General features: G+C 42.8%; 4 protein-coding genes across 16 annotated transcripts in view; 1 reads left to right on the top strand and 3 right to left on the bottom strand.

The window, feature by feature from the left end:
* LOC139571098 (SMC5-SMC6 complex localization factor protein 2-like) overlaps positions 1-10,981 on the bottom strand; it is an 18,704-nt gene extending 7,723 nt beyond the window's left edge. Inside the window, exons 1-8 of one of the 9 annotated variants that reach the window (XM_071393638.1) lie at positions 10,682-10,981; positions 9,398-9,435; positions 6,778-7,079; positions 5,348-5,405; positions 4,679-4,838; positions 985-2,587; positions 525-604; positions 128-250 (exon numbers count right to left, since the gene is read on the bottom strand). In XM_071393638.1, coding sequence (XP_071249739.1) covers positions 128-250; positions 525-604; positions 985-2,587; positions 4,679-4,838; positions 5,348-5,405; positions 6,778-7,079; positions 9,398-9,435; positions 10,682-10,734 — 2,417 coding nt within the window. In that variant the 5' untranslated portion in view covers positions 10,735-10,981. Of the gene's footprint in view, positions 1-127; positions 251-524; positions 605-984; positions 2,588-4,678; positions 4,842-5,347; positions 5,406-6,777; positions 7,080-9,397; positions 9,436-9,822; positions 10,000-10,051; positions 10,215-10,681 lie in introns of those variants that run through there. The other 8 variants (XM_071393637.1, XM_071393645.1, XM_071393644.1 and 5 more) reach the window with 8 other exon arrangements.
* Positions 10,982-13,680: 2,699 nt separating this feature from the next.
* Positions 13,681-19,894, bottom strand: LOC139571096 (phosphoglycerate mutase 1). The gene is made up of 4 exons (XM_071393636.1): positions 19,625-19,894; positions 17,910-18,184; positions 15,637-15,817; positions 13,681-15,233 (listed from the first exon to the last, which is right to left on the bottom strand). Exons 1-4 carry the CDS (start codon positions 19,761-19,763, stop codon positions 15,064-15,066), a joined length of 765 nt encoding a protein of 254 aa, XP_071249737.1. The 5' UTR covers positions 19,764-19,894; the 3' UTR covers positions 13,681-15,063.
* Positions 19,895-29,332: 9,438 nt separating this feature from the next.
* On the top strand, positions 29,333-41,659 carry LOC139571095 (phosphatidylinositol 4-kinase type 2-alpha-like). Of its 2 annotated transcripts, none has more exons than XM_071393634.1 (9): positions 29,333-29,868; positions 37,236-37,436; positions 37,889-38,020; positions 38,528-38,681; positions 38,839-38,900; positions 39,030-39,129; positions 39,209-39,342; positions 39,546-39,605; positions 39,801-41,659. In XM_071393634.1, the coding sequence occupies exons 1-9, from the start codon at positions 29,545-29,547 to the stop codon at positions 39,960-39,962; spliced, it is 1,329 nt and encodes a 442-aa protein (XP_071249735.1). In that variant the 5' UTR covers positions 29,333-29,544; the 3' UTR covers positions 39,963-41,659. The 2 variants fall into 2 exon arrangements, with proteins under 2 accessions (XP_071249735.1, XP_071249736.1); XM_071393635.1 differs by having other exon boundaries at positions 29,404-29,868; positions 37,239-37,436; positions 39,801-40,066.
* Positions 41,660-48,847: 7,188 nt separating this feature from the next.
* On the bottom strand, positions 48,848-54,425 carry LOC139571094 (arginine vasopressin-induced protein 1-like). 4 transcript variants are annotated; one of them, XM_071393631.1, is made up of 5 exons: positions 54,234-54,420; positions 51,119-51,313; positions 50,851-51,022; positions 50,462-50,670; positions 48,848-50,078 (listed from the first exon to the last, which is right to left on the bottom strand). In XM_071393631.1, the coding sequence occupies exons 3-5, from the start codon at positions 50,965-50,967 to the stop codon at positions 49,817-49,819; spliced, it is 588 nt and encodes a 195-aa protein (XP_071249732.1). In that variant the 5' UTR covers positions 50,968-51,022; positions 51,119-51,313; positions 54,234-54,420; the 3' UTR covers positions 48,848-49,816. The 4 variants fall into 4 exon arrangements, with proteins under 4 accessions (XP_071249732.1, XP_071249733.1, XP_071249734.1 ...); XM_071393632.1 differs by having other exon boundaries at positions 51,119-51,316; positions 54,234-54,363; XM_071393633.1 differs by lacking the exon at positions 51,119-51,313 and having other exon boundaries at positions 54,347-54,425.
* Between the last annotated feature and the right edge of the window lie 16,723 nt (positions 54,426-71,148).

The raw sequence follows: 71,148 nt of genomic DNA, 5'->3' as shown, positions 1-71,148 counted from the left end.
CGAACTGTTGTTGTCGTGCCTCCTCTGTTGTTACTTTAGTTTGTGTGAGATGGCCTCTATGTTCTCGGTGCTTTCCTACTCTGCATTTAAGTGTGTGTGTGTGTGTGTTAAGCATTTGTGCTGTTACCTCTGCTGGTGGGAGATGGCCGCCTCCAAGTTCTCTGTGCTCTCATCCTCCTCCTCCTCCTCCGCCAGTCTCAGCAGGTTCTCCTCACAGGACATACGCAGCTTGGTCTCCATCTCCTTAGACCTTGGGGGAATAACCATGACATTGCACACATTGTTATGACATAGTACTCATACGATATGACATAGTACTCATACAATATGACATAGAAGTCTTGTTGAAGCAATGCAGAGACCTCTATATCTCCTTAAACAAGGGGGGGTGGAGACAACAAGGACAGAACAATGTCATGTCACAATGGCACGTTGTCATTTTAAAGCAATGCAGTGATTTTGCCATCACCTCAACCCACATAGAGACAATAGCACATATAATAGTCAGGTTGATAAAGCAATACCTTTGAATGCTCTCCTTTTCCTTCAGCATCTCGTCCAGGTTGTTCCTGTAACTTGTGGGTTTGGCTTTAGACATCACAGGCTGCCAGAGAGAACACACAAACGTCATCAACTCATTTAGACTGAGTTCATACTAGTGTAACACACTGTAGTATTGTTAGTGACGACTTGGGATTTGTAGTCCACTATTTTTCTGCACCTCAAATGAGTAATTTGAATTTTTCTAACCTTATACTGTAACGAAACACAACCAAGCGACATGCTAGAAAGTAGCTGTTACATTGTTGCTATACTGCACAGTTAAGCCTACTTCAAAACTGGAAAATTACAATGAGTAAAAACACATTTAAACAATAATCTTGAGTCCCAAATGGCACCCTATTCCCCACATAGAGCATTACTTTTGACCAGGGTCCATAGGGACACCATTTGGAACACAGCCCTAAGAAAGTAGCATTTTACCAGCTGGCTGTGGTGTCGGGGCCCAACAGGGGTGCTGGGTGCAGTGAAGGTTCCTTTCTCTGGGGTGTCTGGGGGCCGGGCGGTACGGTCCAGGATCTGCTGCAGGGATGGCAGCTCGTCCTCACTGCTGCTGCTGCTGCTGGCCTGAGATGGCTCCAACTCTAGCCCCAGGTCGAGGCCTAGGCCCAGCTCCACATCCAGAGGGTCCTCCTCCAGAAATATCAGACTTTTCTGAGGATTGTCTATCTTGCTTCTTTTTTCTCCTTCCTCAAGGAATGATAAACTCTTCTGGTCTCCTTCCTTCCTCTTTTCACTCTCCTTTCCTTTTCGGTCCAGTCGTGAGGTGGGAGAAGGGAGGAAGGGAGAGCTGGTGCTGGCTTTGAAGTCTGCAGTCCCCATGTTAAGCGACTCGTCCTTACACAAGGATGAGGACTTTGCAGAGGCTGAGAGGGGGATAGTTTTCAGGGCGGAAGAGTCATTCTTGAGGTTGGCATGCTCATCCATAGGTGACTCCAAGCCTGCTGAAGGAATACCAGGAGATCTGGGTCCTGCCTCTGTCTTAACAGACTCATCCGCAAACAGTCTCACAATGGGAAAAGTAGGACTCATTTTCAGTTTGGACGCGACATCCTCCATCGTAACAGACTCATCCTTAGGGGATGAGGGCTTCCCTGAGGAAGTGCAGGTGATGGTCCTGTACGAGGCGGTCTCTAATTTAGTCAAGTCAGTCCCACACGACTCCAGCCTTAAAAAAGAGGGAGAGTAGATGTTAGGGCCCAGGAGTAGTTTAGAGGGGTCCACTGCCGCTACCTTACAGGGAAAGATATTGGGGCCAGAGATTCGCTCCGAGGGGGAGATTTGTGGGATTTCCCTGGGGCTTGTTACAGAGGTGGGCCGCAGTCTTTTAGAAGCACCACAGACTGTAGCCGACACACCAGACACAAGAACCTTGTGCACAGAGGGCGACCCGTCTCCTCTCTGGGGACTGGGGGAAAAGGTCATCGCTGCTCTAGACAGGCTAGAGGTTATGGGGTCAGGAGTGAAAAGATCATTCAGGTCATCCGACAAGGCCGACATTCCCCGGGGGCGAGTGACGTTTCGGTTCTGTGCCAATCCGAGATGGCGCAGAGAACTAGAGCAGCTGGAGTATGAGCTGTGAGACCTTGAGACAGGTTTGGGGGTTCTTCTGTCGGTGCGACCTGTCGGTTCTCTTCCTCTACTCTCTGGCGCTCTTGCTCTGCCCTCTTTCCCTCTGCTGCATTCTCCTCTACTAGCACTTTTGACAGGCAAGTTCACTGGGTGACCGGATTGGAGATTACTACCACTATAAACAGATTGAGTGTTGCCAGATTGGTGATTCATCCCACTGTATCTACACTGAGGATTGCTATTCTCCCTCACACTGTTCCTGCATGGTGGTTGTCCTCGGTTGTTAAAGAGCTGCCTCGCAGGCTTGGGTGTGGGGAGTGGAGAAGTAGGGACAATCTCCATCCCTCTCGCCATCCCTCCCTCCGTCTTCTTAGGGGTGAGACGCTCCTTCAAACTCAGAATAGGACCTGAGTTCAGACTGTTTTTCATGAAGACTTTCTTCAGGTAGGATGGGCTGGGGGGGTGGTATTTACAACAGAGCATTTAGCCATCGCAAACCAGACTAAATAGACAAAATATCACAATCAGCAAGATTTACAGCTTTTCAATCGTTATTTCAATTGATGATATATTCATTGATTCTTGTAAAAAATTACTTAGAAATGCCTTATGAGCCTAGATAATTGTACTATCTAACTTATCATAACCCAAAATATAAGGTTGGCTTACTCCATTGTCTGTCTTTCTGTAGTAATTTTCACCAAGTACACTTCATGCAAAGTTAACCCTAATAGTAATTGCCCAAAAGTTTTATTTCACCTTTATTTAACCAGGTAGGCCAGTTGAGAACAAGTTCTCATTTACAACTGCGACCTGGCCAAGATAAAGCCAAGCAGTGCGACAAAAACAACAGAGTTACACAAACAAACGTAGTCAATAACACAAAAGAAAAGAAAAATCTATGTAGTGTGTGCAAATGTAGAAGAGTAGAGGGGTAAGGCAATAAATAGGCCATAGAGGTGAAAATAATTCCAATTTAGAATTAATACTGGAGTGATATATGTGCAGATGATGATGTGCAAGGAGAGATCCTGGGGTGCAAAAGGGGTAAGTAATAATATGGGGATGAGGTAGTCGGGTGTGCTATTTACAGATTGGCTGTGTACAGGTACGGTGATCGGTAAACTGCTCTGACAGCTGATGCTTGAAGTTAGTCAGGGATATATAAGACTCCAGCTTCAGAGATTTTTGCAATTCGTTCCAGTCATTGGCAGCAGAGAACTGGAAGGCGGCCAAAGGAAGTGTTGGCTTTGGGGATGACCAGTGAAATATACCTGCTAGAGCGCGTCCTACAGGTGGGTGTTGCTATGGTGACCAGTGAGCTGAGATAAGGCGGGGATTTACCTAGCAAAGACTTATAGATGACCTGGAGCCAGTGGGTTTGGCGACGGATATGTAGTGAGGGCCAGCCAATGAGAGCATACAGGTCGCAGTGGTGGGTAGTATATGGGGCTTTGGTGATAAAATGGATGGCACTGTGATAGCAAACTGGATGTAGTCTGAGTAGAGGCTATTTTGTAAATGACATCACCGAAGTCAAGGATAGGTAGGATAGTCAGTTTTACGAGGGTATGTAGGAAGCTGATTCTAGATTTAATTTTGGATTGAAGATGCTTAATGTGAGTCTGGAAGGAGAGTTTACAGTCTAACCAGACACCTAGGTATTTGCAGTTGTCCACATATTCTAAGTCAAAACCGTCCAGAGTAGTGATGCTAGTCGGGCGGGAGGGTGCGGGCAGCAAACGGTTGAAGAGCATGCACATAGTTTTACTAGCATTTAAAAGCAGTTGGAGGCCACGGAAGGAGTGTTGTATGGCGTTAAAGCTCATTTGGAGATTTGTTAGCACAGTGTCCAATGAAGGGCCAGATGTATACAGAATGGTGTCGTCTGCGTAGAGGTGGATCAGAGAATCACCAGCAGCAAGAGCGACATTATTGATATATACAGAGAAAAGGAGTCGGCCCGAGAATTGAACCATGTGGCACCCCCATAGAGACTGCCAGAGGTCCCGACAACAGGTCCTCCGATTTGACACACTGAATTCTATCTGAGAAGTAGTTGGTGAACCAGGCGAGGCAGTCATTTGAGAAGCCAAGGCTATTGAGTCTGCCGATAAGAATGCGGTGATTGACTAGAGTCGAAAGCCTTGGCCAGGTCGATGAAGACGGCTGCACAGTACTGTCTTTTATCGATGGCGTTTATGATATCGTTTAGTACCTTGAGCGCGGCTGAGGTTCACCCATGACCAGCTCGGAAACCAAATTGCACAGTGGAGAAGGTACGGTGGGATTCGAAATGGTCGGTGATCTGTTTATTAACTTGGCTTTCGAAGACTTTAGAAAGGCAGGGCAGGATGGATATAGGTCTATAACAGTTTGGGTCTAGAGTGTCTCCCCCTTTGAAGAGGGGGATGAGCGCGGCAGCTTTCCAATCTGTGGGGATCTCAGACGATATGAATAGGCTAGTAATGGGGGTTGCAACAATTTCAGCGGATCATTTTAGAAAGAGAGGGTCCACGTTGTGTTGAATGTCTACCCCTCTCACCTGGCTGTTCCATAGGGTGGGTGACTGGTACAGATAGGGCCTGGGCTTGAGTCTGGCCTATAGTCCTCCGGACGCAGTTTCTTATTGGCCATTTCCTCCCCTCTCGTTCTCTCCTCCAAGTCTGGGTTTCTACCTCTCTTCTGCGACAGGGATTTGGTGCCTTCTGGTGGGAGAAAGCAGCAGCATCATCATCAACAACAACTACATTCACAATGATTCGAATAGTTCAAAAAGTAAAATACTATAGAATGAGTGTAAGTGGGTTCAGCAAGGCCCTTCAATAGATGTGAAAACGTTAAAATTACAGTTTTCATAAAATGAGGGAAAAAAGTCCTTTAACACACATTACAATAAAACAGAGGCCCACTAGACTCTATTTTTCCATCAGCTAACTGCTGCACTTCATGCGAAGTTGGCCAGAATTTACATGGTTTACTACTCTCAACAAGTCATTAGTCAAATGACAGAGGGAGCATCAGAAACTACTATACTTGCCTGCATTAGCATTGTTACTGTATAAAAACAACATTGAAACATCATTTGGAGATGGTTACCCTATTGATTTGTTTATAGACTACATTTACACAGGTTCAGTAATCTATTCAGCAATCTAAACTAAGAGGTCTAGGATGTGCTCGTTATTTTACATAAATTAGGTATAATTTGTACCTGAAGTGAACAGTTTGCTAGTTTGAGTGGTTCCTCTGTAGTCCACGGAACCACCACTCTGCAGAAAAACAAACAGAACCAAACATATTAGTCAATTATATTATACAGAGCGACTTACAGGAAGGAGTGAGTGCATACATTTTTGTACTGGTCCCCTGTGGGTATCGAACCCACAACCCTGGCGTTGCAAGCACCATGCTCTACCAACTGAGACAATATCAACATCAGTAGCTGGGTTTCCATCCAAATGGTGACAGATTTCATGCAAATATTCTCAAATCTGCATTAAAAACAATATGCACATTTTTCCAACAGAGATGTTTCCATCCAATTGACTTGTTGCCGATAAAAAGGCTGTGCGTGATGACGTAGCGCACATAAAATAACTTTTGCAGTTAAATAAAATATATAAGTTAAATGGGTTTCCATCGCATTTGTCATAACAAATGTTGAGTTATATAGCAAAGGTGTCCACTCTGGTCTTGATAGGTGCTCTCTAGCCCAGTGGTTCCCAGACTGTGGGGCGGGGGCACAGTGTGTGTCATGAACAGTGCTTGTGCCCATAGAAATAGATGTGGGGTGCTGGATGTTCCCCAATGCTGGAAGGGGGACCTGGGTGAAACATTTTGGGAACCCCTAGCCAACAGCTTGCAGATACAGTGCGGGTAGGTTACCTACATGAGATTATTTTTATTTGTCAAACGCCAGCCAAGCATCAATCATGTCACCAGAATAAGACTTAATATTTATTGGCAAGGAGCATCAAGCTCATCACTGTGCACTTTCACCACCCTGTGAAGTTCATCATAACTTATTTGATCTATAACCTAATAAACTGCATGCTTTCCCAAGTCGTAGTGGGAGGACCAGACATGTCATTGCGCGACTCCAAGTTTACTTCGATATGATGGTTATTACATCAATATTAGTGCATAAAGGCGTTTCCACCTCCATTTCACAAAAAGATCCCACCTTGTATAGCGTATTTTGTTTTATCAACATTTGGAAAGTTTACCGACAATGTTTTTTTATTCCACATAAAAAAGGTTGGATGGAAACCTGATTATTGAATTGTAATTATTGAACTGTGTATAGTGAGAGTTTAGATTATAGTCTGTGTGTTTGTATCTGCGGCTGACACCAAGTTTCGGGATCAATACAGATCTTTATCCATCTACCTGCTGTGGATTGACAGGGCTAAACATGGTGTGTGACAGTGGACAACCATTCCTCATTGTGTCCTTCCTGTCATCACCTGCTGTGTACTGGGGGGTAGACTGGAGGGACAAGCCAGCAGTAAACAGAGCACTAGAGCTCCCAACATCACTGTTGCCTGTTCCCGTACCAACCCTAGGGTCAAAGGTCATACTCCTAGAGGGGTTAGGGGTCACAGGGCTGTGGGAGGGCTGGGGTCTGTGGGAAGGCTGTACCTTCCTGGTGAGGGGGTTTGTTAAGTTGGCCTTGCCATCCTTGGCTTCATCCCCACCTCCACCCCCGGAAGCTCGGTGGTGCACCCCTGGCGGTTGGGGAGGGTGAGGTCCAGGAGAGGACTTGGCCCTCACTGGGTTCAGTCCTGGGCTGGTCAAGGGTAGCACTCGTTTTGTCAGGGGGTGCGTGTTCGGGTTGGACAGGCATCCACGGGGCTGAGAGGGTTTCATGGGGTTCACCTGGAGGTAGGAGGTGACCTGGGAGGGTTTGGGACCAGGCAACCCCAGAGGGATGACGTCTTTGACTGCAAACACAGGAGGAAGAACGATACAGGTGTGAACAAATAAACCAGCAGAGATGTAACCCAGCACCATATGGATGAACCATCCCCTCGCATTGCACCACACTGTATTAATACAGGTTAACAGCCCGAAAGCATTTCTTGGCCCATCACTATACGAAGGGCAACAAGATACCATAAATTGGTTAATAATAACTCAAATCAAGTATTTTCAGAATACAGGGCAAGTGAGCAAGTAATAGTTTTGAGTTTAAGCCCAGAATAATCATGTAAGCTATATAGTTCGTTATGGTTATTGTGCCAAGGTGTCAAACAAAATCCACACAGCCAGAGAGACAAAGAAACAGACACACCACGCAGAAGCAGCCAGAGTTTTGACGCAGTTCAAGGGTTAGTGTAAGCATAACACCAACTGACAACAATGAAGCATTATGCTGTAGCCTGTTATTGCTCCAAGCCACAACCCAATAGAATCTCATAAATTCTGTTTCTCACCCGCATTGTTAAGTATTTCCTAAGGCTACTCATCACTCTATATACAGCTGAAGTCGGAGGTTTACATGCACCTTAGTCAAATACATTTAAACTCAATTTTTCACAATTCCTGACATTTAATCCTAGTAAAAATTCCCTGTCTTAGGTCAACTAGGATCCCCACTTTATTTTAAGAATGTGAAATGTCAGAATAATAGTAGAGAGAATGATTTATTTCAGCTTTTATTTCTTTCATCACATTCCCAGTGGGTCAGAAGTTTACGTACACTCAATTAATATTTGGTAGCATTGTCTTTAAATTGTTTAACTTGGGTCAAACATTTTTGGTAGCCTTCCACAAGCTTCCCACAATAAGTTGGGTGAATTTTGGCCCATTCCTCTTGACAAAGATGGTGTAACTGAGTCAGGTTTGTAGGCCTCCTTGCTCACACACACATTTTCCGTTCTGCCCACAAATGTATTATAGGATTGAGGTCAGGGCTTTGTGATGGCCACTCCAATACCTTGACTTTGTTGTTCTTAAGCCATTTTGCCACAACTTTGGAAGTATGCTTGGTGTCATTGTCCATTTGGAAGACCCATTTGCGACCAAGCTTTAACTTCCTGACTGATGTCTTGAGATGTTGCTTCAATATATCCACATAATTTTCCTGCCTCATGATGCCATCTATTTTGTGAAGTGCACCAGTCCCTCCTGCAGCAAAGCACTCCCACAACATGATGCTGCCACCCCCGTCCTTCACGGTTGGGATGGTGTTCTTCGGCTTGCAAGCATCCCCCTTTTTCCTCCAATCATAACGCTGGTCATTATGGCCAAACAATTCTATTTTTGTTTCATCAGGCCAGATGACATTTCTCCAAAAAGTACGATCTTTGTCCCCATTAGCGGTTGCAAACCGTAGTCTGGCTTTTTTAATGGTGGTTTTGGAGCAGTGGCTTCTTCATTGCTGAGCAGCCTTTCAGGTTATGTCGATATAGGATTAGTTTTACTGTGGATATAGATACTTTTGTACCCGTTTCCTCCAGCATCTTCACAAGATCCTTTGCTGTTGTTCTGGGATTGATTTGCACTTTTTGCACCAAAGTACGTTCATCTCTAGCAGACAGAACGCATCTCCTTCTTGAGTGGTATGACGGCTGCGAGGTCCCATGGTGTTTATACTTGCGTATTATTGTTTGTACAGATGAACGTGGCACCTTCAGGAGTTTGGAAATTGCTCCCAAGGATGAACCAGACTTGTGGAGGTCTTGGCTGATTTCTTTTGATTTTCCCATGATGTCAAGCGAAGAGGCACTGAATTTGAAGGTAGGCCTTGAAATACATCCACAGGTACATCTCCAATTGACTCAAATTATGTCAATTAGCCTATCAGAAGCTTCTAAAGCCATGACATCATTTTCTGGAATATTCCAAGCTGTTTAAAGGCACAGTCAACTTAGTGTATGTAAACTTCTGACCCACTGGAATTGTGATACAGTGAATTATAAGTGAAATAATCTGTCTGTAAACAATTGTTGGAAAAATTACTCGAGTCAAGCACAAAGTAGATGTCCTAACTGACTTGCCAAAACTATAGTTTGTTAACAAGACATTTTTGGAGTGGTTGAGAAACGAGTTTTAATGACTCCAACCTAAGTTTATGTAAACTTCCGACTGCAACTGTAAGTACAATCTCACTCCGTTACATTAGCCTGAGGCAGTCACACAAAGCAGCAGGCACCACACTTATCTGTGTGTAGTGAAATCATGTGTGTTTGTATATAGATAGGCTTCCTGAGTCATAAGTTCATTGTTGTTTCATCAGTTGTCAAGATCTGAAACTCACCAGTACTGCCTTTTGGAGACAAGTAGTCTGCAATTGATCTGTAACAACAGACAAAAGTCAGTCAAGAAGTTATTCCCCAAAAAGTCTGGTTCAACATTATGCTGTATTTTAGTCAATTAAACATTGAAAATGGCATACAAGTCATTCATACAATGGACAGAGCAACCTGACCGTGGCAAAGTATTTCATTTTTTATTTAACTAGGCAAGTCAGTTAACAAATTCTTATTTACAATAACGGCCTACACTGAAGTAGATGGGTTACACCTGTCAATCATATAGACTGGTTATGTGTAATCGAAACCAGTCAAACCTGTCTCACTCACATACTTGTGCATTAACTAGGACACTAATAGTAAGTTGGCTAGTTAGGCCTAATTGACAATAACACATTAAGTCTACAAAGCAATTTGTCTCACTCGTTACCTTAGTCTTAGCTTAGCATTTAAAAAAGAAATTGTCTACAACGCAACACATTTGAGTTTTTAGCTTGCTACTCTAGCAACCAAATATTCTGTTGACTTGTAATATAGAGCTAGCTAGCTAGCACTCCACTAGCTAGGTGACGTTAAATAGCTCCCAATGTTAATTAAACTTCCGCCAGGAACATCTAGCTAGCTAGGTTACACATCTGTATGTGATATGACTAACTTACATAGCTAGTAGTTACTAGTTACCACTAACAAGTCCAAAAGATTTGACAAGCTCACAATGGTTAGCTTGGTGGCTAGTTTGTTGCACAAAACCGTCAAAGATAGAACAATGAGCCAGATGTTTGACCGGATGTATAAATCTGAAGCATCCGGTTGACGATTCCACTGAGGAAGCCCAGTGGTGAAAGTGGGAGAAGTTTATTTTGGCCGTCCTACAAATTTTATCACCGATGAAACATTTGATCTCAATACAGTTTTTCTCTAGCCAAAACTACCTGTTACGAACACAATGGGCTAAGTTTAGTAGACTTTACCCTTTGCCAAATTCTATAAAAATTGCGTTGTTTAGGAGTGCAAGTTCCAATTGGGTTATTGCACACGCGCACATCAGAGTAGGCGTTCCCTAACGAAAATATGCATATGCCAGCTAGAACGCCCCAATAGGATCTCGCTAGCTCTTGCTTGGCTCTGCCCACCTCCTTGCTTGTTCTGCCCACTATCATTAATGTACTCCCATTGGAAAGGACAAGGTAGTGGTATATCTTTTGTTAGTTATAAACAATCTTAGGTATCGTTAGCTAGCATTATGTAGCTAGCTAGCTATATCTTCTGGAACGCAGTTAGTTTCTTACCTCCCATTTCCTTCAGATTGTATTTTTCTCATTATGACAGAACAAGTTAACATTTAAATTGACTTCGCTGTGTATTTGTTTCCGTATCAGACTATCAATAATGATATTTGCCTTGCTTTCACTCTCCCGCCTGCAGTAAAGTTATTATGATACCCGCCGTTTTTGTTAATTTACACAACGGGTGGGTCTAAACATGAATGCTGATTGGTTAAAACCGCATTTAAACCAGTGTCTATTCCACAAATTACCACCGGCTAAATCTATTACATTAAAATGCCTATTTACGCTGTTCCATCTGACTGCGAAATCCACTGTCTCATCATCCCATCCAGGCCATTTATAAACTTGATCTCAAATGTAAAAAGCATCTAGACATTCTCAAATTTCGTTTTCAACCGCAGAGATTTGTATAAAACTTGCTGTCTGTCTCTTGACATTTGCTACATTGTTTCGATATTCAAATTCGATCTCCAGCTGTTGCATAGTAATGCATGTGTCTGGCAGTCGAAATCATGAATCAGACACATTTTTATGGATATATACAATGAAATATCAATAGAAAACAAATCAAACGAAGTGCAGCTTGTTTGCAGTCTTTCCAGCTTCAGTTTGAAGTGATTGTGTTAGCTGTGTTGTTGGCCAGCTCCTCTAACCAACAGTGTCCTAATGAGAGAGCACATGTTATATGTCAGGTGAAATCGCGCATTGTTATGGGTGTTTCCAAATAAATGTCACTAGGAAACAGTTTAAACAAATGCAGCTACTGTTGTTATTCTGGCTGCAATGTTTGACGTGACTGTAAATTAGCTGTAGTTGGCTAGCTAGCAAGCAAGGGATAAGATCGTTGCCAGCCAGTATGGCAATGGAACATTTAGAACGAACAACTGGGTCTTGTCCATAGATACAGAGCAAAACGACTTGACGACTGGGTCGCGTCTCTGGCAACCGAACCGATAAAACGAACGACCAGGTGGTTTGGGTAGCAACTCTAGATTTCTGTCGGGATTATATATTGTGGAAGGATGCAATTCAACGAACAAAAATATAAACGCAACAATTTCATAGATTTAGCTGTGTTACAGTTCATATAAGGAATTCAGTCAATTGAAATAAATACGTAGGCCCTATTCTATGGATTTCACATGACTGGGAGCCAGGCCCAGCCAATCAGAATTAGTTTTTCCCTGACAAAGGGGCTGTATTACAGACAGAAATACTGTTCAGTACCCCGCCCTCCCCCTCTGATGATTCCACAGGTGAAGAAGCCGGAAACTGTGTGCAGGCTTTTGTTTCAGCCCAGCACTAGCACACCTGATCTGACCAATTCTGTTCATGAACAGTTGATGATTTCAAAACAGGTGTATTAGTGAAAGGCTGTAACAAAAGCCTGCACACCCTGTGGCTCTCCAGAAATCACTATTCTAGATTCTGGCTGGCGTGGTTACACGGTCTGTGGTTGTGATGCCGGTTGGACGTACTGTCTAATTCTCTAAAATGACATTGGAGGCGGCTTATGGTAGAGAAATGAACATGTAATTATCTGGAAACAGCTCTGGTGGACATAACTGCATTCAGCATGCCAATTGTAAGCTCCCTCAAAATGTAAGAAATCTGTAGCATGAAAAACCTGCACATTTTAGTGGCCTTTTGTCCCCAGTACAAGGTGCACCTGTGTAATAATGATGCTTCTTGATATGCCACACCGATCACGTGGATGGATTATTTTGACAAAGGGTAAAACGCTCACTAACAGGGATGTAAAAAAATTTGTGCACAAAATGAGAGAAATAAGCTTTTTGGGTGTATAGAAAATGTCTGGGATTTTTAAATTCAGCTCAAGAAACATGGCACCAGCACATTGCGTTTATATATTTCTGCAGTGGTGGAAAAAGTACCCAATGTCATACTTGAGTAAAAGTAAATATATCTTAATAGAAAATGACTCGAGTAAATGTCACCCAGTAAAATTCTGCTTGAGTAAAAGTATAAATCATTTCAAATTCCTTATATTAAAGCAAACCAGATGGCACAATTTTGTTTTTTTAATTTACAGAAAGCCAGGGGCACACTAACACTGACACAATTTACAAACAAAGCATGTGTGTTTAGTGAGTCCACCAGATCAGGGGCAGTAGGGATGTTCGGTTGATAAGTGCGTGAATTTGACTATTTTCCTATCTTGCTAAGCATTTAAAATGTAGAGTACTTTTGGGTGTCAAGAAAAATGTATTGAGTAAAAAGTACAATATTTTCTTAAGGAATGTAGCAAAGTAAAAGTAGTCAAAAATATAAATAGTAAAGTACAGATAATCAAATTATTAGTCACATGCACCTTAGTGAAATGCTTACTTACGAGCCCCTAACCAACAGTGCAGTTTAAAAAAAATACCCCCTAAAACTACTTAAGTATTTTTACACCACTATTTTTGTTCATGTGTATGAATAAATTAATCAAAATAAAGTTCATGAAAATATGTAAATCATTATTTGAATATGTTGGTAACCCGTATAAAAGTGATAATGCCCTCGAAACCGGTGTTTGGAAGATATATTGGCATGGTTTGCCAGCCCTCGACAACACCCGTGCCAAATATATCCTCCAAACACCGGCTTCTCTGGCATTATCACTTAAATGTGCATGTTCAGTAGCCAAACGTTGTCAAATAGAGCCTATACATGACTCCTTGTTCTACATATCGGAGGCTTTTTTCTTCTACATAACATCGTTATCTGAACATTACAAAAAATGCTGAACACGGCCGTGGGATGTATTCATTAACTCTTGCAACGGAAACCGTTGAGTATTTAGGAACCAAACAGAGCGAAAACGGGCATGGACCCACCTGAATTTGTCTAATAGAAACTCTTTTTTTTGCAAAACGTTTTGCAACAGGATCAGAGTAATGAATAAACCCCTGCAGTGAAATTCATACTAAAACAATCATTCGATTTCGATTTTTTTTTAAATTAAAGGGGAAAAAAAGTACAAGCTGACCAAATCATGTTTCTTCCCACACACATTTATTGGTTCAGCACAGGTTTCAGTGCTGTACATCTAAAAAGTGCATTGCAATGAACCCTAATAACATCATTGCAAATGATCTTATTTTCAGTCATAAGATTGCCAACCATTTCAAAAGAGAAAGCCTTGGGAATGGGTGGGGAAGGATATAAGCAGCTTATCCTATAGGAGCAGGTAAGCAGGTACCTACACTGCAGTTTCCCCATTTAGAGGGGTCCAGCAGCATACAGGGTAGCAAAAGTAAACTTATAGTAAAATGCATGTTCCACCATGAAGCCTATTCATAGGTTGTGGAATGCTCAAAGTTGCAGATAAAAATGTAATGTTTAGAATCAGCTCGCTTGGACATAGAAGAGGAGAGTTGGTCTGTCGTGTGCAATCTATTTCGATCTGTGAAATATGAATGTTTAGCCCTGAATGCCACTGATGCTGGCTGAAGCAGAAACAGACCGACATTGCAGGTACCAAACATTTGATCCCACTGACAAAACAGTAGCCATGTGCCACAATACTCACCAGGAAATGGGATGGAAAGACATGTCACAAACAGTAGTACTAGACATGTAAACGACACACAGAAGTAGCATCCAAGGCTAGGAGGCAGAGGAGAAAGATGTTTTTAGTCTCTGCCATGGCTCTCGCAGGAGATGGAAACAGTCTTCCAACTACTGATTCAGTGGTTCTACAGAGAACTGTACGACCAGACAGAGCACATTGGAAAATAACAGAACCAGTACAACCGTACGTGTTTAGTGTAAATAACTGTTTACGTTTTAAAAGTGCAAATATTCTTCTATAACATCTAAATATATACTATTTTCTAGCGAGACTAGGAAGTATGGTAACGCAGAACTAAATATAAATTAGGCTTCATCATCACATTCGTAATCTCAATGATCCATTGTTAAACAGGGAAACAGACACAATAAGCCAGTGGAATGATGACTGATTTGATAGTGTAGTCAGTTGTCCCCATAGAAGTGGCTTGGTCAATATTAATCTAAACTAATTTATTAGTTACTTTATAATCCACATTTGTTAGACTTTCTATGCACAGTAGGGTTGAATACGAACACACATTCTTAGTGCCTATGTTTCTTGGACTGCAAGTACAGTGTGTGTGTGTGTGTGTGAGCTCCTTTGAGAGCTGTAGTATTACTAACCTCCTCCAACCCATATCCCTTTACCCCTACTCTGTGCCACATGGAGTAGAATGAAGCTTCCCAGAAACACTGATCTAAGGTCAGTTTTACATGCTTCCTCCGGAAGGATAGGAATTGATGGGAGGCTAATATAAAATCTGATCCTAGATCTTTAAATAAGCACAACGTCCTACTCCATGATGCACAAAGTGCCCCCTCTATTTTTTGGCTTTGCCCTGGGCTGCCACGGCCTCCATAGCCTTCCTGACGGTTTCCTCGTCCCCCAGGAACTGCATGGGCTTGACAGGCTTCAGGTTCTTGTCCAGCTCATACAAGATGGGGATGCCTGTGGGTAGGTTCAGCTCCATGATGGCTTCCTCAGACATACCTGCAGGGGGCAGCACATAGGGGTTATGGTTAATCAGTGACGACAACATAAATCATGTAAATTAAACAATCACAACAAAGAAAGTGTATACAAAAAAAAAAAATAAGGAGCACACAGATGGACACTCACATTTCATATGTGCAGATTAGAATGTGTAGCAAGTAAAACGATACTACCACAGACCAGTGCTTCCTAGAAACCAAGCAGAATAAACTCCAATTCCAGTCCTGGGGAGAAACGGTGTGCAGGCTTTTGTTTCAGCCCAGCACACCTGATCCGACTAATTCTGTTCATGAACAGTTGATGATTTCAAAACAGGTGTATTAGTGAAAGGCTGTAACAAAAGCCTGCACATCCTGTGGCTCTCCAGAGATCACAGTTCTCGGCAGTTCTTACTACTTACCCTCGAGATGCTTGACAATGCCCCTGAGGCTATTGCCATGGGCAGCGATGAGAACCCTCTTGCCCCGTTTGATCTGGGGCACAATCTCGTCGTTCCAGTAGGGCAGTGCCCGGGCGATGGTGTCCTTCAGGCTCTCACAGGATGGAAGCTGCTCTTCCGACAGGTCGCCATAACGACGGTCCTAAATAAAAGATGAGAGATATTTAGTATGTCAACAAACAGACAAATGCTTAACAGCAACCTGGGCCTAAACCCTCATACCACCATATTGCTTTCAGTCAATCAATTGCATTTATAAAGTCCTTTTTACATCAGCAGTTGTCACTATAGGCTGTGTTTACACAGGCAGCCCAATTCTGATATTTTGCCCAATTATTGGCAAAAGAACTGATGGGTCAAAAAAACAAATGAGTAAAACATAGCAGAATTGCAGCCCAACTCTCAGGGGGTACAAATAACTTGACGATGACTGGGGGTGGAAGTTGGAGTCATAACCATTATGCTTAAATTTGTTAATTTTTCTGCATATCCTCTTGAGCTGTCTGTATTCTACTGAATGGTGTTTTATTTGTATTTTTTTTACTAAATATGCTTCTGTTCAAATCTGGTTAAGAGATTGAAAGGAATGAGAGTTTTCAGTACATTTAGTAATTTCTTGCTTTTCTGAAGTCTACCAACACTTTACATTTTAGTAATTTAGCAGACGCTCTTATCCAGAGCGACTTACAGTAAGTAGTGAGTGCATACAGTTTCATACTGGTCCCCTGTGGGAAATCAAACCCACACCCGTCGCATTGCAAGTGCCATGCTCTACCAACTGAGCTGGACAACCTTGCCAGCAGGCATGCCAGCTAAGATAGTTAAACAAGCTAGCTACTCTTAAGTTGATTGACAGCCTGAAATGGCTTCTTGGTAGCTAGTTATAAAATTGCTAGGTGGCTGGTAGTATCATCCCCAGCTTCCAAGTGGCTCATTCGTCCCCCCTCCTCTTCCCTGTAATTATTCCCCAGGTCATTGCTGTAAATGAGAATGTGTTCTCATACTACTTACCTGGTACAATAAAAATAAAGAATTAAACAAATGTAACAATTTGGGGGAAGGAAGACACCTTCAACTGTCCAGTGCTTTTGGTTCTACATTGAAAGACAAATTCATTGCATATTTCCATATGTTTAGCCTAAAGACCAGTAGGCCCATGCCTCTTTGCTAGTCCTACTTGGTGATTTTTAAAACATGACCCGACAGTGCAAATGACGCTTTCACCAATCGATTCTGATCTCAGCTGAACTTTGCCCTTCTATATCACACTCCTCTGCAATACATTAACTCAGAGTTGAAACACCAAAAGACCTTGTGATATACAAGAGGACCATGAATACAAATATATATATTTATTAAAGGCCCAGCGCAGTCAAACATGATTTTCATGTGTTTTATATACACTCAGTGGCCAGTTTATTGCCCAGTTCACAAAAATGGTTTGCTCCTATAGACAGTGAGTCACATGGCCATCGCTTGCTATATGAAGGCATTGAAGCAGGCAGTTAGTGTTCGATTTAATGTTAGAATGGGCAAAACGAATGACCTTGCGCATGGTATCATTGTCGGTGCCAGTCGTGCCGGTTCCAGTATCTCAGAAAAGGCCGGCCTCCTGGGTTTTTCCACGCACAACAGTGTCTAGGGATACCGAGAATGGTGCGACAATCAAAAACAAAAGTCAGCAGCAGTCCTGTGGGTGAAATCAACGAGCTGTTGAGAGGTCGAAGGAGAATGGCAAGAATCGTGCAAGCTAACAGGAGGCCACAAACAAGCAAATAATGGCGCTGTACAACAGTGGTGTTCAAAACCACTGTTTGCCAAAAAGCACCTAAAGCGCTCTCCTCAGCAGAACACACAATCCATAATAGTCTCTGGTACTACCACTCTCACGGAACACTGGGTTGCCATGACGGAGGCTTTGGCATCTACTCAGACAGCCCATACTCTGATCATGTCTCCTGTTAAGGGGCCGGTGCATCAATAAACTGGGGGAAACACATGGTGATAGTTTGAGACATGCTTTACTGTAGCCCTCAGAAACATACTAGCACAGGAAGAAACCCAATCGTCAACAACATTTAAATCTGTCAAGACTTCCACTATAGGCTCTTCCCAATGTGAGTGAGCTGGCCTAAAGAAATATCTATATTCTGTTGTTGTCCGATGTCATATATCAGGCAAATTCTTATCCATACTAGTGAGTGTATGTGAATGTGTGTCTCTGTGTCCCTCACCTTGCTGATAATAGTGTAGAAGTCATGGTCTGGGTCCATGGTGGGAGGAGGGATATCGAAGCTCCGCCTCCATATCTTCACCTGAGCTTCGCCATGCTTGGCAGCAGTCTCTGACTTGTTTAACCCCGTCAGGCCACCGTAGTGGCGTTCGTTGAGGCGCCAGGTCCGGTTGACGGGAAGCCACATCTGGTCAATGCTGTCCAGACACAGCCAAAGAGTGCGGATGGCCCTCTTCAGAACTGAGGTGTAGCATACGTCAAACTCATAGCCAGCATCTGAGGAAGATAAAGGTTGTGATCGGGTTTGATTCATGATGATTTGTGGGTGGGTGGATGGACAGATGGATCAACAGAGTAAGACTAGGAAATCAACCAATGGTCAAGTTCTGGGTTGGGACAAAAGCTTATGCTAGGTCTACAGGACCAGGAGTGGATTCGATTGAGAGTACAACACCTGGACACTGCTGTAGACTTTTTACATAATTCTAGCAAGCAATATCATCATCTACTCATCCATCACTCCAGTGTTCATTTTCTAAATTGTAATTACTTCGCTTCTATGGCCTACTTATTGCCTTACCTCCTCACGCCATTTGCACACTGTATATAGACTTTCTTTTTTTCTATTGTTTTATTGACAGTACGCTTGTTTATTCCATGTGTGACTGTTGTTGTTTGTGTTGCACTGCTTTGCTTTCTTGGCCAGGTCGCAGTTGTAAATGAGAACTTGTTCTCAACTAGCTTACCTGGTGAAATAAAGGTGAAAAAAAATAAAAGTTAATAAGTCTTAGTTTTGGGCCAAATATGACTATTTAGTCAGAAACACCACATATTTCCCTAACCAATACAATAAGGCTTGATTGTATTACTTGTACGAAGCAGCACGTCTAGAACTGCAGGTTCACATTCTTCGGAAAAGCTGTGACGTCAAAAGCGGTGGAGTCGGGATCTCCGTTGCTCATTTGTCCACAGGGAAAGGGGGCTGAACTAATAGGCCACAAGAGGGCATTCTATTAATGTCCCGAGCAAACCGGGTAGCGTTGATTGCATTCAATTTGGAACCGGCTGCGTCCCGGGCGTGAACCAGGTAACCCCGTTTTGGCCACCAGCACGTTGAGTAATGAGTAGGATTCTGTGTTTTCACATACAGAAGTGATTGCATTTGATACAAAAGCTTATCTGCCTTCCCAGTGAATCATGCTGCCTTGTTGACAACATGAACGAGAGCCGAAGATTACTGTTCGATTTGAGAAAGACGCTCCTTCCTCACCGCTTTTGACCATTCACGTAATAGGCCATAGCCCGGTGCACTTAATCGAACTCCTTATTAGAACGGGGCACGGTCAAAGTGGAAATGAGGGCGTGATTGACAACGGGGAGACTACCAAAACACACCTCCATCCTATGTCAAATCGATGGAGTAATCACGTAACGTTACTGGTATTGGTAACAAGTGGTTTCACATCTACATTTTTTATTGTAAATCATCAATAATAGTTGAGATCCCTTCAAGCAGCAAAACATGCCAAATGTGCAGGCACTCAGCCTTTGAAATTGCTGTAGTCGCTGCTGCCACAGGACTTTCGACAAACAGAGAATGGAAATGTACAATCAGTCAGTTGCATTAGTGAGGACACATTTGATGTGTTGTGTCTGGTATAGTATCCAAACAATGTAAGTAACTAGCTGGTCAAATAAAATAGAACCAGAATCCACCTTTCAGGGCCTGTCCTCCTCTCTTAGCCTCCCGTTCTCCAGTCTCGCTCAGGTCGGCGTCGAACCAGCCACAAAATCGGTTCTCCTGGTTCCAGTTGCTCTCTCCGTGGCGGATCAACACCAGCTTGTAGGCGGCCATAGTGTTAGACGTATTTTAATTTGAACAAGCTCCGTATATAAGGAGGAAACGCCGCTGTTCAAGTTGAAAAGAAGCAACAGAATGGTTGGACCCAGCTAGCTACTTTTGAAGCTAGAGGATATGAGTGATGCGATTGGTTGTTTTCTCACTCTGTGTTTCACACCAATCCAATGGGATCCCGCTGCAGTAGACCTACTTCCTGAATATTTCTCGACCAATGAAATAAAGGTAGGCGGGCACATGGTCCCATGACCTTCATAGGGAACACGTATTTTATAGCTGTATTATAATGTTTTGTAGTTTGATATCTACAATGTGACTACTACCACATTTCAGTGGCATCAAAAGCAACCACTGAATTTGGGCTGAAAATTATGAAGGATTGTAAATGTTATGAAAGAATACTTAACTACCAGCGCCCCAATCTCGCCTGATTTATCACATTCCTTTGATCAGTTGGGTGGATCATTCAGAATACGGATCATTCAGAATAATTCAGTCATCGCGACAGTTTTAGTAATCATCACTGCATTGTCAACCATCTTTGATGTCAAATAGGTTGATACATTTTTTTCATTTATAATTCCGTTTTACACTGAACAAAATTATAAACGCAACATGCAACAATTTCAAAGACTTTACTGAGTTCATACAAGGAGAACAGTCAATTGAAATAAACAAATTAGGCCCTAATCTATGGATTTCACATGACTGGGATTACCAATATGCATCTGTTGATCACAGATACCTTTAAAAAAAGGTAGGGATGTGGATCAGAAAACCAGTCAGTAACTGGTGTGACCACCATTTGCCTCATGCAGCGCGACATATATCTCCTTCCCATAGATTTGATCAGGCTGTTGATTGTGGCTTGTAGAATGTTTGTCCCACTCATTTTCAAAGGCTGTGCGAAGTTGCTGGATATTGGCGGGAACTGGAACATGTTGTCGTAGACGTCAATCCAGAGCATCCCAAACATGCTTAATGGGTGACATGTCTGGTGAGTATGTAAGCCATGGAAGAACTGGTACATTTTCAGCTTCCAGGAATTGTGTACAGGTCCTTGCAAGATGGGACCATGCATTATCATGCTGAAACATAAGATGATGGTGGCGGATGAATGGCACAACAATGGGCCTAAGGATCTCATCACAGTATCTCTTTGCATTCAAATTGCCATTGATAAAATGCAATTGTGTTCATTGTCTGTTGCTTATGCCTGCCCATACCATAACCCAACCTCCACCTTGGGGCACACTGTTCACAACGTTTACATCAGCAAACCGCGCACCCACACATCGCCATACACACTGTCTGCCATCTGCCCTGTACAGTTGAAACCGGAATTAATCCGTGAAGAGCCCACTTCTCCAGCATGCCAGTGGCCATCGAAGGTGAGCAATTGCCCACTGAAGTCGGTTATGACGTCGAACAGGAGTCAGGTCAAGACCCTGGCGAGGACTACTAGCACCAAGATTAGTTTCCCTGAGACGGTTTCTGACAGTTTGTGCAGAAATTCTTGGGTTGTGCAAACCAACAGTTTCCTCAACTGTATGGGTAGCTGTTCTCAAACGATCCAGCAGATGAAGAAGCCGGATGTGGAGGTCCTGGCGTGGTTACACGTGATCTGCGTTTGTGAGGCCAGTTGGACATACTGCCAAATTCTAAAACAATGTTGGAGGTGCCTTATGGTAAAGAAAGGAACATTACATTATCTGGCAACAGCTCTGGTGGACATTCCTGCAGTGAGAATGACAATTGCACACTCCATCAAAACTTGAGACATCTGTAGCATTTGGTTGTGTGACAAAACTGCACATTTTAGAGTGGCCTTTTATTGTCCCCAGCACAAGGTGCACCTGTGTAATGATCATGCTGTTTAATCAGATTCTTGATATGTCACACCTGTCAGGTGGATGGATTATCTTGGCAAAGGAGAAATGTTCACTAACAAGGAAGTAAACAAATTTGTTCACAAAAGTTGCAAAAAATAAGCTTTTTGTGTGTGTGGAAAATTTGGGGGATCTTTTATGCTAAAATTTCAAAGACTCTGTTTTTGCTTTGTTATTATGGGGTATTGTGTGTAGATTGATGAGGGGGAAAAACAATGTAATCCATTTTAAAATAAGGCTGTAACGTAACAAAATGTGAAAAAAGTCAAGGGGTCTAAAAACTTTTTGAATGCACTGTACTGGTTTCTAACTCCATTGAGAAATGGTAATCAGAATCAGAGATTATGCAACAGATCTGCTTTGCTAACACTGATTGAAAAGTGTTCAGAGACTCCGCCGATAACATCGACGAGCTAACATCCCCCATCATCGGCTTCATAAGGAAATGCATCTGCAACGTTGTCCCCACAGTGAAGGTTAGCTGCTTTCCCAATTAAAAGCCCTGGATTAACACAGAGGCTAGTGCTAAAATAAAGGACAGTGCTACCACATGCAGGGCTATCGCAGACAACCCTGAGGCTACGGCTGAAGAAAGGAAAACCACAAGATGTCCTGTTACGACCTCCGCAGAGTCATCAAATGAGCAAAAGGACAATATAGGAATAAGGTGGGCTCTGACGCCCGCCGCTTGTGGCACGGGCTATAGTCCATTACGGATTATAAAGAAATACCCAGCCGTGATCTGCTCAACGATACCTCTCTTCCAGATGAACTCAATGCATTTTATGTATGCTTCGGCAATAACAACGTGCGTGAGGGCCCCCAGCCACCCAGAGGACTGGGTGATCGCGCTCTCCGAGGCTGACGTGAGTAAGGTCTTTAATCAAGTCAACATTCGCATGGCCGCAGGACCGGACGATATTCCAGGACGGATTCTCAGAGCATGCACAGGTCAACTGGCAGGCATATTCAATGTAATTTTCAACCTCTCCTTGTCCCAGCCTATAATCCCCACGTCTTAAAATAACTACCATCATTCCTGTTCCCAAGAACTCTAAGGCTTCATGCCACAATTACTACCGCCCTGTAGCACTCACATACTACTTTACTCATCTCATATGTATATACTGTATTCTATTCTACTGTATTTTAGTCACTCTAACACTCTAACATTGCTCAATCTAATATTTATATATTTCTTAATTCCATTTTTTTACTTTTAGATTTGTGTGTATTGTTGTGATACTACTGCACTGTTGGAGCTAAGAACACAAGCATTTCGCTACACCCGCAATAACATCTGCTAAATAAGTGTATGTGACCAATAAAATTTGATTTGATATGTAATCATGAAGTGCTTTGAAAGGTTGGTAATGGCACACATCAACTCCACCATCCCAGACACCCTAGACCCACTCCAATTTGCATACTGCCCCATAGACAACGCAATCTGCTGTATCTTCCACCCTCATTCCTACAGAACACATGATTGGGTAGGGATCACTAACCCCTGTAGATTCCTCCTAAACCTCCCAATTACATCTGCCTGCCAATGAACTCGAGATCAGAGTAAGAGCCAGAGCAGATTCATTCCCATTTACTGGGTCAATCCTCGTTTCCTCGGCCGTCATTAAGGCACACAAGCCCTTTCTCATCTAGGGGTTCCTCCAACACTTATCCATTTACATCAGTCTGTGACCCTCCCCAGAGTGTACTGAGTTGTCATAATGCTTCAGCAAATGTACATTATTCCAGGGGTGTTGGAAGACACAATGTAAGTAACCTCATTTATATCCCTCTTACAGCCCCAGCCCTGAATGCCTCTGCGGATCCTACAGCCATTGCATGCAGTAATCATATGCCTATGAACCAGAGTTATACTGTTAGCACTGAGGTGTTGTGCCCTAGCAAGAAGTCCACTGTGTGCAGTTCACCCTGCACTAACATAAATAACCTGAGCATGTCTACCTCTGCCAAGCTTCCCAGTAAAGCAAGAAAAACAATCAAGCATCCCAGAAAAGTGTTAAAAATTGCCCATGTTAACATATGTAGCTTAAGAAACAAGGTTCATGAAATCAATAATTTGCTAGTAACATTCATATTCTGACAATCTCTGAAACTCACTTAGATAATACGTTTGATGATACAGTGGCAGCAATACATGGTTATAATATCTACAGAAAAGACAGAAATGCCAGGTGGAGGTATGGCTGTTTATATTCAGAACCACATTCCTGTAAAGCTTAGAGAGGATCTCATGTTAAATACTGTTGAAGTAATATGGCTTCAGGTTCATCTGCCTCACCTAAAGCCCATTCGGGTAGGAAGCTGCTATACCACCAAGTGCTAACTGTCAGTATCAGGATAATATGTGTGAAATGCTTGATAATGTATGTGATATCAATAGAGAGGTATATTTTCTGGGCGATTTAAATATTGACTGATTTTCATCATGCTTCCCACTCAAGATAAAGCTTCAAGCTGTAACTACTGCCTGCAAACTGGTTCAGGTTATCAATCAACCTACCAGGGTAGTTACAAAGAGCACAGGAATGAAATCATCAACATGTATTGATCACATCTTTACTAATGCTGCAGAAATTTGTTTGAAAGCAGTATCGAAATCCATTGGATGTAGTGATCACAATATAGTAGCCATATCTAGGAAAACCAAGTTCCTAAGGCTGGGCATAATATAGTGTATAAGAGGTCATACAATAAGTTTTGCAGCAATTCCTATGTTGATGTAAAGAATATTTGTTGGTCCGGTCTGTAATGAGGAGCAACCAGACACTGCACTTGACACATTTATGAAATTGTTTATCCCAATTACTAATAAGCATGCACCCATTAAGAAAATGACTGTAAAACTGTTAAATCCCTATGGATTGATGAGGAATTTAAATGGTATGGTTGTAGAGGGTGATGAGGATAAATAAATGGCAAATAGGTCTGGCTGTACAACCGATTGGCAAATGTACTGCAAATTGAGAAATCATGTGACTAAACTGAATAAAGAGAAGAAAATACACTATGAAACAAAGACAATTGACATAAAGAATGACAGTAAAAAGCTTTGGAGCACCTTAAATGAACTTTTGGGCAAAAAGGCAAACTCCGCTCCATCATTCATTGAATCAGATGGCTCATTCATCATAAAACCCACTGATACTGCCAACTACTTTCATTCATTTTTCATTGGCAAGATTAGCAAACTTAGGAACAAATGCTGACACTACACATCTAAGTATATCTGACCAAATTATGAAAGACAAGCATTGTAATTTTCAATTCCATAAAGTAAGTGTGGAAGAGGTGAAAAAATATTGTTGTCTATCAACAATGACAAGCCACCTGGGTCTGACAACTTGGATGGAAAATTACTGAGGATAATAGCGGACGATATTGCCATTCCTATTTGCCACATCTTCAATTTAAGTCCACTAGAAAGTGTGTGCCCTCAGGCCTGTTGGGAAGCAAAGTTATTCCCCTACCTAAGGATAGTAAAGCCCCCTTTACTGACTCAAATAGCCAACCAATCAGCCTGTTACCGACCCTTTGTAAACTTTTGAAAAAAATGTGTTTGACCAGATACAATGCTATTTTACAGTAAACAAATTGACAACAGACTTTCAGCACGCTTATGGGGAAGGGCATTCAACAACCACAGCACCACAGCACAGCACTCAGAACAGGGCAGCACGGCTGGCCCTTGGATGTACACAGAGAGCTAACATGAATAAAATGCATGCCAATCTCTCCTGGCTCAAAGTGGAGGAGAGATTGACTTCATCATTACTTGTATTTGTGAGAGGTATTGACATGTTGAATGCACCGAGCTGTTTGTTTGAACTACTGGTACACAGCTCGGACACCGATGCATACCCACAAGACATGCCACCAGAGGTCTCATCAGTCCTCCAGAACAGACAATGGGAGGCGCACAGTACTACATAGGGCCATGACTACATGGAACTCTATTCCACATCATGTAACTCATGCAAGCAGTAAAATTAGATTTTTTGAAAATGATAAAAAAAACACCTTATGGAACAGCGGGGACTGTGAAGCAATACAAACATAGTCACACACACATTAAATCAAACTTTATTTGTCACATGCCCCAAAAACAACAAGTGTAGACCTTACCGTGAACAATACAAATTGAACAATACAAATTGTCTTAATTATTTATTCACTAACTAACTTAGTCAATCACAGAAATACATAACAAACAAATAGTAGATATTGTTTACTAACACAATGCATTGATAACATGATAGAAAAGTCCCTAGTGGGCTAAGCCGATATGACGGCTTGGTAGACAAAGGAAAGGGGTGGGGACTGAGAAAGAGCGGGAGAACAGAATGGATAACTACACTCATAGAAATTGCTAATACTTCACATGAACGATCGCTCATTCAAAAATAATAGCAATTTACATATTTACGAGTGTATGTCTTGCTGTCTCTCTCTGTGGTCGCCGGTCCATCTGCTGGAGAGAGTCGACAGAAAAGTCTCTGATTGCGTTTCCCTCGAAGATCAAAGTTGTAGGTGGTTAGAATGGATACTTCAGAGTACCATTCAGGAATGTTCTTAGAATAGGTGTTTTCGGCAGTTGTCGGTATTCTTGTTCTAGGTTTATGTAATTTCTAGCTGCAGACTAGTAATTCGTTGTCTAGAATTTCTCACTTATTCTGTAGTGATCAATAGTCTCAGATGCTCCACGTGGGGATTGTCTTCTGGTCTTGTAGTTTTAAACCATTTCACACGTAGCTTCAGCTGCATGTTTTCTAGTCTTAGAAATTCAACCATTTGCAACCTTAGCTTACACCGTGGTTTGCTTAGTCTGGTGTGAATTGAGTCACGAGTGGGTTTTATACACTTCAGAGAAAAGGGCGGTCCCATGACACCGACATAATGTATATGCTCATGTGGGCGTGGCCATTGATTTGGTTAACTTTATTTAAAAAATCCATACTCTCATTTAGAAGATTAACATCACATTACATCTTTTCACAAATAGTTTCATGTTTAATCACATACGTTTCACAATATTTAGATGTAAACCTGATAGCTGGGAAATGTACACATTAAGAGATACAGTTATGTGTGTTTCCTGTCCTTCATGAGATCACCAAATGAAACACACTCGTCATAACTGTCCTCTAAGTGTCCACGGACCATTCCCACATTCTCAAAAGTAGAAATATTGTTTAATTCTCCCATTTTGGGGATTAGGAGTTTGGCCAAGAGAGGTTATGTGTTCTCTTAGACTCTCGCAATACCAGGTATATACCAGGAATTTATGACCTGTCATAAAGTCATAAAACTGTGGAGTGAGAGAGATGGGGGGAGGGGCTATGATCCTCCCCCCAGTGCACATCATGACAGTATGTACGGTCACTGTGGGGACGACGTTGTCGATGCACTTATTGATGAAGCCGATGACTGTATACTCCTCAATGCCATTGGATGAATCCTGGGAAAAAATATTCCAGTCTGTGCTAGCAAAACAGTCTTGTAGTGTAGCATCTGCGTCAACTGACCACTTCCATATTGAGCGAGTCACTGGTACTTCCTGCTTTAGTTTTTGCTGGTAAGCAGCAATCAGGAGGATATAATTATGGTCAGATTTGCCAAATGGAGGGCGGGGGAGAGCTTTGTATGCATCTCTGTGTGTGGAGTAAAGGTGGTCTAGAGGTTTTTTCCCTCTGGTTGCACATGTGTCATGCTGGTAAAAATTTGGTAAAACTGATTTAAGTTTGCCTGCATTAAAGTCTCCGGCCACTAGGCGCGCCGCTTCTGGATGAGCATTTTCTTGTTTGCTTATGGCCTTATAGAGTTTGTTGAGTGCGGTCTTACTGCCAGCATCGGTGAAACATAAGATATTACAGTTCTTAATGTCCCATTAGTAGGATAATTGTAATCGTATGTCATCAATTTTATTTTCCAATGATTGCATGTTAGCAAGTAGAATGGAAGGCAGTGGGAGTTTACTCGCACACCTACGGATTCCCAGAAGGCAGCCTGATCTGCGTCCTCTTTTCCTTCGTCTTTTCTTCACGCAAATGACGAGGATTTGGGCCTGTTCCCGGGAGAGCAGTACAGTATATCCTTCTCGTCGGACTCGTTAAAGGAAAATGCATCTTCCAGTTCGTTGTGAGTAATCGCTGTTCTGATGTCAAGAAGTTACTTTCGATCATAAGAGATGGTAGCAGCAACATTATGTACAGAATAAGTAAAAAAATAAGTTACAAACAAAGCAAAAAAACCTAACAAAATAGCACAATTGGTCAGGAGCATGTAAAACGTTAGCCAGGCTCTTCGGCGCCATCTTATGCATACACAGTCGTGAAGAGGGCACGATACATGCATACAAACACACAATAACATACGCACTATGCACACACGTACACATGGATTTTGTGTTGTAGAAATGTGGTAGTAGTGTAGGGGCCTGAGGGTACACACTTAATACGTTGTGAAATCTGTTGTTAATGTATTGTAATGTTTTAGCAGCAGCTAATAGGGATCAATAATAAATACAAACGCAAATACAGTGGGCATTGAAATCTCCACACCACATCACCTGTCTCCTATTTTGACTTTCTATACTCCCAAGGTCCATCAACTCTCTTACAGAAGTTGTGTCATCGAATTGCCCCTACCCTGACCGACAGTCCCCTCACCCTATCACCAACCACTATCGCCTGTCCAATCCCCCTCCAGCAGAGGTGGGACTCAAGCTACTTCACCACCTTTAAATACCCCCACCTGTCACCAATCAGTGTGCCAGACCTCACTGTTTCAGTTTGCAAGTGTTTTGTTACAAGACACTTTTTCTCTTGTAAACCTTCCCTTTGTGTATTTTGGATGTTTATGACCAAGTTTGTTTTTATTTCTTCTTTTATATTACCAATTGAAGAACATTTACTTCATGCTTTTCTTTTACTCATGTTTAAACCTGTAGCCTTCATGAGTATATTTGTGGATCTACACTTGATTTATATGAAATCACTAACATGTATGTTTTTGTTTCCTAGTTAACCATCCCATCCTTACATCTTCAACATTGTCATCATTATCTTCAACAATTCAACTGAAATAATAAACCGGATAATTGCCTTTTGAACTACTAACCACCATCTGTGTTTGAATGGACACGCCACCACAATAGCCTTAACTCAAACCAACAGCTACAGCGAGATAGTATTTTTACCACAACTCTGATCAGCTTTCACAGGCTGTAAAAGTTCAGTATTACCAGATTCCCCCCTCCAAACCACACTTCAACATAGTTGGTTCATAACCACATACAACTGGGATAAATCCATTTGAACTCCCCTCCAACTGGCAATTACTATTGGAGGGGTCAAGCCTGAGCTCTGACTTCTCCCACATGCTGACCTCTGAGGTCAACTACTAAGGAAATTACCTCGATAACAGCATTTTCGGCAGTTAAATGCAACTACAAAACATTATTTATAAAAATATATTATTATGGTTTTTGAACGCTTTGTTTACAAGCATGAAAGCTGCACTTGTAGTTTATGGTTGACGCAGCGTTTCACAACGAATTGAAAACAAGTGAATGCATCCAACTGGTATTTAAGACTTCACAACTGGTAATTGCCACCTTCTCACTTGGTTATAAATGCAGCATTAGACATCTAGGAGGTTGGGCAGGGAAAGCGCCAATCGCGAGTCTCTATTCCAAGTGGGCGTGTCTTTACGCGGAAGACGACACTGTTTTGTTTGAAAGCTTGCGGTAGGCCAGAATCAGCAGCGTTGAGACAACAGCGTAGAAACAACTCGTCTGAGTCCCTCATCCTGGCTCTTATCTGTCCATTCGCCGACGCTTGTAATACTCCACATCCCACTTTGGGATGGACGAAACGAGCCCCCTCGTCTCCCCTCTCCAGGACTCCATAGATTACAACTACTGCCAGAGCGAAGCCACCAGTCCGAGAACGCCGGGTTCTGTTGTGCGAGTGTCGGCTGGGAGCCCGGGACGCAGCCGTGAGAGACAGCCGCTTCTGGACCGGGACAGAGGGAATTCTCCGCGGGATCCACACAGGAATGAGTTTCCGGACGACCCGGAGTTTAGGGAGATCGTGAGGAAAGCAGAACAAGCCATAGAAGAAGAAATATTTCCAGAGAGGATCTGCCAAGGATCCAGTGGTAGCTACTTCGTCAAAGACTCTCAAGGGGTGAGACAGACAAGCTTCTAGCTACTATGGTCTTTCTTTCTAGAGGGGCAGAGGGAGAGCGAGAGATGTAAAAAATACAGACAGATAAACAGGGAGGGAGACGAATATGGAGAGGATGCCATCTCTCATGTTTGAAAATGTCCTTTGTTTTCAAGTAAATCATAATTCAGTTTCATGCAGCAACAACATCACATGATTTTGCTTACTGTCTGTCTGCTCTGGCAACCTGCTGTTGCTGATTCTAGCTCTAGCTCTGACTGTGCAGTGATGTCATCATGTTCTGTATTGAGTTCCAGCATGTATCTGCAGTGTTGATTTTTGGGTTGAGGTGAGTATTTTACACATGGTGGCTTGTTTCTAGCCATGGTAGTAGACCTTGCCGTATAGTAGATCGGTATATACACTGAACAGAGATATATATATACACTGCTCAAAAAAATTAAGGGAACACTTAAACAACACAATGTAACTCCAAGTCAATCACACTTCTGTGAAATCAAACTGTCCACTTAGGAAGCAACACTGATTGACAATAAATTTCACATGCTGTTGTGCATATGGAATAGACAAAAGGTGGAAATTATAGGCAATTAGCAAGACACCCCCAATAAAGGAGTGGTTCTGCAGGTGGTGACCACAGACCACTTCTCAGTTCCAATGCTTCCTGGCTGATGTTTTGAATGCTGGCGGTGCTTTCACTCTAGTGGTAGCATGAGACGGAGTCTACAACCCACACAAGTGGCTCAGGTAGTGCAGCTCATCCAGGATGGCACATCAATGCGAGCTGTGGCAAGGTTTGCTGTGTCTGTCAGCGTAGTGTCCAGAGCATGGAGGCGCTACCAGGAGACAGGCCAGTACATCAGGAGACGTGGAGGAGGCCGTAGAAGGGCAACAACCCAGCAGCAGGACCGCTACCTCTTCCTTTGTGCAAGGAGGAGCACTGCCAGAGCCCTGCAAAATGACCTCCAGCAGGCCACAAATGTGCATGTGTCTGCTCAAACGGTCAGAAACAGACTCCATGAGGGTGGTATGAGGGCCCGACGTCCACAGGTGGGGGTTGTGCTTACAGCCCAACACCGTGCAGGACGTTTGGCATTTGCCAGAGAACACCAATATTGGCAAATTCGCCACTGGCGCCCTGTGCTCTTCACAGATGAAAGCAGGTTCACACTGAGCACGTGACAGACGTGACAGAGTCTGGAGACGCCGTGGAGAACGTTCTGCTGCCTGCAACATCCTCCAGCATGACCGGTTTGGCGGTGGGTCAGTCATGGTGTGGGGTGGCATTTCTTTGGGGGCCGCACAGACCTCCATATGCTCGCCAGAGGGAGCCTGACTGCCATTAGGTACCGAGATGAGATCCTCAGACCCCTTGTGAGACCATATGCTGGTGCGGTTGGCCCTGGGTTCCTCCTAATGCAAGACAATGCTAGACCTCATGTGGCTGGAGTGTGTCAGCAGTTCCTGCAAGAGGAAGGCATTGATGCTATGGACTGGCCCGCCCGTTCCCCAGACCTGAATCCAATTGAGCACATCTGGGACATCATGTCTCGCTCCATCCACCAACAGACTGTCCATAGCTGTCCAGGAGTTGGCGGATGCTTTAGTCCAGGTCTGGGAGGAGATCCCTCAGGAGACCATCCGCCACCTCATCAGGAGCATGCCCAGGCGTTGTAGGGAGGTCATACAGGCACGTGGAGGCCACACACACTACTGAGCCTCATTTTGAATTGTTCTAAGGACATTACATCAAAGTTGGATCAGCCTGTAGTGTGGTTTTCCACTTTAATTTTGAGTGTGACTCCAAATCCAGACCTCCATGGGTTGATAAATTTGATTTCCATTGATAATTTTTGTGTGATTTTGTTGTCAGCACATTCAACTATGTAAAGAAAAAAGTATTTAATAAGAATATTTCATTCATTCAGATCTAGGATGTTATTTTAGTGTTCCCTTTATTTTTTGGAGCATTGTGTATGTATATATATATATATATATATATATATATATATATATATATATATATATATATATATATATATAAACGCGATGTAAAGTGTTCCCATGTTTCATGAGCTGAAAAAGATCACAAATGTAAAATTTTCTCATGTTGTGCACAAATATGTTTACATTCCTGTTAGTGAGCATTTCTCCTTTGCCATGATAATCCATCCACCTGACAGGTGTAGCATATCAAGAAGCTGATTCAACAGCATGATCATTACACCGGTACACTTTGTGCTGGGGACAATAAAAGGCCACTCTAAACTGCAGTTTTGTCACACAACACAATGCCACAGATGTCTCAAGTTTTGAGGGAGTGTGCAATTGGCATGCTGACTGCAGTTATGTCCACCAGAGCTGTTGCCAGAATTTAATGTTAATTTCTCTACCGTAAGCTGCCTCCAATGTGTCGTTTTAGAGAATTTGGCAGTACGTCCATCTGGCCCCACAAACGCAGACCACGTGTAACCACGCCATCCCAGGACCTCCACATCCGGCATCTTTACCTGCGGGATCGTCTGAGACCAGCCACCCGGACAGCTGATGGAAATGTGGCTTTGCACAATCAGAGTTTCTGCACAAACTGTCAAAAACAGTCTCGGGGAAGATCATCCGTGTGCTCGTCATCCTCACCAGGGTCTTGACCTGACTGCAGTTCAACATCGTAACTGATTTCAGTGGGCAAATGCTCACCTTCGATGGCCACTGGCGAGCTTGAGAAGTGTGATCTTCACCGATAAATCCTGGTTTCAACTGTACTGGGCAGATGCAGACAGCGTGTATGACGTTGTGTGGGCGAGTGGTTTCCTGATGTCAACGTTGTGAACAGTGTGCCCCGTGGTGGTGGGGTTATGGTATGAGCAGGAATAATCTACAGACAACGAACATGATTGCATTTTATTGATGGTAATTTGAATGCACAGAGATACCGTGATGAGATTCTGAGGCCCATTGTCGTGCCATTCATCACCTTATGTTTCAGCATGACCATGTCGCAAGGATCTGTACACAATTGCTGGACGCTGAAAAAGTACCAGTTCTTTAATGGCCTGCATACTCACTAAACATTTTACCCGTAGAGCATGTTTGGGATGCTCTGGATCAACGTGTACTCCAGTGTGTTCCATTTCCTGCCAATATCCAGCAACTTCACACAGCCACTGAAAAGGAGTAGGACAACATTCCACAGGCCACAATCAACAGCCTGATCAACTCTACGCGAAGGAGATGTGTCGCGCTGCAAATGGTGGTCACCAGATACGGACTGGTTTTCTAATCCACACCCCTATCTTTTTTTAAGGTATCTGTGACCAACCAACGCATATCTGTATTCCCAGTCATGTGAAATCCATAGATTAGGGCCTGATGAATTTATTTCAATTGACTGATTTCTTCATATGAACTGGAACTGTAAAATCATTGAAATTGTTTCATGTTGCATTTTATATATTTTTTCAGTATAGTTCAACCATGCTAGGCTGGGGGTGTGACCTGGCGGCATCTCAAAGACCAGGGTCATTGGCAGTCAGGCTAGGAAAAACAAATCTGTGGCCTGCCAGCCCTGCGTAATGCATAGAATAGAAAGAAGTTGCCCCCAGACACTAGTCTAAGGATAGAGACATTGTAAGATCCTAGATGTGCCTTTGGGCATCTTCTAACACAAGTGTGGTGCAAAGTGCACACAGGCCCAATCTCTCAGAGATTAGCTGTCACTATCAGTTCTCAGGCCTAAAATAATTGTAATTTGCTGCCATTCCTGTATAGAAAAGGTTGAGACATCCTGTCATACAGCTCGTTAGTTCCTTTTGAAATGAAGCAGGCTGGGAGAGAATTGTACAGACATTCTATGCATTGTTCACATGTATGTAAGATCGACCCTAGACCTGCCAGTCTTTTTTTGAACCCAGAGAAAATCTATTTAGTTTACTCTGTGTGTTTGTGTACCATGTAGGCTACTATCTGTGTGAAGATGTCGTAACTCAGGAGAGGTCATGTATTAGCAATCTGAATAGCTAAAGGTAGAAGTCTCCATTTTCTCTCCAGAGGCATGCCTAGTAATACGCATTTACACTCTCTGAAGATGGCCACTTCATTTCCATTCCCTAGCCTCTCTCTCTCTCTCCTCTCTCTCAATTCCACATGCTCAATTAACACAGTTCTGTTACTCTCCTATGGACCAGTGAACTATTAAAGGCAACAGATATAACCTTATATCCAGGCACTGTCTCAGCCAAGGTTACATAGGCTGCGTTCCAGGGTGTCTTTACTGCAGTCATGGGACAAAACAATACCATGATTTTGTTTGGGGATTTTCACAAAATGTAATCCGAGGAAGGATTATTGACATTTTGTATTTTACAGTATAATTGAGAAATAATTCATTTGGAATATTTGTGACATTTTGGCCTTTATCCAGGCGTCCTTTAACATAATGTTTCCTCTGGGTAAATCCATTGGAATTCAATGACTTTTTGACAGCATCTCTTTTGATTTAGACAACTTTCCATACATGTTTGCCCATGGAAGAAGTGGTTAGAAAGTTACTGTTTGGGCCTGAATGCCAAAACATTAAAGTTGACCCATTTTCCATACCCCACCATACCATGAGACATACTTTTGGCCATGTAGCGTATGTGGACACCCCTTCAAATGAGTGGATTCGGCTATTTCAGCCACTCCCGTTGCTGACAGGTGTATAAAATTGAACACACAGCCATGCAATCTCCATAGACAAACATTGGCAGTAGAATGGCCTTACTGAAGAGCTCAGTGATTTTCAACGTGGCACCGTCAAAGGATGCCACCTTTCCAACAAGTTAGTTCATCAAATGTGTAAAGCTCGTCGCCATTGTACTCTGGAGCAGTGGAAACGTGCTCTCTGGAGTGATGAATCACGCTTCACCATCTGGCAGTCAGACAGAGGAATCTGGGTTTGGCGGATGCCAGGAGAATGCTACCTGCCCGACTGTATAGTGCCAACTGTAAAGTTTGGTGGAGGAGGAATAATGGTCTGGGGCTGTTTTTCATGGTTCGGGCTAGGCCCCTTAATTTCAGTGAAGGGAAATATTAACGCTACAGCATACATTGACATTCTAGACAATTCCGTGCTTCCAACTTTGTGGCAACAGTTTGGGGAAGGCCCTTTCCTGTTTCAGCATGACAATGCCCCCGTGCACAAAGAGAGGTCCATAGAGAAATGATTTGTCGATATTGTTGTGGAAGAAATTGACTGGCCTGCACAGAGCCTTGACCTCAACCCCATCGAACACCTTTGGGATGAATTGGAATGCCGACTGCGAGCCAGGGCTAATTGCCCAACAACAGCGCCCAACCTCCCTGAAGCTCTTGTGCCTGAATGGATGCAATTCCCCGTAGCAATGTTCCAACATCCAGTGGAAAGCCTTTCCAGAAGGGTGGAGACTTATCGCAGCAAAGGGGAGACCAACTCCGTATTAATGCCCATGATTTTAGGATGAGATGTTCGACGAGCAGGTGTCCACATACATGTGTCCATATACAACAGTGTTGTCACATGTTATTTATTGAAAAAAAGTTTCAAATCACAATGTCATTTTTAAACCTTCAATGATCTAAAAACGCATAAAGTTTCTTCCATATTCGCATATGTTGTAGCTCAGACCCTATTTCACATCATCTGAGGTTTTTGTGTTGTGCCCGCCATCGGTTGAGACACAGCATGCTATTGAAATGACACCAACCCTGTATTCAATCATAGAAATATAGATTTCATAGAATGTACCTACCCCTTCAGAAGACAAATTTAGCTAGTACACCATTGACATTTTAAAAAATTGAATTAAACATGTTTACTTCTAATTACTACCACAAAGATGACCGCCAGTCCACCCTCTGTCGAATGTCAACTTAAATGGTCATGGAACGTTAACGGATTTGCGCTTTAACTCAGATTTGTTACTTAAAAATGTATGCCAAACAATAAACATTGATTCCCAAGTTTAACAAACCATACAAATATATGTACAAGGAATCAATTTGCCTAGACTGATTTACTTATATGAACTGTAATTCAGTAGAACTTTGAAATTGTTGCATTTAGGGTTGTCCAGACTGTTTTCAGTCTTGCTTTGACCACCAGACAACAGAAATAGAAGAAAAGAAAACGTTCTGAGCGGAACATAACAATATGCTTGTGGAAGGGAGGACTGTAGCAGGTGACTCAACTGTGGTTTTGTGTCTGATTTCCCAATCTGCCAAAACTCCAACTTCAATTATTTAATTCTCAGTTATGCTTTAAGATACAAATGTCAAATATGTCAACAATCCTTCCTCCGAAGGACCATTCTATGGATTAAATCTTGTTCATGAGGAATCACCCATATGAAGTGGAGGCGAGACGGACTGACACTTTTTTGTGTTGAGGTAGCTCTACCTGCTGCTACACAAATCAGTGTCACCCTCGGCTCAAGAGGGAATTTACTCTTTGTCTAATAGTTTAGCATCTCTGGAACCACAATGCCTTAACACTTATCCAGGTGTTGTGAGATCTGATCATCTGACACAGCCAGCGAGACTACATTTAAGACTACCTGGAACGTGCCCATAGAATAAAAAGCTAGCCACAGTCTCTGTACTTAGCCTCCTTTGCTTCTCCTTCCACAGTCAATCATGTGAGGAAACTTAAGTTAATCTGATTGACTTTAATGGGTTGCGAAACCATTCCCATTCCAGCTCGTTAGCACCAGCCTGCAGGTTCTGTTGCACCATGAATCACCCTCTGATGGCAGATGTTGTGTGATGTCACTTCCTCTGACATCACCACTCACATTTTATGTATTAAGGACTGAGGGGGCTGAGTCATGGTTAGAAGGACAGGGTAGACGTTGCCTGTAGGCACAGATCAAGGGTCAGATTTTAATTACTTCACCGTAAACTTAACCATTTACAGGGAAAATGCTAAAAAAATCTTAGATCACTGTCTGGTTGGTACTGTGTCATCAGCAGGCCTCAGGTAATCAGTGAAGCACAGGCAGTATTTTGATACCTAGGTTTCTATCAAGCAAATGCTTTGTTTATCATATGATCCTCCTGAGCAGTCTTTGTACACAGTAACAGTCTGCCTGAACCAACATTAGTGTCGTGAAGATTTGGGTTAATCTAAAAATAGTAGATGAGTGAGCCAGTGTGCTCTGTCGAACTTTGTACTGTTGTAAAACTGCAGTGTGGTTTCAGATGAGATTGTATTTTATTGTGCAAAAAAATCTAATTTTTCATAGCTATAGGATACTGTTAGGTGCGTTTTACACACTCTCTCTCTCTCTCTCACGCTACAAATAAAGAATATGAATTGCGTGTAACAATAATAATAATCTGTCTGTCTGTAGAAGGTCATTGGTGTGTTCAAGCCTAAGACTGAGGAGCCGTACGGTCAGCTGAACCCAAAGTGGACCAAGTGTCTCCAGAAGTTGTGTTGTCCCTGTTGCTTCGGACGGGACTGTCTGGTCCTGAACCAGGGCTATCTGTCTGAGGCCGGGGCCAGTCTGGTCGACCAAAAACTAGAGCTCAATATCGTGCCCCGGACCAAGGTAAGAAGGGTTACAGGCAGACATTAGAGCTGGGATAATAAACCGACAATTATCGACACCGAACAAACCAACAATTTATCAATAATAACGTAGTCAAGTAGCCTTGACTAGAGGAATGTAAAGTTTGAAATGAAGTAGGCCTAAGTTTGCTCATGGGTTGTTGCTCACAGGACAATAATACCATTCAAAGTAGTAGGAGTAGTTTTAAGGGTAATATAAACAAGTAACTGGTGCTTATTAATTTCATAAGTATCGTTCAATGTATCGTTATCTTGATAATTCAGGCAATTTATTGTGATATGGGTTTTTGCCCATAACGCCCAGTTCTAGCACACACACACACACACACACACACACACACACAAGGGTATGCACTGATAATTGACTGATCTCTCTCTCTTATCTTGTCTACCACCCTCTCACCACCATCTCTTTCTCTCTTTCTTTTCTAGGTGGTGTACCTGGCCAGTGATACGTTTAACTACAATGCTATAGACAGAGTCAAGTCTCGCGGAAAGAGGCTAGCTCTGGAGAAAGTTCCCAAAGTGGGACAACGCTTCCACAGAATAGGCCTCCCTCCTAAGGTAGGTACGACTTCTGCCTAGGGTTCAGAACCTACAACTCGGTCCTGTTCATTAGGCATGAAACTGGAGAAAGCAGTCCAAAACAGTAAGTACTACCTGAACTTGTCCAAAAAGAAACATTCATTTAGTTTTCCATTGTACAATGTTTAGAAACATTTTGCTACAGTGTTTTAATGAACACGACCCTGTTGATAGGGGGATTTCTGTCTCTGCTTTAGTTTAGACAGCACTTCATGCCACATGTAGTGTTGTTGACTAATTCAACCTATCAACGGCTCAACGGCTAATTGAATCAGGTGTGTTAGTGCTGGACTATATAAAAATAAATCCTGCACCCTCCATGGGTCCCCAGGACCAGAGTTGAAGAACACTGCCCTGAAAGTAAATACTATTGTTACACTTAAACCCTGCAGGTATAATTAATTTAAAACTTCTTATAAGTATGTATGATCCTTTATAATGTCTTAGAATAATGCTTATACATAATACATTTCACACATGACTCAGGTGGGATCATTCCAGTTGTTTGTGGAGGGCTACAAAGACGCAGACTATTGGCTGAGACGGTTTGAGGTGGAGCCTCTTCCAGAGAACACCAATCGGCAGCTGCAGCTTCAGTTCGAGAGACTGGTGGTCCTTGATTACATAATCAGGAACACAGGTGTGTGTGTGTGATTCGCGTGTGCGTGCACAGAGAAACTGGTGGTTCTGTATTTCATCATCAGGAACAAAGGCGTGTGTGTGTGTGTGTGGTGGGGAGGATGTATGACTGAATTTGATTTATTGTTGCTTAATGATGATGCTGTTGATGCTTGCAGATCGGGGGAACGACAACTGGCTGTTAAAATATGACTGTTCAATGGACACGGAAGGGAAACGGGTGAGTAGACGTATACAATATTATTTAAACCTAGAGATTTCAATCTGCCGCATTAGTTTTATAGGAACTTAAATAAAAAAAATGGTAAACTAGAATGTCACATTCATATCCTTCTGTCTGTTTGTGTAGGACACAGACTGGGTGGTGGTAAAGGAGCCTATCATCAGACTGGCAGCCATAGACAACGGCTTGGCCTTCCCAATCAAACACCCTGACTCCTGGAGAGCCTGTGAGTCACACAAACCACACACACACACACACACACAGAGAGAAACACACACAAACTACTTTATTCCTCCTCTGTGTAGATCCATTCTACTGGGTGTGGCTGTCCCAGGCTAAGGTTCCTTTCTCTCAGGAGATTAGGGACTTGGTTCTGCCCAAACTGGCTGACCCCAACTTCATCAAAGACCTGGAGGAAGACCTCTACGAACTCTTTAAGGTTAGCAGGGGTTTAATTTGCCTGGTCACAGATCTGTTTGTGCAGTTCTACCAATTCCTATGGAGAGCACATATCTGGGTCCAAGGTTTTTTTTTGTGGCCTTTTAACGTCACAACAAAGTTATATTCTACTCTATTCTGTCATCCTCACAGCACTGAATGAATCATGCCAGCGTTATTGAAGTTGTTGTGTGTATCCTACAGAAGGATCCAGGTTTTGACAGAGGGCAGTTTCACAAACAGATAGCTGTGATGAGGGGACAGGTGAGTTGTTGGAGGAATACCTGGACAGTGTCAGTATTTGTCTTTATATTGTCAGACTGTTACCCTGAGTGTGAAATTGTACATGTGGGTATGCTAAGTTGTGCTGAAGCTCTGTATGTTTCTGTCACCAGATCTTGATTATGTAAGTCTGTCTGTGTAAACCTATGCTGAAACTCTGTATGTCTCTACCACCAGATCCTGAACCTGAGCCAGGCCTTGAAGGAGAGTAAGACCCCGCTACACCTGGTTCAGATGCCCCCAGTCATAGTGGAGACAGCCAGAGCACCACAGAGAGCCAACAGTGAGTCCTATACACAGAGCTTCCAGAGCAGGAAACCCTTCTTTACCTGGTGGTAGAGGAGAGGAGGCCAAGTAGAAGAGGAGGCAAGAGGGGGAGTGAAGGAGGCAAGAGGGGGAGTGAAGGAGGCAAGAGGGGGAGTGAAGGAGGCAAGAGGGGGAGTGAAGGAGGCAAGAGGGGGAGTGAAGGAGGCAAGAGGGGGAGTGAAGGAGACTCAGGAGGGAGGAAGAATGGAAATGGTAGGATCAGAAAGAGGAGGAGGGGGGGGGGGGGGGGGAGAAAGGGAGGAATGAACCAGATTGAGAGACTGAAGAGTAGAGAGACAAAGGCCAAGTAGAAGAGTATAAAAGGAGAGAAAGAGGAGGAGAAGAGCTTCATCCAAAAACCTCCAAAAACCTCTGCCTTAGTCCTGTTTCATCAGCCAGTAAAGCTCTTCCCCTCTCCCGCTCCATAGTCAATAGGAAGCCAGGTATGTTTATACTTTCCCTGGAATCCATCACATTCACAGTTGTGCTTTAACTACAGACATTCACCAGTAAGATGGGAGGGTGGAGAAAGAGAGAGATGGAGGAGTTACATTGAGTAAAGCGATAATGAGTTTGTCTAGTGTCAATATTCAGAATGGGGGGGAAAAAAGAGAAAGAAAATAAGTATGGTATATTAAGACAGTTGGGTAGCCCTACACTGGTAGCTGGCTGAAATATGATTATAGAGACCAAAAACTGTGAAAGGCTCCAACTATAGTAGAGGTTCCCAATTGATGGTTCTATGGTAGCATTCTCCTTCAGTGACCGAATGTACAAAATGTCAATATATGGTAGTCCAATCAAATCCATCCAAGTGCACAGAAAAAGTTTTTACCTAAGGCTAAACTTTTCAGCCCCAACTCTTCATTTTCCTTACCAAGTTACAGATTTAGTAGTATCTCTTATGGAAGCACGGCATTACCATGGCTTGTAGCTAGCAAGCAGATAAGAGTCCTGACATTTGGTTTGCAAAATTCCGGTAACTTTCCCAAATTCCTAGGTTTTCCAGAAATCCTGGTTGGAGAATTACAGATTCCCTGTTTATGTCTATCTGATTCCGGGAATCCTTCAACTTGAAAAACCTAAAGTTACAATAATTTTGCAACCCAGTGGTGTATGAATGCTGTGGTCAGACATTCAGCGTTTGTGGCCTTATTTTAATGAGTCTCTTTCTTTGATACAGAAGAACCTGACTGCAGTAGCCTGGTTGGACCAGACTGAACACTTCAGTGTTAAGTCTGGGTTAACCAGGCTGACTTTAGGGCCAGGTTATAGGTGGTACTCACATTGTAGTCGATTAGGTTTGAACTGCAGACTGAAATGAGGGTATACTGTAGCAGAAAGTTTTGCAACAGAAAAAATTAAAATAAGCCAGATCCTTCTAATTTCACTCCTTTTCTGGCACTTTTCTTCCATTTCATGCCTACTGAACATAACCCAGGCAACATTACCTCTTGTGTTATTGGCATGTGATGGCAGCCCTGTGGCACCACCTAGGGGAGGACTGCGATGTAGTCGGTCTCAAACACGCACATTGCCTGTCATGCTTGTTTCCCTACATCTCATATTGTCTTTGTTATGTTGACATTTTTTGTATTTGTTTTTTAATTGATATTTCCTGCTGTAGCAACCAAACTGTTCTACTAATGTATTGTATTAACAATGCACTGTACAAATTGTATGTAATGTATTACAGAATGAAATACATAAAGAATTGTACTATTGCATTATCAGGGTCTCTTGTACTTTTCTTGTCTCGTGGGCTGCATCCTGATTTTCTACCTTTCTCCCAAATTGTGCAAGTAGTATGCACTTGCACACTTCATCACATGGATTTAACAATGGTGGAAACTCAAGCCACACCAATCATATACTTTTAAATCCAAAGAGGGCAGAGAATTGGAGGAAAGACTTGGTTTAGTTTTTTTATTAAAACTTGAAAGGAATGTCGATCGTTAATGTTCTGCAAATTTTTTTCATTGTCCACCAGAGAGAATGTTCAGAGAAGAAACCATTTATCATGAGTCAGTTCAGAGCACAGGAGGTTGGTGGCACCTTAATTGGGGAGGACGGGCTCATAGTAATGGCTGGAACGGAATTAATGGAATGGTATCAAACTCATGGAAAGCAAGTGTTTGATACCATTTCATTCACTTCATTCCAACCATTTCATTCACTTCATTCCAGCCATTATTATGAGCTGTCCTCCACTCTGCAGCCTCCTGTGTCAGCGAGGCTTTACTGTACAACTGTATTCAGTGGTGTGAAACAGAAGGAACAGGGCTGTCACAATTTCCTATTTTATCGCTGCGTCTAGACAGGCAGCAACAACCAAAATATATTCACTAATTGGTCTTTTGACCAATCAGATCAGCTCTGAAAAAGATCTGATGTGGAAAGGGAGGTGCGGACAGCCCAGTACCTCACTGGGGTGTGTGAAAGGATGGCCCGGAACATTGTTATACTACAGCCACCTGAGCCATAGACTGTTCTCTCTGCTTCTGCACGGCAAGCAGTACCGGAGCATCAAGTCTGACACCAACAACCTCCTGAAAAGCTTCTATCCCCCAAGCTATGACTGGTAAATAGCTAACAAAATGGCTACATGGACTATCTGCATTAACCCTTCTATTGTATTGTTTATTTTTGCTCTGTCTGTATGCACTCTCACTCAATTTTCTCATACTGACTACACACACTCTAATAATCATCTACAGTCCATTCAGAAAGTATTCAGACCCCTTCCCATTTTCCACATTTTGTTACGTTACAGCCTTATTCTAAATTTGATTAAATAATTTTTTCCCTCATTCTACACAATACCATATGACAAAGTGAAAATAGGTTTGTAGAAATTTTAGCAAATTTATAAAAAAACATACCTTTACATAAATATTCAGACCCTTTGCTATGAGACTCGAAATTGAGCTCAGGTGCATCCTGTTTCCATTGATCATCCTTGAGATGTTTCTACAACTTGATTGGAGTCCACCTGTGGTAAATTCAATTGATTGGACATGGTTTGGAAAGGCACACCTGTCTATATAAGGTCCCACAGTTGACAGTGCATGTCAGAGGAAAAACCAAGCCGTGGGGTCAAAGACATTGTCTGTAGAGCTCCGAGACAGGATTGTGTCGAGGCGCAGACCTGGGGAAGGGTACCAAAACATTTGTGCAGCATTGAAGGTCCCCAAGAACACAGTGGCTTCCATCATTCTTAAATGGAAGAAGTTTGGAACCACCAAGACTCTTCCTAGAGCTGGCTGCCTGGCAAAACTGAGCAATGGGTGGAGAAGGGCCTTGGTCAGGGAGGAGACCAAGAACCCGATGGTCACTCTGACAGCGCTCTAGAGTTCCTCTGTGGAGATGGGAGAACCTTCCAGAAGGACAACCATCTCTACAGCACTCCACCAATCAGGCCTTTATGGTGTAGTGGCCAGACGGAAGCCACTCCTCAGTAAAAGGCACATGACAGCCTGCTTGGAGTTTGCCAAAATGCATCTAAAGACTCTCAGACTTTGAGAAACAAAATTCTCTGGTTTTATGAAACTAAGATTGAACTCTTTGGCCTGAATGCCAAGCGTCACTCTTGGAGGAAACCTGGCACCATCCCTACGGTGAAGCATGGTTTGTTGCATCATCATGCTGTGGGTATGTTTTTCAGCGGCAGGGACTGGGAGACTAGTCAGGATCGAGGCAAAGTACAGAGAGATCCTTGATGAAAACCTGCTCCAGACCGCTCAGGACCTCAGACTAGAGCAAAGGTTCACCTTCCAACAGGACAACGACCATAAGCAGACAGCCAAGACAATGCAGGAGTGGCTTCGGGACAAGTTTCTGAATGTCCTTAAGTGGCCCAGGCAGAGCCCGGACTTGAACCCAATCGAACATATCTGGAGAGACCTGTAAATGGCTGTGCAGCAATGCTCCCCATACAACCTGACAGAGCTTGAGGATCTGCAGAGAAGAATGAAAGAAACTCCCCATATACAGACGTGCCAAGCTTGTAGAGTCATACCCAAGAAGACTCGATACTGCAATTGCTGCCAAAGGTGCTTCAACAAAGTATTGAGTAAAGGATCTGAATAGTTATGTAAATGTGACATTTAATTTATTTCTTATCAGTAACTCTTTGTTAGTTCCCTCTTCTGTTTGAGTGACATTTTTGTTTTTCTGGCTTGGGAACATAACAAAATGGGGGCTCGTCCGGGATCTTGTTTCCCATGAGTACGGTAGTCTTTCTAGTCACTTACTCTGAAGCGGCCAGATATTTGAGTGTTCTAAATACACTTTTGTGATAGTTTCTGTCACTAATATCGACCCTGAGGAGTTTGAATCATTTTGGAAGTTGCATAATCGCACAGGCTTTTATGTAACTTTAAGTTGGGGGTGCTCCTGAGTGGCGCAGTGGTCTAAGGCACTGCATCGCAGTGCTAGCTGTGCCACTAGAGATTCTGTGTTCGAGTCCAGAGCCTGTCGCAGCCGGCCGTGATCGGGAGACCCATGGGGCGGCGCACAATTGGCCCAGTGTCATCAGGGTTAGGGGAGGGCTTGGGCGGCGGGGATGTTTTTGTCCCATTGCGCACTAGCGACTTTTGTGGCAGGCAGGCCGGGCGCAGTGCACGCTGACACGGTCGCCAGGTGTACGGTGTTTCCTCCGACACATTGCTGCGGCTGGCTTCCGGGTTAAGTGGGTATTGTGTCAAGAAGCAGTGCGGCTTGGTTGGGTTGTGTTTTGGAGGATGCACGGCTCTCGACTTTCGCCTCTCCTGAGTCCTTACGGGAGTTGGACTCAGTAGTCAAAGAGTTGATCGGTACTGCTTTGGTGGAGGTGCAAATCCTTCCGGAGAGGGAGGTTGATGAAAAGGGTCCTACAGGGTGCAGGGTGAGTCCTGCAGATGTGTAATTGTGAGAGTTAGAACTAAAGGCAAAGTTGAAGCAACAGAAATTACAGCTTGAGCACACTCCAGCCTATTATGTGTTTGAATGGGACTGGTGTATCTCGTAAACAAGATTTGGAATCAGATGTGAATGAACCCTTTGTTTCAGATGGGTTCGTGTCTCTGCGGAGTAGCGATGGTGTTAAGCAGCCAATGAAGATGCTGCGAGTCACTGGGGCAGCCCAGTCCTTCATTTTGGAGGGTGTTTTGCCTTTGTCTGACACTTCAACGACTGTTACGGTGTGTTGGTACAAGACGTGGAGATGGGTTGCTTGGAAGTTTACTCTGGGGGAAGCTATGGCTTGTTGGATTAGTGTCGCTGCCGCCGCTTTACCATCTGATTGCTCACACTCTTCCAGTTGAGTGGGTATATGTTGATGTATCGATTTTAGAGGCTTGATTTAAACGTTGTCTGGTTTTTACATATAACCACAGTATTGTCAATACAAAACTGAGCGACACTCCATGCGTCCACACATGCACTTCCCTGATATCTTACACTTTATCATGTTCTTAATTCTATTTGTGTGTTTTTGTTTTACTTGATTTAAAAATCTGTATATACAGTATATTAATAGTACTACTTATTTTGATTACTGAATTGTTGGGAAAGAGCAAGCAAGTAAGGATTTTCACTGTACTTGTGCACATGACAACTTGAGATCTGATGTGATTGGTCAAAAGAGAAATTAGTGGAAAAAACATCAGAATTAGGGTGCATCTCTAAACACAGCCTATTTGACAGACAATCATATCTGTATATTATACATTTGTCAGAAAGTTCTGTTATATCCTACATTTTAGTCATTTTAAACAAGCCCCACCCACCTTCCTCCTGAAGAGCCACTGGATATCAGCCAATGATTCAGCTAATCAAAATCCCAGTGAGAAGCTAATTAGATTAATCCGTTCTGTTAGAGCAGGGCTGGAGCAAAAGCTTGTATAGTCATAGTAGCTCTCCAAGAGAATGGCATATTGCCTCCACCTATCCTAGACTAAGATCTACAGGAGTGAGTAGGCCTGGGGGTGCTAAGGATAGATGTAGAATTCAGGATAGCCTGGTTGTTTCTGGACGAAGCCTCTCTGCTGAGCCCAATGATTTCAGATCTGAAGGGTCTGGATATGTATAAGGAGTGTAGTAGTTGAACTTACATCAAATTGTCTACACTCTACAGAAATGGAAACGTTGAAGAGTTAGGGAGCGAATTGGAACAGATGGGTAGTCTCTTGTATGGTTATACCATGCATGTTGGGAGATGCAGTCAGGTGATCAAGGGTTGCTGTTGGTGATGATTTGCTCAACTGTGTCAGAGGTCAGCAAAGGATCACTGCAGTCATGTGACAAGGGTGTTGCGATTTCTCTCATTGGTCTGCAGTACCTCCCGTTCACATGTCAAAAGATAAGTATGATGACCTGGTAACCCTCTGGCAATTTTTTTTCCTCTATCCCTCTCTCAATCCCTTTATCCTTCCTTTACATAATCTCTCTTATCACACATGGTTTGCTAGTAAAGGTCTGAGACAAATTCAGAACACTACCCAAATACAGCATCACATAAAATTCCAACATCAACTCTTAGTTTGAACATACTCTGTAGAACTCTGTTCTATAGATTCATAAACAATCCGTAAAGACAACACAATATTAATCAAAACCTTTAATCAAACTATGCAATCACATTAACATCTTAAAAATAGAAACATTCTACAATCAAACCTTTGATGATATATATATATATATATATATAAATAATACACACACACAGTTGAAGTCAGAAGTTTACATCCACTTAGGTTGGAGACATTAAAACTCGTTTTTCAACCACTCCACAAATTTCTTGTCAACAAACTATAGTTTTGGTAAGTTGGTTAGGACATTACTTTGTGCCTGACATAAGTAATTTTTCCAACAATTGTTTAAAGACAGATTATTTCACTTAATCACAATTCCAGTGGGTCAGAGAGTTTACATATTCTAAATTGACTGTGCCTTTAAACAGCTTGGAAAATTCCAGAAAATTATGTAATGCTTTAGAAGCTTCTGATAATTGACAAATTATCGACTGGCTAATTGACATCATTTGAGTCAATTGGGAGGTGTACCTGTGGATGTATTTCAAGGCCTACTTTCAAAACTCAGTGCCTCTTTGCTTGACATCATGGGAAAATCAAAATAAATCAGCCAAGACCTCAAAAACAATTGTGGACCTCCACAAGTCTGGTTCATCCTTGGGAGCAATTTCCAAACGCCTGAAGGTACCACGTTCATCTGTACAAACAATAGTACGCAAGTATAAACACCATGGGACCACGCAGCCTTCATACCGCTCAGGAAGGAGACGCGCTCTGTCTCCTAGAGATTAACATATATTGGTGCGAAAAGTGCAAATCAATCCCAGAACAGCAAAGGACCTTGTGAAGATGCTGGAGGAAACAGGTACAAAAGTATCTATATCCACAACAAAACGAGTCCTATAATCGACATAACCTGAAAGGCTGCTCAGCGAGGAAGAAGCCACTGCTCCAAAACTGCCATAAAAAAGCCAGACTACGGTTTGCAACTGCACATGTGGACCAAAATTGTACTTTTTGGTTATGTTATGTTTGGAGGAAAAGGGGTGGAGGCTTGCAAGCCAAAGAACACCATCCCAACCATGAAGCATGTGGGGGCACCATCATGTTGTGGGGGTGCTTTGCTGCAGGAGGGACTGGTGCACTTCACAAAATAGATGGCATCATGAGGCAGGAGAATTGTGAATATATTGAAGCAACATCTCAAGACATCAGTCAGGAAGTTAAAGCTTGGTCGCAAATGGGTCTTCCAAATGGACAAATCACCCCAAGCATACTTCCAAAGATGTTGCAAAATGGCTTAAGGACAACAAAGTCAAGGTATTAGAGTGGCCATCACAAAGCTCTGGCCTCAATCCTATAGAACACTTGTGGGTAGAACTGAAAAAGGTGTGTGCGAACAAGGAGGCCTACCAACCTGACTCAGCTACACCAGCTCTGTCAGGAGGAATGGGCCAAAATTCCCCCAACTTAATGTGGGAAGCTTGTGGAAGCCTACCTGAAACATTTGACCCAAGTAAAACAATTTAAAGGCAATGTTACCAAATACTAATTGAGTGTATGTAAACTTCTGACCCACTGGGAACGTGATGAAAGAAATAAAAGATTAAATAAATCACTCTATACTATTTTTCTGACATTTCACATTCTTAAAATAAAGTGGTGATCCTAACTGACCTAAGACAGGGAATGTTTACTAGGATTAAATGTCAGGAATTGTGAAAAACTGAGTTAAAATGCATTTGGCTAAGGTGTATGTAAACTTCAACTGTAGATATATATTTTTATTTATTCAATGAATTTAAGTTCCGTTACCGTATGTGTGGAAGACCATATACTGTAGTGTCAAATTAAAGTTAAGGCAACATTAACATATTGAAGTGATACATTTTTTTCCAGGTTTCTCTTTCCTTGTACATTGACGAGGTATGAGTTGGGCCATGAGTTTTTCCTGTCACCTGACCAAGAAAATGTGTCCTAGTTACAGGCTACATCTAGGGCCCAGAGTTTTACCCTAGTTATAGCCAACCTTTTCTAGCATGAGAACAATTTTTTATTTTTTTTTATTTAAAGTTACGAGCTACTAATTTTTATCTAGCTTTCGAATAGGAACATTCTTCTCCTCTGAAACTCTTCCTCGGGTCCTTAGTGTACAAGAGAAAGTAGTGCAGTGTTCTGTCAATATACCTGGTAAAAGAATGGTTAATAAAACAACTAAGGGGTGGGGGTCCTATAACATAGATTTTCCCCCCAAAAATTGTTGAGTTTTATTTTTCCTGTTTTGAATTTTACTCACAATTACAAATTGTTTTAGAGAAACAACAAAATTGGATGTTCTGAGTCCATGTCAATGCTTAAATCACATCAGAATACCATTAATTTTTGGTCTGGAAGGAAACAAATTGATTTGAGTGTAATTCCCCTTTAATTGTGCATCTGGCTCTTTAAAACCTCTATGGGATCGGTGTCCCTATGCCGGGACGGTTGTTGCTAATGTGACTAGAATGACATAAGTAACATCCAACTTTCATCACAGCACTTGGTTTGATACATGATTTACCTTCAGAGTTGAATGTATTTACATTCAGTAATCTTGCTCTGGTTTATCATCCTGAGGGTCCCAGAGATAAAAATGTAGCATTGATTTTATCAAACAAAACTATTTCTATATTCAAATGTAGGAACTGGGTTCTAAAGTTTAAACCCCTGCTGTTTCTGTTCTTACACATTGAAAAGGAAATAACGATACCAGCAGACACTTGGCCCTGTATGAAATGAGTTTCACACCCCTGGGCGAAATGTTGACTTCTTCAAAATATCTCCTTTCCAGTTGACGTCAACTCATTTTCCTTTACTTTCTTTTTGTGGATGCACCTTGGCACATTTGTCTAATTTGGAGAATAAAATGACAAATACTTCATTCAAAAACAAGTCCAGGTGGAATTGAGCTCTCCTGAAGTGCTCTGCTATATCCCCACACAGTCAAAACCTCTTTCCTTAATCCTTTGTATGAATCCAAGGTTTAATACGTGATGCTCATCAGAGACACGAGACAAACAGAAGAACAGATAAGCCAGTTCCTGAGAGAGAATGAAATGTTAGAATATCATATCAAAGTGTTCCCCATCTTGTAGATCCAGTTTGTTCTTCATTCATCTGATCTTGGTTGGACAGAGATAAAAATATAGTATCTTTGACTCTGTCCCTCTCTGAACTAGGGTTGGTCAGTACTCCACATAGAAGTTGTCCCCATCCACAGATTTAGAATCAATTTACCATCACCTAATACACACAATGATTAGCAGGGAAGGGAAAAAACTGATCCAAGATCAGCATCTAGGGGCAACAAAGTCATCCTAGTCCTCTGTGTGTCCGTCAGTGGAGGATGCGGTGGAGGTACCTCTCCGGGTCGCTCTCCCCTCCTTTCTTCAGTAGAGCTCCTGGTCTGGCTGGTCTCTCAGAGGCCCCTGCAGGCCCTTGGCCCTCAGTTAGGTCCTCTCTGACTCCTGTAGCGCCTCTTGGGCCCTTAGGAGTCAGTGGCTGTGTGTCTGGGCTGCTGTGTTTTGCTCTTGCCTCCGTCTTGCTGTCTGATGACTGCTCTTTGCTCTGCTGGCTACTCTCTGAACTCTTACCAATCCTGTAGAAACAAGCCATCTTTGTCAATTTTTTTAAAGCCACAAAGTTCAGGGAGTTATTGTGCTCTTTGAGGACTTGGAAAAAGTTTAATGTTATGAAGGCTTCAAATCAGACATTTTTATCTCTTGATTGTGATTGCATGGTGTGTGTGCGTGCGATTGTATGTGAAGAATGGGAATGGATTGAGAGCATTCGGTGCGTGTGTGTGTGAGAGAGAGAGTCACCCACCGCAGATCAGATGATTGAACGCCCATAACCAGCATGGTCCTAGTGTCTCTCCCCTCAACTTTCCAGTGTGTGTGTAAATATTCATGATTATTATATATTTATATCAAATTATTATTTTTGTAAATCATAACGGCATATTACATAATGCCAACCCACCTCAGTTGATTAAACGCCCGGAGCCAGCGCGACCCCAGTGTGTCTCGCCCCGCCACCCTGAGTCCTCTCCGTCGGCCCCTCGCCCTCAGTCCTATCAGGGCCTGGGCCAGCTCAGCCTCGTCCCCGTGGCCCCACACCAGCTCGGCCCTCTGCTCTGCATCCTGGTCCCCAGCTGCCGTGAACAGCCTCTGCAGCTGACGTAGGTTCACCTTGGGGGGGGGTACATTAACGACCTTTATACAGCCAGCAGATTTTGAATGATTCCTAATCGTTGTTCCTTACCCTAACCCCATTAATCCAAACCCTTGACATTTGTTAATCACTATGCCTAACCTATACCTCTGAATCTGCTGACTGAATATTCACTTCCTAAATAATAGCAAACTCACCCCGCCAAAGATGTTCCCGGAGCCATCCTTCCTACTCCTCCGCTCAGCGAGACGCCACAGTGTGGAGGGCCCTGCCACCGTGGAGGAGAGAGACGCAGAGGCTGCCTCCGCATCCATCCTCCCCAAGCGAGAGGCTGCAAGAGCGGTAGGCGATGGCGCGAGATGGGCCTTCCTGTGGAGGATAGGAAAGGTTAGGGATAAGTGCTAGAACTCACTTGTTGCAATTGTATTTCATGTCAGTCGGTTTCTATGAGCAACTTGATCTTACTCAGAGGAATGATTGTGCTAGTTACAGACTTGGGATGGTGTGACTGAAGCATGTCCTGGCCATGGGAAACTCCAGGTTCTTATTTTTTCCTGGCCAGGTTATGGTTTAGGAAAAACTCCTGGCCTTGTGTGAGGGCACACTGTAGGATGCAAGGCAAGCTCCTGCCAGTCTCTACCGTTCCTTGATTATTTAATCCTGCTTGAAGGAGCAGAGAGAGGAACTTAATCTGTCCTGCTTGAAAGCCCATTACACTGCAGATGGTAAGAATCAATCTAGCTATACAGTAACTCTGGTAAGAACCAGTCCACCTAGTAACTAAGTCTGCTTGGTCACATGAGGAACTGTAATGGTATTAGCATTTAGTAGTTACCTGGCTGTGTCACTAGATCAACTGTACTGAGGAAATAAGGGCTCTGCTCCAATAGTCACACTAGAATTCCACTTGGAATGCATGCACAATACATTTCCCAATTTTAAGTTCTCACTCAGAAAGCCACTAAAATATTATGCACCGAAGATGACTCATATCAATAATGTAATTGAAATGCCTTTACCTTAAATAATTGCATTAAAAATGGAGATAAAGAATGTAGCAAATGCACATAGGCCATGCACATCATTCAACCCCATTTGCATCACAGCAGGTGGGTGGACGCTAGCCTCTTAAAATCCGAGAGTGAAATACACTGCTCAAAAAAATAAAGGGAACACTTAAACAACACAATGTAACTCCAAGTCAATCACACTTCTGTGAAATCAAACTGTCCACTTAGGAAGCAACACTGATTGACAATAAATTTCACATGCTGTTGTGCAAATGGAATAGACAAAAGGTGGAAATTATAGGCAATTAGCAAGACACCCCCAATAAAGGAGTGATTCTGCAGGTGGTGACCACAGACCACTTCTCAGTTCCTATGCTTCCTGGCTGATGTTTTGGTCACTTTTGAATGCTGGCGGTGCTCTCACTCTAGTGGTAGCATGAGACGGAGTCTACAACCCACACAAGTGGCTCAGGTAGTGCAGCTCATCCAGGATGGCACATCAATGCGAGCTGTGGCAAGAAGGTTTGCTGTGTCTGTCAGCGTAGTGTCCAGAGCATGGAGGCGCTACCAGGAGACAGGCCAGTACATCAGGAGACGTGGAGGAGGCCGTAGGAGGGCAACAACCCAGCAGCAGGACCGCTACCTCCGCCTTTGAGCAGGAGGAGCACTGCCAGAGCCCTGCAAAATGACCTCCAGCAGGCCACAAATGTGCATGTGTCAGCATATGGTCTCACAAGGGCTCTGAGGATCTCATCTCGGTACCTAATGGCAGTTAGGCTACCTCTGGCGAGCACATGGAGGGCTGTGCGGCCCCACAAAGAAATACCACCCCACACCATGACTGACCCACCGCCAAACCGGTCATGCTGGAGGATGTTGCAGGCAGCAGAACATTCTCCACGGCGTCTCCAGACTCTGTCACGTCTGTCACATGTGCTCATGTGCTCAGTGTGAACCTGCTTTCATCTGTGAAGAGCACAGGGCGCCAGTGGCGAATTTGCCAATATTGGTGTTCTCTGACAAATGCCAAACGTCCTGCACGGTGTTGGGCTGTAAGCACAACCCCCACCTGTGGACGTCGGGCCCTCATACCACCCTCATGGAGTCTGTTTCTGACCGTTTGAGCAGACACATGCACATTTGTGGCCTGCTGGAGGTCATTTTGCAGGGCTGATGTACTGGCCTGTCTCGTGGTAGCGCCTCCATGCTCTGGACACTATGCTGACAGACACAGCAAACCTTCTTGCCACAGCTCGCATTGATGTGCCATCCTGGATGAGCTGCACTACCTGAGCCACTTGTGTGGGTTGTAGACTCCGTCTCATGCTACCACTAGAGTGAGAGCACCGCCAGCATTCAAAAGTGACCAAAACATCAGCCAGGAAGCATAGGAACTGAGAAGTGGTCTGTGGTCACCACCTGCAGAAATACTACTTTATTGGGGGTGTCTTGCTAATTGCCTATAATTTCCACCTTTTGTCTATTCCATTTGCACAACAGCATGTGAAATTTATTGTCAATCAGTGTTGCTTCCTAAGTGGACAGTTTGATTTCACAGAAGTGTGATTGACTTGGAGTTACATTGTGTTGTTTAAGTGTTCCCTTTATTTTTTTGAGCAGTGTACTTACTCTGGTCTATAACATGTAGGCTCAGTGTTCCTGAACAGTCCCATTACAAGTCAGAATGTTGAACAAACTCAATTTATGTCAAGTTCTCAGACGATTTGCCACTTTGTTGGAGGTAATCTGTGACAAAATATGCACAGGGAAGCTTTATCAACCCGACCTTTTAACACATGACAAACACTTGCACAATATGAGCGAGCCTAACCGAACCAGACAGAATGTTGTCCCACTCAATCAGCTGGCAAATTTCACAAACACTTCCAGTTGATTATGAGGGAACATGCTTCAGTCCACTACAATGTGTTAGGAGATTGAAAATAAACGGGACTGAACCTACTGGCGCTGCAAAGAGTCAGGTAAACAACATTTATCTCCACCTCCTACCATCAGAAGGACAAACAACCTGTAGATAGTGTAAATATAATTTTATTCAACATTCTGGCTTGTATAGCCTTTTTTTTTTTAATGTAGACGTCTTTCAGATTGAATATCCATGGGGTAAACCTTCAATGAACAAAAAAGCAAATACAAAAACCGAAATATACAAACAAGAGTACATAAACCTAAGACTGGGAGTATTACATGTCGAGATAACCCCATACATTTTAAATGTGTCAGTTAACGTTTGTTACCATGTTTACCCCAATGGAACTGTCTGTTTAGGCAAAGCAGACGCAAACACGTTTCGTTTCGTTGGCATGCAGAGATGACATTCAAAGCCAATTAGCCTATCCAGTGATGCAATAAGATCTGACAATAACTATTTTTATTTTGTTAGTCTGCGTCAAAAAAAACATTTGGACTTATTTTCTGTAAAGGTACAAGGCCAGAGCTACGGTGCATTTCAGATCCAAACAAATTACTTAGAACATTACTCAATTAGTACACAATATAGGTCAAGTCTCATGCATGAAAGCCGAATAAAAGCCTAAACATGTTCTTACCCGGCGGCCAAGATGATAGCGACTTTCGTTCTTATGCTTTTCCCAAGAGAAATTTCTCTAAATCCTTTTGTGCTATGCTACGGTTTATTTCGTCAATATGGCTAATATAATACCTTTGATTTATATATTGCTCTGTCCACTCGTCGTTGATGTGGAGTAGTAGTTTGGGGTCTACACACCAATGAGAGCGGATATGGTAATTAATCCCACTTTATAATGCCACTGGAATGTTTTCTCGAGCAATCAGAAGGTTTGTGGGCGGGTCGAGGTGTGAAGCCCTGCCCCTTGGCTGCGTAGTTAATCCATTGACGTCAATGCTCCTGGCACGAGGCTGTGTGTGAAACACTGAGGTATCGGTTGTGAGACGATTCATGATTATAGGAGCGACAAAAATTCTCTCCCAGACTCTGTGTGTGTGTGTGTGTGTGTGTGTGTGTGTGTGTGTGTGTGTGTGTGTGTGTGTGTGTGTGTGTGTGTGTGTGTGTGTGTGTGTGTGTGTGTGTGTGTGTGTGTATACAACATCTCCATGTGCACACTAACTTCACAAATCACAGGGGGTTGCAAGCGTTGAATCTACTCATGACATTTAGGTATAACTGTGCATCATGGGACTTGACATCATGCTAACAATAAAGGCTAGGTTTACACAGGCAGCCCAATTCTGATATTTTTTTCCACTAATTCGTCTTTTGACCAATCACATCAGATCTTTTCACATCAGCTCTTTTTCAGAGCTGATCTTATTGGTAACAAGACCCACATGAACCCATCACTAGGTTGCCATTATTCATTAGTCAGAAATCTTTTTCCTATGTATTTTATTTTCATAACAATTGCAGAAGAAATGTCCCAAAGTAGCCATACAACAAATTATCATGCTCATCTCTCATTTATTTGGATCTTGTAGCCTAGTAAAAAGATAGGCTATATTTATTTCAAGTTTTTTTTAAATCATAGGCAGTGCGATTTTCAGTCGAATTTAACAATATTTTACATTGAAGTAGGCCTTAGCAAGCTACTGTAAGTACTGCAATTGCATTTTTTCCCGTCTGCCTTAGACAATTATTCCAGAATTCGCAGGCAGTCCATCTTATTTAGATTGGTGGAAAGTTGATGCAAAACATTGTTAAATTCACTGCTGACAGGTCCACAGTTTACCATTGTTTTCTCTTTCAGTAACTGACAGTCCTTTTCCAGATAAATAATAAATTACTGCTAAAGATTAAAACATCCTGCCAACCAAGATTATTATTGTTTCTTTCTATTAGTTTTTAGATTTTTATTTGAAATTGAGTTTAGTTTCAGTTCGTTTTCAGACTTGATTTACTAGTTTCCTTTTAGTTTCAGGTTGATAAAAGCATTTGTATCTCATTTTTATATAATTTAGTATCAGTTTTAGTTTTAGGGACAGAAAGTAGCCTTTCCATGGGAGGCTAGGAGTCATTTGTGTTGTAGGCCTATAGTTATTTTTTTGCGGATGTCACTTCTTGTCACTGGGGGGCAGTAATACATAAGGTGATGGGCAAGGACCATAGACTTGGATAGACATAACATCTCGATATCAGTGGAGCCTCCTCAGAGGAGGAAGGGGAGAATTATCCTCAGTGAATTTCACCAAAAATCTAATATTGTAACATTAAAAAAGTTACCCTTTGTAGATAAAACTATACTAAATATATTCATGTCACCAAATAATTGATTAAAATACACTGTTTTGCAATGAAGGTAGCCTCAACAGCACTCTGTAGGGTAACACCATGGTGTTGCCTGAGGACAGCTAGTTTCCATCCTCCTATGGGTATATTGACTTCAATACAAAACTAGGAGGATCATGGTTCTCACCCCCTTCCATAGACTTCCCCAGTAATTATGACAACTTCCGGAAGACATCCTCCAACCTATCAGAGCTCTTGCAGCATGTTATGCACCAATCAAAGGATCAGAGAATGAATCTAGTACTGAAAGCATAAGCTACAGCTAGATAACACTGTAGTGCATAAAATGTGGTGAGTAGTTGACTCAAAGAGAGAGAAAGCCAATAGTTTAACAATTTTGAACAAATTAATTTCTTTAAGAATTAAGGAGAAGCGAGAGAGAGAGAGAGCGAGCTAGCTATATTTCGTTGTATTTCTTTCACTTTCATTTAGCTAGTGAATGCAGCTAGTTTAGCTTACTCACACACCTGGTTCAAACAGAGAGGGATGCTACTGTATGTTAGCTAGCTGGCTATGCCTATCCAACACTGGAACTCTTCCAAGTCAAGGTAAGCTTTTGGTTTTATTCATTTATTGCCACCGGAGCACACCGGTGTAACTGCTAAACTGTAGAGGGTTTACTAACCCAAACAATTCGAGCTTCTACTTTTAAAAATCCACCTTTCCAGAAACAAGTCTCTCACCGTTGCTGCTTGCTATAGACCACCCTCTGCCCCCAGCTGTGCCCTGGACACCATATATGAACTGATTGCCCCCCATCTATCTTCAGAGCTAGTGCTGCTAGGTGACCTAAACTGGGACATGCTTAACACCCCGGCCATCCTACAATCTAAGCTTGAGGCCCTCAATCTCTCACAAATTATCAATGAACCCACCAGGTACAACCCCAAATCCGTAAACACGGGCACCCTCATAGATATCATCCTAACCAACTTTCCCTTCAAATGCACCTCTGCTGTTTTCAACCAAGATCTCAGGGATCACTGCCTCATTGCCTGCATCCGTAACGGGTCTGCGGTCAAACGACCACCCTCATCACTATCAAATGCTCCCTAAAACACTTTAGCAAGCAGGCCTTCCTAATCGACCTGGCCCGGGTATCCTGGAAGGATATTGACCTCATCCCATCAGTAGAGGATGCCTGGTCATTCTTTAAAAGTGCCTTCCTTACCATCTTAAATAAGCATGCCCCTTTAAAAAAAAAAACAGGAACAGATATAGCCCTTGGTTCTCTCCAGACCTGACTGCCCTTGACCAGCACAAAAACATCCTGTGGCGTTCTGCATTAGCATCGAATAGCCCCCGTGATATGCAACTTTTCAGGGAAGTCAGGAACAAATATACACAGGCAGTTAGGAAAGCTAAGGCTAGCTTTTTCAAGCAGAAATTTGCATCCTGTAGCACAAACTGAAAAAGTTCTGGGACACTGTAAAGTCCATGGAGAATAAGAGCACCTCCTCCCAGCTGCCCAATGCACTGAGGCTAGGAAACACTGTCACCACCGATAAATCCACTATAATTGAGAATTTTAATAAGCATTTTTCTACGGCTGGCCAAGCTTTCCACCTGGCTACCCCTACCCCGGTCAACAGCCCTGCACTCCCCACAGCAACTCGCCCAAGACTCCCCCATTTCTCCTTCACCCAAATCCAGACAGCTGATGTTCTTAAAGAACTGCAAAACCTGGACCCTAAAAAACAACCGGGCTAGACAATCTGGACCCTCTCTTTTTAAAATGATCTGCCTGAAATTGTTGCAACCCCTATTACTAGCCTGTTCAACCTCTCTTTTGTATCGTCTGAGATTCCCAAAGATTGGAAAGCTGCCGCGGTCATCCCCCTCTTCAAAGGGGGAGACACTCTAGACCCAAATTGCTACAGACCTATATCTATCCTTTCTAAGGTCTTCGAAAGCCAAGTCAACAAAGAGATTACCGACCATTTCGAATCCCACCGTACCTTCTCCGCTATGCAATCTGGTTTCTGAGCTGGTCATGGGTGCATCTCAGCCACGCTCAAGGTCCTAAACAATATCATAACCGCCATCGATAAGAGACATTACTGTGCAGCCGTATTCATCGACCTGGCCAAGGCTTTCGACTCTGTCAATCACCACATTCTTAATGGCAAACTCAACAGCCTTGGTTTCTCAAATGATTGCCTCGCCTGGTTCACCAACTACTTCTCTGATAGAGTTCAGTGTGTCAAATCGGAGGGCCTGTTGTCCGGACCTCTTGCAGTCTCTATGGGGGTGCCACAGGGTTCAGTTTTCGGGCCGACTCTCTTCTCTGTATACATCAATGATGTCGCTCTCGCTGCTGGTGATTCTCTGATCCACCTCTACCAAGACGACACCATTCTGTATACTTCTGGCCCTTCTTTGGACACTGTGTTAACTAACCTCCAGACGAGCTTCAATGCCATACAACTCTCCTTCCGTGGCCTCCAACTGCTCTTAAATGCAAGTAAAACTAAGTGCATGCTCTTCAACCGATCACTGCCCGCACCTGCTAAATCTAGAATCGGCTTCCTATTTCCCAACAAAGCATCCTTCACTCATGCTGCCAAACATACCCTCGTAAAACTGACCATTCTACCGATCCTCGACTTCGGCGATGTCATCTATAAAATAGCCTCCAACACTCTACTCAACAAATTGGATGCAGTTTATCACAGTGCTATCCGTTTTGTCACCAAAGCCCCATATATTACCCACCACTGCGACCTGTATGCTCTCGTTGGCTGGCCATCGCTTCATACTCGTCGCCAAACCCACTGGCTCCAGGCCATCTACAAGTCTCTGCTAGCTAAAGCCCCGCCTTATCTCAGCTCACTGATCACCATAGCAGCACCCACTCGTAGCCCGCGCTCCAGTAGGTATATCTCACTGGTCACCCCCAAAGCCAATTCCTCTTTGGTCGCCTTCCCTTCCAGTTCTCTGCTGCCAATGACTGGAACAAACTGCAAAAATCACTGAAGCTGGAGTCTAATATCTTCCTCACTAGCTTTAAGCACCAGCTGTCAGAGCAGCTCACAGATCGCTACACCTGTACACAGCCCATCTGTAAACAACCAATCCAACTACCTCATCCCCATACTGTATTTATTTATTTATCTTGCTCCTTTGCACCCCAGTATCTCTACTTGCACATTAATCTTCTGCACATCTACCATTCCAGTGTTTAATTGCTATACCTTAATTACTTCGCCACCATGGCCTATTTATTGCCTTACCTCCCTTATCTTACCTCATTTGCACTCACTGTATATAGATTTATCTTTTTTCTACTGTATTATTGATTATATGTTTATTTATTCCATGTGTAACTCTGTGTTGTTGTATGTGTCGAACTGCTGCGCTTTATCTTGGCCAGGTCGCAGTTGTAAATGAGAACTTGTTTTCAACTGGCCTACCTGGTTAAATAAAGGTGAAATAAAAATATTAAAAAATATATAAAAACGCATTAGTTCTAGTAGCTATGTTGAGCATGCCGTTAGCTAATATGGTGACAACGATGTAGGCTGTATGTAGCAGGTAGAATATGAAGGTTTGGCTTGGAAAGTTTTTTTAGCCTGGTCACAGACAGCTGATGTGTTGTGCACTGAAGTCCACAAGCAAAGGGAAAAGCATCATGCAGTAGCCTAAACCTATCAATGTTACATTGAGCTGGGTGAATGGAATATGAATGACAGTCATCCAATATGCTGTAATAGGAATAAGACCATGTTCATTAAAAAAATAATCGTCCTCCCTCATCTTAAACTGCACCAATCGCCACTGATCTGTATCTGTGTCATGATGGCATCTGTGAGAGCATGAGCATCACCATTGAGGCCATCTCCATCTTGAAATAGTCAATTTTCTTCCTCACAAGTAAAATTTGTGACCCGGCTGTCACAACTCCAACCGGGTCTTCAGGTAATGCCAACCGGGTCATCAAGAGGAATCAGCCAATGAAGTTGGAAGTCCCGCCCAGTTGACTAAATCAAAATGGCGAAAGTCCTTTTTAATGGCGCTGCCCATGTTAACACAGCCCATGTTAAAACAGGCTTTTGGCCACTAGAGGACTCCATACAACTCCATGGCCAGGACATAGGTTTGATTAGGTTTAAATTATAAATCAATCCTAATGTGACTTGGATTTAAAGGATATGTGCCTAAACTGGTGCAAGAAATATGGTGGAAGGAAACTCTCTTCCCATGTTTACACCAATCCAATGTTTTTTAAACTTTAGTAGTAGATGTAAGAAGAATCAAGTACTTTTACCTTTATCTGACAGAAAGAGAGAGGAAAAAACAACTCATTAAGTCATGGCACATTTGACATGTTATGTTTATGTAATATTTAACAGTTTTACTGACTAACCCCTTTAAATAGTGTTAATAACAACAGCTGCATAAAAACAAACAGTCTCAGAGAGGTGGTCGTTTGGTTTCTCAAGCCTGATGACAATTGTCCACAGACAGAGAATATTCTCTCGACAAACACTTGGGATGCAGGGGCAGAAACTAGATTTAGTGCCACAGGGCACGCACAGCTTTGGATAAACAGCCATCCTTGCCTTCCAGAACTGGAGAGGTGACTCTGTAAACATGCCCCCCCTTTACCTCTTCCAGGTATTTCCGCAGCTTACACGGGGCCACTTAAGGCCCAGCCAGGTCGACCCCCGGCTGGACAGTAACCTCAGAAACAATCTTTGTTTTGAGGAGGCTATATTTCTGAAGCACTGTATGTAGTCGAGATGCTTGCTGGGTTCACCGTGCTGACATCTTCCTGGGGTCCTGCTGCTCTCTGTTGAGAAAAGTGATAGAAACACACTTGGGTCCATCAGGCAAGCTACTGCAGGGATTGGATCAAAGTTGGCTGCCAGTGGATTCAGTATGCATGCGAAGCACAGTAAGTTCAGGAGGACCTGTGCCAACTGTTTTGCAACAATAGTGTCTGCAAGTGTGCCTCAAGGTTGAGAGGGCATGGCACCACATCAGACAGCTAGCTACTGGCTGTGAGTTTGAAGTTGGTCAGTGCGGATTGCGAATGGCTCCAGCAACTTCACAAGCTGTTCTAGCTTGAACCAGTCACGCTCTGTGCTCGCACTCAAATTTCTTCCCTATTAGCTCGTGATAGCTAGTTATGCTGATGCACAAGTTAGGCCTATTTGAAACATCAGCGTCTATTGGCAGATTCAGAAGCTCAAAAACCCCATTAGAAAAAAAGCTTGAAAACCCCATTTCAATTTTGCTCAAAGCTTAGAAGAAAAATATTTCAACTGAACATAGTTTATCATGGTTTTTATTTGATTTAGTTAGTTTTGGAGTCAAAGCTAATAGTTTCATATATATATTTTTTACTGAATTGTTTTTCCAATTTTAGTTTTTCTTTTTAGTTTCAGTTTTTCTTTACTATAATAACCTTACTGCCAACACAGTAAATAGACTGGTAGCTTATGTAAAATATTTGACAGTATGAATAGGCTACAGTATTGCTGTGCGATAGGAGCCCAACATCATTGCCTATACCAAGGCAGGATGTAGAAACCCAATAATCTATTGATAAACTAAAAATGTGTCTTTTGCATCTCGTGGCCTAATACCAATAGTTACAAATTATACAGCAAATAAAGGGCGTTATTGTCACCATAAAAGGAGAATGGAGGACAATTTCCACTTTTATTGCTTGTTCCCACGAGCACAATTTTATTTCTAACGTGAAACATGTGTATGTATGGCCCGAGACATCATGCCCATAGCACGTCCCCCCTGAGATTTCTCCTATTAAAACTCTTTATTATTTAATAAAAACATTTTTTCCCCCTCTCTGTAATACCACTAGCCACTTAGCAATTTTATAAAATTGTCTTTAGCTAGCCCAGATAGGTTCCCAATCTCCCAACCTTACACCTAGCTACCAAGAAGCCATTTCAGGCTATCAATCAAGTTAGAGTAGCTAGCTTGTCTAACTATCTTAGCTGGCATGCCTGCTGACAAGTTTGGTAGACTTTAGAAAAGCAAGCAATTACTAAATGTACTGAATAAGACTAACATTCCTTATAATCTTTTACCCAGATTTTAACAGAGATGCAGAAAAGCATATTCAATGTTTCTTTAAGAACATAACCACCAGTCAGGAGGATACAGACAGCTCAAGATGTACTTTGCATTCGGAAAGTATTCAGACTCCTTCCCTTTTTCCACAGTTTGTTACGTTACAGCCTTATTCTAAAATTGATTAAATGTATTTCTTTCCTCATCAATCACACACACAATTTTTCAACAAGATCTCACAGTTTGACCAATTTAACTTCAGATTCCAAATTTCTAAGGTGTCAAATTTCAAATGTCAAATTTCAAAGTGTTTTGTACCCTGAGTTGCTCCGCTGCTATTTCTGGAGCCTCGCGGTTGGTTAAGTTTAGGCATTAACTCTGAATGTTTAAGTTAAGAGTTAAAGTTTGGGATAGGGTTAAACAAAAACAACTCCATGGTTAGGTTTAGACATTCATTCCGAATGGTTAAGTTAAGAGTTTGGGATAGAGTTAAAGCAACAACAAAAAAGGGGCCTCCCAAGTTGCGCAGGGGTCTAAGGCACTGCATCGCAGTGCTAGAGGTGTCACTACAGACCTGGGTTCGATCCTGGGCTGTATCACAACCGGCTGTGAAAGGGAGTCCTATAGGGCGGTGCACAATTAGCCCAGCATCGTCTGGATTACGGGAGGGTTTTTAGCCTACTCTGATGGGAGGTTACAGGGCTAATAGTACTATGGAAGGCTCCTGATCAGTTCTTCCTAACAGATGAATAGCTAACTTACAGTGGCTTGCAAAAGTATTCACCCCCCTTGGCATTTTTTCTATTTTGTTGCCTTACAACCTGGAATTAAAATAGATTTTTGGGGGGTTTGTATCATTTGATTTACACAACATGCCTACCACTTTGAAGATGCAAAATATTTTTTCTTGTGAATCAAAAAAGGAATAAGACAAAAAGACAGAAAACTTGAGCATGCATAACTTTCAACCCCCCAAAGTCCATACTTTGTAGAGACACCTTTTGCAGCAATTACAGCTGCAAGTCTCTTGGTGTATGTCTCTATAAGCTTGGCACATCTAGCCACTGGGATTTTTGCCCATTCTTCAAGGCAAAACTGTTCCAGCTCCTTCAAGTTGGATGGGTTCCAGGAATCTTTAAGGCATACCAGAGATTCTCAATTGGATTGAGTTCTGGGCTTTGACGAGGCCATTCCAAGACATTTAAATGATTCCCCTTAAACCACTCGAGTGTTGCTTTAGCAGTATGCTTAGGGTCATTGTCCTGCTGGAAGGTGAACCTCTGTCCCAGTCTCAAATCTCTGGAAGACTGAAACAGGTTTCCCTCAAGAATTTCCCTGTATTTAGCACCATCCATCATTCCTTCAATTCTGACCAGTTCCCAGTCCCTGCCGATGAAAAACATTCCCACAGCATGATGCTGCCACCACCATGCTTCATTGTGGGGATGGTGTTCTCAGGGTGATGAGAGGTGTTGGGTTTGTGCCAGACATAGCATTTTCCTCGAGGGCCAAAAAGCTAAATTTTAGTCTAATCTGACCAGAGTACCTTCTTCCATATGTTTGGGGAGTCTCCCACATGCCTTTTGGCGAACACCAGACATTGCTTATTTTTTTCTTTAAGCAATAGCTTTTTTTCTGGCCACTCTTCCGTAAAGCCCAGCTCTGTGGAGTGTGCCGCTTAAGGTGGTCCTATGGACAGATACTCCAATCTCCGTTGTGGAGCTTTGCAGCTCCTTCAGGGTTATCTTTTGTCTCTTTGTTGCCTCTCTGATTATTAATGCCCTCCTTGCCTGGTCCATGAGTTTTGGTGGGCGGCCCTCTCTTGACAGGTTTGTTGTGGTGCCATATTCTTTCCTTTTTAACAATGGATTTAGTGCTGCTCCATGGGATGTTCAAAGTTTCAGTTATTTTTTTATAACCCAACCCTGATATGTACTTTGTCCCTGACCTGTTTGGAGAGCTCCTTGGTCTTCATGGTGCCGCTTGCTTGGTGGTGCCCCTTACTTAGTGGTGTTGCAGACTCTGGGGCCTTTCGGAACTGGTGTATATATACTGAGATCATGTGACATTTAAATTGCACAAAGGTGTACTTTTTTAAATATTTTTTTATTTTTTTTATTAAAAAAAAAATGGTATCCCCTTTTCTCCCCAATTTTTGTGGTATCCAATCGCTAGTAATTACTATCTTGTCTCATCGCTACAACTCCCGTACGGGCTCGGGAGAGACGAAGGTCGAAAGCCACGCGTCCTCCAAAGCACAACCCAACCAACCCGCACTGCTTCTTAACACAGCGCGCCTCCAACCCGGAAGCCAGCCGCACCAATGTGTCGGAGGAAACACCGTGCACCTGGCCCCCTTGGTTAGCGCGCACTGCGCCCGGCCCGCCACAGGAGTCGCTGGAGCGCGATGAGACAAGGATATCCCTACCGGCCAAACCCTCCCTAACCCGTACGACGCTAGCCCAATTGTGCGTCGCCCCACGGACCTCCCGGTCGCGGCCGGCTGCGACAGAGCCTGGGTGCGAACCCAGAGACTCTGGTGGCGCAGCTAGCACTGCGATGCAGTGCCCTAGACCACTGCGCCACCCGGGAGGCCCCCACAAAGGTGTACTTTATTTAACTAATTGTGACTTCTGAAGTTTATTTTTATTTTATTTCACCTTTATTTAACCAGGTAGGCCAGTTGAGAACAAGTTCTCATTTACAACTGCGACCTGGCCAAGATAACTAGCCTACCTGGTTAAAGAAAGGTGAAATAAAAAAATAAAAAATAAAATAAAAGGAGGAACCCAGGGCCAACCGCACCAGCATATGGTCTCACAAGGGGTCTGAGGATCTCATCTCGGTACCTAATGGCAGTCAGGCTTCCTCTGGCGAGCACATGGAGGGCTGTGCGGCCCCCCAAAGAAATGCCACCCCACACCATGACTGACCCACCGCCAAACCGGTCATGCTGGAGGATGTTGCAGGCAGCAGAACGTTCTCCACGGCGTCTCCAGACTCTGTCACGTCTGTCACATTGGGTTGAAGACTCCGTCTCATGCTACCACTAGAGTGAAAGCACCGCCAGCATTCAAAAGTGACCAAAACATCAGCCAGGAAGCATAGGAACTGAGAAGTGGTCTGTGGTCACCACCTGCAGAACCACTCCTTTATTGGGGGTGTCTTGCTAATTGCCTATAATTTCCACCTGTTGTCTATTCCATTTGCACAACAGCATGTGAAATGTATTGTCAATCAGTGTTGCTTCCTAAGTGGACAGTTTGATTTCACAGAAGTGTGATTGACTTGGAGTTACATTGTGTTGTTTAAGTGTTCCCTTTATTTTTTTGAGCAGTATATATCATGCATCCTTGAGGTCTAAATTATAATTTCTCATTCAGACCTTTTTTGTAGATTATATGGCTGCTCTGTATTTTGAATGCATAGGTATATGTATATTTTATTACATTGAAACACAGTCTTTCTATCCGGATGTGTAACGGTTCTGTAACGACAGACGCTGGGAGACAAGAAGCAAGCACAGGGTATGGATTTAATAATAAATAGACATGAAACAAAACAAGAACAGCATCTGGACAGGAGAAACATAACAACATATCAATGCTGACTCGGGAATGAAACTGAGGAAGTGACAGATAAAGGGGAGGTAAATTACTGTATTGCAAAATGTACAATGATGGAGTCCAGGTGAGTCCCATAATTAAGCGCAGCTGCGTGTAACGAAGGTGGCAGGTGTGCGTAATGATGAGTGAACTGGTGACCTCGAGCACCTGAGAGGGGGAGCGGGAGCAGACGTGACAAGATGTATATTTTTTATACTCCAACGTGTGCAAAGCTGTCATCAAGGCAAAGGGTGGCTACTTTGAAGAATCTAAGAATCACCTGGACTCCAATGACGTGATGGAGTCCAGGTGAGTACCATAATTAAGCGCAGGTGCGCATAATGATGGGTGAACTGGTGACATCGAGCACCGGTGAGGGGGAGAGGGGGAGCAGGAGCAGACATGACAAGATGTCTATTTTTTATACCCAAATGTGTGCAAAGCTGTCATGAAGGCAAAGGGTGGCAACTTTGAAGAATCTAAAATCTAAACTATATTTTGTTTTGTTTAACACTTTTTTGGTTACTACATGATTCCATTTGTGTTATTTCAGGGTTTGATCAGTGGTGGAAAAAGTACCCAATTGTAATACTTAAAAGTAAAAAGTAAAAGTACAGATGCCTTAATAGAAAGTTACTCAAGTAAAAGTGAAAGTCACCCAGTACAATACTACTTGAGTAAAAGTCTAAAAGTATTTGGTTCTAAATATACTTAAGTATCAAAAATATATGGAATTGGTACAATATACTTAAGTACTAAAAGTAAAAGTATAAATAATTTCAAATTCCTTATATTAAGCAAAGCAGATGGCACCATTTTCTTGTTTTTAAAATGTATAGATAGCCAGGGGTACACTCCAACACTCAGACATAATTTACAAACGATGCATTTGTGTTTAATGAGCCTGCCAGATCAGAGGCAGGAGGAATGACCATGTGTTCTCTTGATAAGTGCGTGAATTTGACCATTTTCCTGTCCTGCTAAGCACTTGACATGTAACGAGTGCTTTTGGGTGTCAGGGAAAATGTATGGAGTAAAAAGTACATTATTTTCTTAAGGAATGTAGTGAAGTAAAAGTAAAAGTAGTCAAAAATATAAATAGTAAAGAAAAGTACAGATACCCCAAAAAACTACTTAAGTAGTACTTTAAAGTATTTTTACTTAAGTAGTTTACACCACTGGTTTCGATGTCTTCACTCTTATTCTACAATGTACAGTATAAAATAGTAAAAATACAGAAAATCCCTTGATGAGTAGGTGTGTCCAAACTTTTGACTGGTACTGTATATATATATATATACTACCGTTCAAAAGTTAGGGGTCATTTAGAAATGTCCTTGTTTTTGAAAGAAAATATAATTTTTTGTCCATTAAAATAACATCAAATTGATCAGAAATACAGTGTAGACATTGTTAATGTTGTAAATGACTATTGTGGCTGGATAATATCTATATAGGCGTACAGAGGCCCATTATCATCAACCATGTGTTCCAATGGCACGTTGTTTTAGCCAATCCAAGTTTAGCATTTTAAAAGGCTTATTGATCATTAGAAAACCCTTTTGCAATTATGTTAGCACAGCTGAAAACTGTTGTTCTGATTAAAGAAGCAGTAAAACTGGCCTTTAGACTAGTTGAGTATCTGGAGCATCAACATTTGTGGGTTCGATTACAGGCTCAAAATGGCCAGAAACAAAGAACTTTCTTCTGAACTCATCAGTCTATTCTTGTTCTGAGAAATGAAGGCTATTCCATGCGAGAAATTGCCAAGAAACTAAAGATCTTGTACAACGCTGTGTACTACTCCCTTCACAGAACAGCGCAAACTGTCTCTAACCAGAATAGAAAGAGGAGTGGGAGGCACAACTGAGCACAACTGAGCAAGAGGAGCAAGAGGACAAGTACATTAGAGTACATTAGAGTGTCTAGTTTGAGAAACAGATGCCTCACAAGTCCTCAACTGGCAGCTTCATTAAATAGTACTGGCAAAACACCAGTCTCAACGTCAACAGTGAAGAGGAGACTCCGGGATGCTGGCATTCTAGGCAGAGTTCCTCTGTCCAGTGTCTGTGTTCTTTTGCCCATCTTAATCTTTTCTTTTTATTGGCCAGTCTGAGATATGGCTTTTTTCCCCCAACTCTTTAAGTTCCCACCAGGCTGGAAAAAAGGCAGAGCAATAAGTAGTGTCCCATATTACAGCAACTGTATGGTGACTTTACCGAAAAGCTCAGTCAACTACAAATAAATTGGTGTACTCAGTCATGTAAAGACATCTATGACTCAAGTGTGAATGATGTTTACAGTGGAATTATAATGTACAGAAACGTTGCTATATCATAATGTGTACAATTCGTGAAAAGACTATGGGCAAATCACTTAAGAGACACGGCGTGGCTAATCTCAGTGCGAAGACTCCCGGTGAGAGCAGTAGTCCAATGGCGCTATTATGTTAAAACAAAAAAATGCCCAATGCCATCATGCACTGATGATGAAACAATTGAACACTTATTATTAGAGTATAGCAGCACTAAGGAAATCTGGGAACTAATGCAAGATATTGGAGTAACTATTCAAGACGAAACAAATTCCATGCTGTATGGGAAAATCGATGGAACACTGAAAGAAATCTACAAAGACCTTTTTCACCTAATCATATGTATAGTGAACGCACAAATACGGAAAACCCGGTGCTAAATAACAATTGAAAATGTTTTGATTCTTGGCAAAACAGTTTTTAAAGAAATTAGAAGAGAACTGATAAGGAGCAGAACCATCTAAACAAAACGAGAAGGGGGTGAACAATGGGAAGTTCTTGACTTTTGATTAAAAAAATACATATATATATACAGCACCAGTCAAAAGTATGGTCACACCTACTTATTCCAGGGTTCTTATTTATTTTTTTACTATTTTCTACATTGTAAAATAATAGTGAAGACATCAAAGCTATAAAATAACACATATGGAATCATGTAGTAACCTAAAAAGTGTTAAACAAATCAAAATATATTTTATATTTGAGATTCTTTAAAGTAGCCACCCTTTGCCTAAATGACAGCTTTGCACACTCTTGGCATTCTCTCAACCAGATTCATGAGGTAGTCACCTGGAATGCATTTCAATTAACAGGTGTGACTTGTTAAAAGTTAATTTGTGGAATTTCTTTCCTTCTTAATGCGTTTGAGCCAATCAGTTGTTGTTGCAAGGTAGGGGTATACAGAAGATATCCCTATTTGGTAAAAGACCAAATCCATATTATGGCAAGAACAGCTCAAATAAGCAAAGAGAAACTACAGTCCATCATTACTTTAAGACATGAAGGTCAGTCAGTCCGGAAAATGTCAAGAACTTTGAAAGTTTCTTCAAGTGCAGTCGCAAAAACCATCAAGCGCTATGATGAAACTGGATCTCATGAGAACGCCACAGGAAAGGAAGACCCAGAGTTACCTCTGCTGCAGAGGATAAGTTCATTAGAGTTACCAGCCTCAGAAATTGCAGCCCAAATAAATGCTTCAGAGTTCAAGTAACAGACACATCTCAACATCAACTGTTCAGAGGAGACTGCGTGAATCAGGCCTCCATGGTCAAATTGCTGCAAAGAAACCACTACTAAAGGACACCAATAATAAGAAGAGACTTGCTTGGGCCAGGAAACACGAGCAATGGACATTAGACACTCTGTGATCACACTCTCCGCAGCCAATGTGAGTAAGACCTTTATACAGGTCAACATTCACAAGGCCGCAGGGCCAGACGGATTACCAGGACGTGTACTTCGAGCATGCGCTGACCAACTGGCAAGTGTCTTCACTGAAATGTTGAACCTCTCCCTGTCTGAGTCTGTAATACCAACATGTTTAAAGCAGACCATCATAGTCTCTGTGCCCAAGAACACTAAGGTAACCTGTCTAAATGACTACCGACCCGTAGCACTATCGACCCACTCCAATTTGCATACCGCCCCAACAGATCCACAGATGATGCAATCTCTATTGCACTCCACACTGCCCTTTCACACCTGGACAAAAGGAACACTTATGTGAGAATGATATTCGTTGACTACAGCTCAGTGTTCAACACCATAGTGCCCTCAAAGCTCATCACTAAGCTAAGGACCCTGGGACTAAACACCTCCCTCTGCAACTGGATCCTGGACTTCCTGACGGGCCGCCCCCAGGTGGTAAGGGTAGGTAACAACACATCTGCCACACTGATCCTCAACACGGGGGCCCCTCAGGGGTGCGTGCTCAGTCCCCTCCTGTACTCGCTGTTCACTCATGAATGCACTGCCAGGCACGACTCCAACACCATCATTAAGTTTGCCGATGACACAACAGTGGTAGGCCTGATCACCAACAACGACGAGACAGCATATAGGGAGGAGGTCAGAGACCTGGCCGTATAGTGTCAGGACAACAATCTTTCCCTCAACGTGATCAAGACTAAGGAGATGATTGTGGACTACAGGAAAAGGAGGAGCGAGCACACCCTCATTCTCACCGACGGGGCTGTAGTGGAGCAGGTTGAGAACTTCAAGTTCCTTGGTGTCCACATCACCAACAAACTAACATGGTCCAAGCACACCAAGACAGTTGTGAAGAGGGCACGACAAAACCTATTCCCTCTCAGGAGACTGAAAAGATTTGGCATGGGTCCTAAGATCGTCAAAAGGTTCTACAGCTGCACTATCGAGAGCATCCTGACTGGTTGCATCACTGCCTGGTATGGCATATTTGCATTGCCCCCCCGTTACGTGGCTGATACTCTCTATTATTATCTCAACCACTCTACCCATATGTTTAGATTACCTCAATTACCTCAACTAGCCAGTGCCCCTGCACATTGACTCTGTACCGGTACCCCCTGTATATAGCCTTGCTATTGTTATTTTACTGCTGCTCTTGAATTATTTCTTATTTTTCTTAAAACTGCATTGTTGGTTAAGGGCTTGGAAGTAAGCATTTCACTGTAAGGTCTACGCCTGTTGTGTTCGGCACGTGACAAATAATGATTTGATTTGGACCGGTGGAAATCTGTCCTTTTGTCTGACGAGTCCAATTTGGAGATTTTTGGTTCCAACCCCCGTGTCTTTATGAGACGCCGAGTAGGTGAACGGATGATCTCTGCATGTGTGGTTCCCAACGTGAAGCATGGAGGAATAGGTGTGATGGTGTGGGGGTGCTTTTCTGGTGACCCTGTCTGTGATTCATTTAGAATTCAAGGCACACTTAACCAGCATTGCTACCACAGCATTCTGCAGCAAAACGCCATCCCATCTGGTTTGCGCTTTGTGGGACTATCATTTGTTCTTCAACAGGACAAAGACCCGAAACACACCTCCAGGCTGTGTAAGGGCTTCTTGACCAAGAAGAAGAGTGATGGAGTGCTGCATCAGATGACCTGTCCTCCAGAATCACCTGACCTCAACCCAATTGAGATTGTTTGGGATGAGTTGGACTGCAGAGTGAAGGAAAAGCAGCCAACAAGTGCTCAGCATATGTGCGAACTCCTTCAAGACTGTTGGAAAAGCATTCCAGGTGAAGCTGGTTGAGA

This window comes from Salvelinus alpinus, chromosome 3 (genome assembly GCF_045679555.1).
Source record: "Salvelinus alpinus chromosome 3, SLU_Salpinus.1, whole genome shotgun sequence".
In the NCBI taxonomy this organism is placed as follows: Eukaryota; Metazoa; Chordata; class Actinopteri; order Salmoniformes; family Salmonidae; genus Salvelinus; species Salvelinus alpinus.
This window is presented reverse-complemented; position numbering and strand designations above follow the sequence as displayed.

Excerpts from the sequence above, each read along its gene's own strand:
- LOC139571095 (XM_071393634.1), top strand. The coding sequence starts at position 29,545 with ATGGACGAAACGAGCCCCCTCGTCTCCCCTCTCCAGGACTCCATAGAT. Across the intron at positions 29,869-37,235 it reads TCGTCAAAGACTCTCAAGGG|AAGGTCATTGGTGTGTTCAA; the intron begins GTGAGACAGACA and ends GTCTGTCTGTAG. Across the intron at positions 37,437-37,888 it reads ATATCGTGCCCCGGACCAAG|GTGGTGTACCTGGCCAGTGA; the intron begins GTAAGAAGGGTT and ends TTTCTTTTCTAG.
- LOC139571096 (XM_071393636.1), bottom strand. The coding sequence starts at position 19,763 with ATGGCCGCCTACAAGCTGGTGTTGATCCGCCACGGAGAGAGCAACTGG. Across the intron at positions 15,818-17,909 it reads TCTACACTATTATCAGCAAG|GACCGTCGTTATGGCGACCT; the intron begins GTGAGGGACACA and ends TCTTTTATTTAG. Across the intron at positions 15,234-15,636 it reads CATTGTCAAGCATCTCGAGG|GTATGTCTGAGGAAGCCATC; the intron begins GTAAGTAGTAAG and ends TGCCCCCTGCAG.
- LOC139571094 (XM_071393633.1), bottom strand. The coding sequence starts at position 50,967 with ATGGATGCGGAGGCAGCCTCTGCGTCTCTCTCCTCCACGGTGGCAGGG. Across the intron at positions 50,671-50,850 it reads CCGGGAACATCTTTGGCGGG|GTGAACCTACGTCAGCTGCA; the intron begins GTGAGTTTGCTA and ends CCCCCCCCCAAG. Across the intron at positions 50,079-50,461 it reads CGGGCGTTTAATCAACTGAG|GATTGGTAAGAGTTCAGAGA; the intron begins GTGGGTTGGCAT and ends TTGTTTCTACAG.